The 60,948-nt window shown below is 41.4% G+C and overlaps 3 protein-coding genes and 1 pseudogene across 8 annotated transcripts; 2 read left to right on the top strand and 2 right to left on the bottom strand.

The window, feature by feature from the left end:
* Positions 1 to 2,491: 2,491 nt before the first annotated feature.
* LOC121779674 (auxin-responsive protein SAUR50) lies at positions 2,492 to 2,866 on the top strand. The gene has a single exon (XM_042177079.1). It carries the CDS (start codon positions 2,492 to 2,494, stop codon positions 2,864 to 2,866), a length of 375 nt encoding a protein of 124 aa, XP_042033013.1.
* Positions 2,867 to 4,201: 1,335 nt separating this feature from the next.
* Positions 4,202 to 7,749, bottom strand: LOC121748226 (helicase protein MOM1-like). 6 transcript variants are annotated; one of them, XR_006039419.1, is made up of 5 exons: positions 7,252 to 7,749; positions 7,016 to 7,070; positions 5,839 to 6,616; positions 4,724 to 5,234; positions 4,202 to 4,654 (listed from the first exon to the last, which is right to left on the bottom strand). XR_006039419.1 is itself a non-coding variant. In XM_042142464.1 (2 exons), exons 1-2 carry the CDS (start codon positions 6,482 to 6,484, stop codon positions 5,058 to 5,060), a joined length of 753 nt encoding a protein of 250 aa, XP_041998398.1. In that variant the 5' UTR covers positions 6,485 to 7,749; the 3' UTR covers positions 4,202 to 5,057. The 6 variants fall into 6 exon arrangements, 1 of the variants encoding a protein (XP_041998398.1); XR_006039417.1 differs by having other exon boundaries at positions 4,724 to 5,164; positions 7,016 to 7,749; XR_006039416.1 differs by having other exon boundaries at positions 4,724 to 5,164; positions 5,839 to 7,070.
* Positions 7,750 to 29,933: 22,184 nt separating this feature from the next.
* LOC121748218 (cell division control protein 48 homolog E) lies at positions 29,934 to 45,594 on the bottom strand. The gene is made up of 9 exons (XM_042142449.1): positions 45,468 to 45,594; positions 45,153 to 45,318; positions 32,951 to 33,179; positions 31,862 to 32,628; positions 31,540 to 31,761; positions 31,389 to 31,460; positions 31,008 to 31,289; positions 30,556 to 30,915; positions 29,934 to 30,451 (listed from the first exon to the last, which is right to left on the bottom strand). The coding sequence occupies exons 1-9, from the start codon at positions 45,494 to 45,496 to the stop codon at positions 30,161 to 30,163; spliced, it is 2,418 nt and encodes an 805-aa protein (XP_041998383.1). The 5' UTR covers positions 45,497 to 45,594; the 3' UTR covers positions 29,934 to 30,160.
* Positions 45,595 to 51,474: 5,880 nt separating this feature from the next.
* On the top strand, positions 51,475 to 52,608 carry LOC121779522 (annotated as a pseudogene).
* Positions 52,609 to 60,948: the final 8,340 nt, after the last annotated feature.

The raw sequence follows: 60,948 nt of genomic DNA, 5'->3' as shown, positions 1-60,948 counted from the left end.
GGATGAATTTAGAATTAGAATTCAACAAATTTCACTCGTTTGGGATGAGTACTGGCCTCAGCTCCAGATAATCGCTGCTAGTGATGAGCTCCGACGTCGATTTGATGTCGTTAGACGACTGGTCAACGAATGATGAAGATGAAGATGAAGATAGAATCGTCGACAGACAGAGAAATTGGTATCGAAGAACTGGGAAATGTATGTCAGCTGAATCAATGTCGTCATATTCAACTACATGCATTCCATGAAATCTCGCCGTCACCAGAATTTTCAACTCCGGGAATATTAAGTGAAAATTTCATACACTCAAAAGTGTTCATTTTTTTTATCGAATGTCTTCATATTCAGGCATGTTTCTTATCTTAAATCAAGAATATTTTAGTACAGGTTTTTTTAATTATCCTCAACATGATTAAGCTGATTTTCTTGTCCCTCTACATATGAGTAAATTGATCCTTTTTTTTATCTTGATGGTTAAATTTTAACAGCTTCGGTCATTATAAAGGACCTAGAACTGAAGCATATTGTACCGGATCCGAACGACGTTAACATGGAGTACTATTTAAGACTTGAATACGACAATATATAGATGACCAAAAAAATCTCTAGTCGAAGATTAAATAGAGAGAGAAAGAGTTAAACCTATGGAGTAATAGTAATGGCCGGTGAGTAGAGAGTCACAAAATGTAAGTGTAAGTGTTTTGAGGTGTCACCAACATGCATGTCTCCCAACCTCCCCAACGTCCCCACCTCATGTGCCTATTTATGAATCCCCTCATCACCATCACTCTTTCATTTTACCCCTTTTCATTATAAAATTATGTACAGCCCACAACTACCCAATACAAGAAGAAAAATTGAATTAACAATTTGACATACAAACCTCACATGATAGAATATTGATATATGCATTGTTGTGCACACATGCAAATGCAATACACATCTTTTGTGTGTGTGATTATGAGAATGTCCATAAACAAAACTCTAGTTTAGTTCACTATGGAAATAAATGTAGTATGCAGCTAGCTAAGCAAGTGGCACCCACAAAACGTAGGCTAATTTGGGGGGATGAATCAGTTTGCTGGCTACTCAATCATTTGTACTAACTTGTGCTCACATGCATGATATATCACATCAATAAAACGCATCTCATTCACTCATACATACATATGCCTTCCAAACCCCTCACGAATTATCATCTATCTTCGCGTAGAATTTAATGACATCAATACATACCAAATCACATTCCGTTTTCCACCACACAATCACTACTTGTACTAGTACTACCTAGCTAGCTACTTTCAAACAAACTTGTAATCATCTTCAAAATATCAACATACATTTATGATTCCCAACCGAGTGAATGTATCTGCATGTCTACAGATCTAGGCCCATAGATTAACCTCAAAGAGATAAGGGCGGAAGCGGAGGAGTAGAAGCAGGGAGAAAGGAAACGACTTGTGCGTATATTGACTCAGTGGTAGAGTGGTTAATGTGAGTAGTTTTTATGATCGACAAAAAAAGAAACGAATTGATTTGCATTGGTTTGAACCATGGTGGTTGCATTAATTAGGAGTTGATGAAAAAGCATCAAGTATTTTTAATTTTTTATTATATAGTATATAGAAATTGAATCCCTGGTTCATGCAATGCAAGTGTGGTGGCTTGGTCGGAAAGAAAGATTCGCAATCTTTGTCACATATCTCAAAAAAACACTTAAAATAAATAAAGTATGGTACGGCCAGTACTTCACTTTTGTACAAATGAAATTGATAAAATGGAATTAGAAGATGAGCACAACAGAATGAATGGGCAAGACGTATGATATATCAAAAATATGTACTTATGATATTGATATCCTAAACACGCAAGTTAGGTTGCTAATCAGTTCATATTTATCCATTAAATACTCATAAACCAACTTTTGCAACAACTTCCACCAATCCCAGAGGGAGAGAGAGAGCAAGGGAGTTTTTTACAATATCTAAAGTTATGAGATGGGGATTAATTTAAGTGGATATTGCACTTTGCCCGAGAAGCTTATCTCTCCCATCCCTCTTCATATCTTATCTAAATTCTATGTTCAATTTGTGGGTCTACCTTCCAAAGATTACACACACGCAAAAGAAAGATAGAGAGAGGATTGCTAAGTGCTAACCTCTTTTCTTTATTATGAGAAAATATTTATGTAAATCATGCAGTGCATGTTCGTACAGTTTCGTATACACTCCTACTAAATAAACAAGAGAAAGGTACAGCAGAGCAACCTGCACTATAAGTGCAGTTATTTAAATCACACTCACACTTAACTTACCTCTTAGCTGCAATTGCAATCACATATGTCAAACATTGAATACTCCAAAACCTTGGCTCTTTCTCCACCACTCTTATACTATATAAACTCCATCACTCCCTCAAAACCTCATCATCAATTCCACATCACTTCTCTCTCTCTCTCTCTTGTTCACACACACAAAAAATGATGAACATGATGGTAAGGAAATTCCTGAAAGCATGTATGAAGAAGTGGAGAAGAACAGGGAGAAGAGTGATACCCTGTGCGGCCGCGAGTGACAAGTGTTGCTCGTGGTCCCTGTGGCCGTTGGTGCACGAAGAGAAGATCGTGCCAAGTGACGTCCCAAGGGGCCACTTGGTAGTGTACGTAGGAGAGTGTCACAAGCGATTCGTGATCAAAGTTAGCTTGCTCAAGCACCCGCTGTTTCAGGCATTGCTGGATCAAGCTCAGGAAGTGTATGACTTCAATGCTGATTCAAAACTACGCATCCCCTGCGACGAAAACATCTTCCTCAGCGTTGTTCAGTGCGCGAAATCTCCACCAGAGCGACGACTACCAATCTGCCTATGACAATTCAACTTCAAAATATCATTTCATTCATTGTTATTTAACTCCCAAATCCCAATTTAGGATATCTGTACACTACTTTGATCACCAGTAATATGTATATTCATTATTCACATAAAAAATTTTCCTCTAAGCTATATAAATAAGTATCTATTCTACAGCATAACACCCTATGAATATTGCAGACTCTAAAATTTTTGCTAAAATAATGTTATCATCAGTATATAGGACGTTGACCCAAGAAACTTGTAATCATTTCGAAAGCAGAAGCATAGTTCCAACAATTAACACCTGTGTTGTAGAATTGAGATAGCATGGCACAGAAGCAGCAGTTGACATGAATAGAGAGCAAACACACCAAGAAGCCCTTAGCTCTGGTGAGCAGATCAATTTGCAGCTTTATTTAAGAGGTTGTAAGTCGTTTAAATTACTAATATACTACTACTTTCTATAATTATGAGACTAGACATCAAACAGAAACCTTTATTCTATATCACATAAAATTTCAAAAATTCACGGGGTTAATTCAAAAAAATTCTTTTATTTTTAAAGAATTTCTCTTCAGTTTCCTTCTTTGTAGATGAAGTTCTGTCTATTTTCAAGCCAAGTCCTTGTATTATTTGATAAACTCTACCTAACAAAGATTATATAAAGAGTTTGGAAAACTGATAAGAAGATCTGAGACAGTGTAAATAGACATGACGTGGAGACGTCGCGGGACATCTTCCATCTGTTTTCTAGCCAAGTCCTTGTAATTATTTGATAATCATTAACGATATGTTACCTAACCGTAGAACTCATGTATTTTTAATTTAGTTCCTTACATATATTATTTGTGTTCTAAACATGGAATTAATTATTTTAGCATGGAAGTTATTAATCCTATAATCGATCAAATAGATTCTATTCGATGAATTTACTTGTTTTTCTAGTCTACTGCTGGAAATCCAACAACTACATGGACGTGGGTCATTTGTGGCCCAACTGGACTCTTGTGAGTGTTCTAAGGGAAAGAAAATTTAAACTCATACTGTCATTTTAAGCAATACATTTACTCTATCATACTTTATTCTCACTTTTATTTTAGTCTCTCATCTCTCTACTCTCTTTTTTACTTTATTCTTCTCACTTAACTTAATAAATATCATTTTGTTAAATCTCATGCACAAAAGAAATTGATCTCTTTTAACAGAATGGAGGGAATAGTTTTTTTTACGCAAAAAGTAGTTTATTGAGACAGTTCTTCATATCTTATAAGACGTCTATTATTCTAACAATAATATATATGCGATATCAATTTTTTTTTCAACGTAATTTGAAACAAGAAATTGACAAAAATATGTTGGATATCATATTTAGTTCATCAAATACCAACAAATTGGTGTTTAATGCAAAAACATATTGGTTTTTTCTGCCTGTCCTCTCCCAACTTAAAGCAAAAAAAGAGAGGCTATGTATGTACACGTGTGGATCTCCTTTTCGGTTTTGTTGGCATCTCAGCAAGTCGTATAGCTGCCTGAAATAACGATAAAGGTTTCTTTTACGGCGTTAAGGGGAATGTCACCTGCTCAAGGCTAACTGGCGAAAAGGTTGTCCTTGGGGGCTCAGACGGTAGTGTTGGAACCGTGCAAGCCGGAGAAAGCCTCAAATGTGGCGCAGGCGCCCTCAGACCACTCGCTTGATGATGGTGGAGATCTGAGCAGCTGGATGTTGCTGACCTATGTTCAGCTCTTGATTGAAGCCTATCAAAAATGAGTCGATGTGCCTGCTCCACTGAAAACTTTGTTGCCACTGGGACAAGGAGGATATACGATTATCAATTGTAAGCAAGTACATTTTCTAATGCTAAACATAACTTACAAACTTGCGTGTGAGGTGCACTTTTGTTATCCGTCTGCATCAATGCCTCGACAAATGCCTTACTGACGAATATTTTGTTGTATCTACTGTCAATGGCTTTTTTCTCCTCCAGAAAAGCCACCTCAGCAGTCTGAAGCATTGCCTCATACTTCTTGTGTATCTCATCAACCTCTCTCTCGTATGCCAATCTCGATTGCAGGTTGATCATTGGAGGCCCAACTGTTATGTGAGTTAAACAAGCTAATACTTGTGATGTGGCTCTAAATGTGGAGTTTGGATGACAAACCATATCTTTGTGCTGTTTTGAAGATTCAGTTTTGCATTTCTCTAGTTTTTACAACTCCGTCTGTAGAGCATTACAGACAGATTGAAATACCTCAATATGAGTTCCTGGGCAGGTTTCTCGTGCTCTTACAATTGGAGCTCTTTGCGTGGGGGCTCCTGCACAATGTTGCAAAGAAGATTCTGATTTCAGTTGGTGATCACTTTAATCAGGATCAACACAAGGCAACTGCAAAAGTAGAGCAGCGAGACAAGTCAGAAACTCGAATGACACAAGGGCACTCCAATGAAATGTAATTTTAAGAAGAAAAAAGTAACTGAAGATAGCTCCAACAAAATATACAGTCTGGCCAAAGCACAGTCAGTTTGAGTAGAAATAAATAAAATTAGGATAAAAAGAATCAAAGTACTACAATTAGTAGTAGTTGGCCTTGTCTGGGCCAATACCGGGTTTCTAATAAGCCCCTGGCCGGTCCAGATAAGACCTAATTGGAGCTTGTTTAAACCGGTGAGCCCGTTTCGTTTTTCTGTCAGACCGGTCCTATGCTAGCTAATACCTGGCTTAGGCCAAGCTAGGTCGTATCACTCAGCCCACATGACAAGTCTACTAAAACCTTGTAAAGATAAAAGATGAAAATCCAATACAAGACAGGAGCTTGGTTAATGATGGCTTATCCAGTATTGGAGTCTGTGTGCTTCTCGGAGAAGCTGCTTCACCTTGTGAGTTGGTCATGATGTTAGAATTTTTCTTTCCCTCACTTAGTAATGTTAGCATAAACAGGAAACAGAAAGTAGGCACATCCATAATAAGATACAAAGGATATTGGCAAAACCTGAAGTTCGGCAAGCAATGGTTCCGGCCGTTGTCCTGCATTTCTTGGTAGGTCCACCACATTCCTCGGGTGAATAATCAAGCAATTGAACACCTTTCCTAGTCCTAGGTGATTTATAAGAAAAGTACTTCCAGCTAGGCGTCCTCCCTTGGAGTATATTTATCCAGAAAATGTAGGGTGGTTCTTTGGTTAACATCTCCTCAATCACTGAAATGTTGTCCATGAGAGGATACCCTAATTCACCTAACAAAGATATATCGGTGGGGTAAACACCTCCAATCTGCTGTACTTTCAAAATTGTTGAGCTTTGGACATCAACAACATTACTCTTGTCATTGTTAGGTAATAGGTTTGACAGCTCGTGGAAAACATCTTCCACAAACCAGTTTCCATAAGAATCAATTGTAGTATCTCTGACTGCATGGAACTCTTGAAGCTTGTCAAATGAATAGTAGGCACCCCAGGTTAGCAACTTGTGGCATGTACGTTGCCTTATATGGCGCACATCGCCAACTGGAGCCATGCCTAGCTTGGTAAGAATCAATGCCTTCTCCTCTACAGTATATGCTGAATATAATCGGAACACCTTCACCTGCTTAAATTGGGACTCCAGATTGATCTTCTGTAGAGCCTTCAAGTCATTCATTGGAGAAAATTACAGTGTCTATGGATTTAAGTTTAATGCTTGAAACACAGGCACGAGTTTCCATCAAGAAGACGAATTTCCCACCATCTTTTTCATTGAAAGTGTCAAGAACTTCTCGTCTGTTCGACCGACCTATATTTCCATCAATACGTACACACAATTGAATCCCCACCAAACTTTTCATGAATAATATCATCCAACATATCTCCTATAGTGATTGGTCCAGAACCTTCAATTGAGTGTTTCAAGAGACATATATTTGTATGTAAAATCCCTCATAAGATTATATAGGTCTACCGTCTACATCAAATGTACTGAGAAACATATAAGAGAAGCAATATAATTCAAAGACCGATAACTTAGTAGAACAACTCAAGAATCAAAATGTAAAAAATGCTTTTAGTTGGCCAAGAATCAGAAATATGAGATTGATAAGTACTCTTAATCCTCGCTTGTTAATCTCCATTAGGGCCTTATACAATTTGCTACTCAATCTAATTTGTGCATCCCATTGCTCAGCTTGCGGAATACCTTGTATCAGAGAGGTATGCAAAGACTGATCCACAAGATAAGGGTGATCACAGCACTGGAACAGAGTGTTTGTCATATCACAACCTCAGGAATAGTTATAAATAATCAGACAACAATGAGTACATACAAAAAGTAGAACATAAAAATCAGCATTTGAGTATCAATTCTAAAGCCAATAACTATAAAAGTTGTTTGAATCTGAACCTGGAGCCTCAAATTCCAATGAAGATGCTTACATTTTTGGTTGAGACAAGTATCTCATGAAGGACTTTTAGGTTATCGAACTTATAAGAAGAGCACAAAGGAGTTGAATTTGAAAACAGAGAGCCACAATACTGCTCTGTCTGTATGTTGGATAGCCTCACAGGAACCCAGTACTCTATAAATTCAGTTGTGGTAGATTTTTTCTCTTCTTCATAAGGATGCACAACTCTATCATCCCCATTGCCCCGACTCTCTAAAACGTTGTTCTATATTTTCTGCAACTTTATCATTGTAATGTCAATGGTAAACCCTTGGAATAGAATAAGATGGATATAAAATCCAAAGAACTGAAATATATAGATAGGAAACCATAAGTAACTTCCCCCACCAAAAAAAAGGGTTAATTATATAAGTTTTGAGCTTCTTTCAATAATGTGGAACCACATCCTAGTACTCTGTAAAACATATGAAAGAACTGTGATTCAAAACATTCAGTTGAACACTCGAAAATCATACAACAGATCCTCTTCCAATCAGCTAGACGATCTATGCCGTGGAAAAGCATCAAAAAGACAATAAAGTTTTAAATATCTCAAAACAGTTTTAAGAGCATCCGCAGCGGTGAGTGGACACCCGTCCGTGCCAGCGGCGCTGCACCGCCTGCTCGCCGCTGCACTCTTGCCGCTGGCGCGGCGCTGCTCGATGCATCGAGCACGTCAGTGCCAGCGAGCAACTGACGTAGCGCGTTCTGATTGGCCAATGGCATTTCCGTTGGAAATTCATTTTTTTAAAAAAAAATTGAAAATAATACCAAAAATTGAAAAAAAAAAATTTCATATTCCAAAAAATATGGCCGTTTTTTTTTACCGTTTTTCTGAAATTTTTTTATTCTCAAAAGCATCTATAAATACACACATATATCATCCATTTTTCACATCAAATCATCTCTCATGCATCTCTTATTCATATTTTTTCATACAACTTATCTACATCTCCCTCTCTCACTCAAACCCTCTCAAATGGATTTCATCAATCTCATTTCGGAAGCGGGGCGCGAAGAACAAGAATACTATGAACAATATCGTGCCGCCTATGAAGCCTATGTCACCTCGAATACCCCCGCCCCTCCTCCTCGACAAACTAGATCAACTCGCCGCTACATCCATCGTGACCGGGAGGGAGCCAACGAAAGGCTCGTAGCCGACTATTTTTCCGACCAGCCGCAGTTTCCAGAAGATTACTTTCGGCACCGTTTTTCCATGTCTAAACGCTTGTTTATGTGTATTGTCAACACATTATCCGCCCGTGTTGAGTACTTTCAAACAAGTACAGACGCAACCGGTCGGCAAAGTCTCTCGGCGTTGCAGAAGTGTACGTGTGCCATCCGACAACTTGCTACTGGGCAAACGGCTGACCTCTTCGCCGAGTATTTGCATGTTGGTGAGTCAACTGGAATCCTTTGCCTTAAAATTTTTTGCAACGGCGTTCGTTCAGCTTTCGGTGAGGAATTCCTTCGGGCACCCACCACCGATGATTGCCAACGGTTGCTTCGTCTTCACGAAACAGTCCATGGTTTTCCCGGTATGCTTGGCAGCATTGACTGCATGCATTGGAGGTGGAAGAATTGCCCGACTACTTGGAGGGGCCAACACTTAAGCGGCCACAAAGGCGGCGGCCCAACACTTATCCTTGAAGCGGTCGCCGACTACCGCCTATGGATTTGGCATGCATATTTTGGTATTGTCGGATCCAACAACGACTTGAAGCATAAGTCCGAAGTCGTATCTCATTTTATACACTTTTGTAAACTTGTGCAAAATCAGTACCAAAAAAATATACAAACACTTCGATCCGACAATGGGGGGGAGTTTGTCAACTCAGGTATGAAAGCCTTCTGTAGGGATAATGGGATTCTTCATTAAACCACATGTCCTCACACACCGGAACAGAATGGTGTGGCAGAAAGAAAAAACCGTATCCTCCTTAAAATGACTATAGCAATGCTACTTGAATCCCAGACATCAAAACATTTCTGGCCAGAAGCTTTAGCAACTGCAGCCTACCTAGTAAACCGTTTGCCTACCCGAACCTTGGAGTTTAAAACCCCTCTGGAAGTCCTCTCAACACAAGCTAAAATTCCACAACCTTTGACCCTCCAACCTAGAATCTTTGGAAGCTCCGTTTTTGTCCATATTCCGAAACACGAACGAACCAAACTCTCGCCATGTGCTGTGAAATGTGTTTTTGTAGGGTATGGGGTGAGTTAAAAGGGGTACCGTTGCTATGGCCCCAAAACCAAACGAGTCCATGTCACGATGAATTGTAATTTCTTGGAATCAGAATATTTTTTCCACCACCTTAGTGGCCTGGGGGAGAATGATAAAGATAAGAGAGAGGGGGAGAACAGAAATAGTGACCCACTAAGTTGGTTGCCATTACCAACCTACCTCGTTGGGACCCACCCGAGAAGGTTGTCAGAACCACCGAGCAGGTCTCAGTGGAATAGCCCAGCCAACCCAGTGCCCCGGATCAAGATCCTCCCCTGATATCCAATGTAAGTATTCTTCCCGACTCCGATACTGCTAACTCTGATAACTCACCTGAAACTGGTAGTAATGAGGCAGTAGGAGATGAGTCGCAAGAAACCACCGACAACATCTCCAGAAAAGAAGAGGTCACAGTTGATGAAGATACCGGGCGGTACATATTGCCACCACGGGCGAACAGAGGAGTTCCACCAAAAAGGTATTCCCCAGAAAAGATTGGCAAGAATACACGCTATGCTATAGCAAATAGTGCCACCAATCATCTGTCGAAGATGGCACGAGCATTTGAAGCTGCACTGTGTGAAGAGGAAGAGATACCATATTCAGCGGAAGAAGCCATGCGGCACAAACACTGGAGGGCAGCCATGCAAAAAGAAATGGATGCCCTAGCTCGAAATCAGACGTGGGATAAAAGTAAGTTGCCAGAGGGAGTGAGGCAAATTGGTTGCAGATGGGTGTTCACAATTAAGAGGAGACCAGACGGATCCATTGAAAGGTATAAAGCACGGCTGGTAGCAAAGGGGTATACTCAGACATATGGGGTGGACTGCGTAGAGACTTTTTCGCCAGTCTCAAAGATTAACACAATAAGAGTTCTTCTCTCGATTGCAGCTAATCGAGGGCCTCTTTACCAGTTCGACGTCACGAACGCCTTTCTGCATGGAGAATTGAAGAAGAGGGTATATATGGAGGCACCACCTGGTTTCACACAAGGATTCGAAAGGGAGAAGTTTGCCACTTGAAGAAGACATTGTATGGGTTGAAACAATCACCGAGAGTATGGTTCGGGATGTTTACTGATGCTATGGTCTCGTATGGATTCCACCAGAGTCACTCGGACCATACATTGTTCATCAAAAGGCAAGAAGATAAGGTAACTTGTCTGATCATTTACGTAGATGATATGATTATTATCGGTAATGATGCAGAAGAAATCAAGAAGCTGAGAGATAGACTGTTTAAGGAATTCGAGATGAAAGATCTGGGCGACCCCAAATACTTCTTAGGGATCGAAGTGTTGAGATCCAAAGGAGGAATATTTTTGAGGCAAAAGAAATACATTCTCGACATCCTTGCCGAAACTGGGCTACTAGATTGCAAGCCTCCTGACACACCGATTGGGGTGAATCATGGGCTGAGGATCGTGGAAGGTGCTGAGCTGGCAGATCGTGATATGTATCAGCGTTTAGTTGAGAAACTCATTTATCTCTCCCATACTAGACCAGACATCGCCTACGCAGTTGGAGTTGTGAGTCAGTTCATGCATTTACCACAGACTGATCATATGGAAGCGGCGTTGAGGATTGTGAAGTACTTGAAAGGAAACGTTGGTCATGGAGTGTTGTTCAATAAGGAAGGACATCTAGAGATAAGTGGGTACATAGATGCGGACTGGGCCGACAACCCAGTAGATAGGCGGTCCACCTCCGGCTACTTCACCTTCGTTGGAGGGAACTTGGTAACTTGGAGGAGTAAGAAACAGAAGGTGGTGGCACTATCCAGTGCGGAGGCAGAGTTCAGATGAATCAAGAGTGGGTTCACGGAATTACTTTGGCTAAGAAGGTTTATGACAGAAATTGGCTTTCAGCCTCAGAAAAGCCAACTGTATTGCAACAATAAGGCGGCAATAAGCATTGCCGCAAATCCGGTGCAGCACGACAGAACCAAACACGTGGAAGTCGACAGACACTTCATCAAGGAAAAAATAGAGAAAGGAATCGTGGAATTTCCATTTGTGAGGTCAGAGGATCAGTTGGCAGACATTCTCACCAAAGCAGTCAGTTCTAGGAGTTTCGAAGACGCGTTGAGCAAGCTAAGTATTGGTGACCCCACTACTAAGCTTGAGGGGGAGTGTTAGAATGAGAAGATTTCATCAATCAATTAAGATGATTTGTGGGAATCAATTAAGAAGATTGGGAACATAATTGGCGTAGAATAGATTGGTGTTATTTAGGAAATCTTTCATGTACAAATGTATTGAACCTCTATAAGAGGAGATTTATACAATGAATAAAACATAACAGTAAAGTACCTCTCCCTATTTTCTTGACCCTTTGTATCGTTTAACACTCAATATCTCCAACATATAATTATTATTGTAATTAAGGATTCATAATATTACTTCAAATAGATCTATATTATGGAGCATATAAAAAAAAACCACGTATCAGATATTATTTAAAATCGATCTTATGTAGTAAATCAGCTTTTGGATAGCTTGAAAACACACGGTACGTATTTAATTGCTACAGATTGAAAAGTGGCATTGAACTGCAATTGTCTAAAAAACAAAACTATATCAAAATGATTTTTTTACCAATCAACCAATTAATTCATTTATATATATATATGGGATGTGGATAACTCAATTTAACGTGTTAGATAAGGGCCATCAGATTATAATTGCAAATTTTGCTATTTTTGGATTAGCCAGGCTGCAAAAGCCCAAAACATTCATGTAAGAATAAGATCAGTTTTAGGGCTCAAGTTATTATAAGCCCAATTTAAGCCATTTACATCCTTACCTTAGGAAGACAAAATTGACTACAAAATATTTACTCTCTCCGTCCCTATTTAAGTGACACGTTTCTAATTTGACACCGAAATTTAAATAGTGATATTTAGTGAATTATTAATAATAAAATAAGAAAGAAAATAAAGTAAGAAAGAGAAAAAGAGAATACAGTAAGAAATAGATTAAAATAAGAAAAAGAAAGAGAGAGGATAAAGCAAGAGAAAGAAGTGAGTTAGTTATTGCAAAAAAAAGTCTCACTTAGATTATTACTAAAATAAAATGCGTCTCACTTAGTTATTACTAAAATAAAATGCGTCTCACTTAGATTGGGAGACATATGTACTTTTTTTACATGGCTGTTTACAAAAGAAAGATTTGAATTTATACATTAAATATTTATTTGAACCTACTTTTCTAGTTTTTATTGATTACAATGGAATTAAAAGACACGTTATAAACCATATTCCATGACCCATCATAAGCGAGTCTCTGAGTGTTTCACTATAAATGAGTTATTTCAATTTTCAGCAAATGATAATATGAGCGTTATTCTCATATTCATCTCTTAGATCCTTTATTCTTCTTAATATGGGCCGTTAGATCTCATTCATCAACGGTCCAGATGATCTCCATTATTACACTATAATGATGCATTATTAGTCGGTGTGCATTATTCAACTGAAAATCTGCATTATTACACTATAATGGTGCATTATTAGTCGGTGTGCATTATTCGACTGAAAATATGCATTATTAAATGACACGTGACACCAATCTAACCATCGGATGACAAAATCGTGGGGCTGTGATTAAAAAGAACAAAGAACAAAAGATACAAAAGAGAAATGAATACATCCCCATATATATATATATATATATATTTACTTTATTCTTTATCTATTTTATTTCTTTTAATCCTCTACTTTTTTCTCTATCATACTATACTCTTTCTATTTCACTCTCCGTTCCTCTGAAGATGATTCACTTTCCTTTTTAGTTTGTCTCAATTAAGATGGTTCATTACTAAAAATGGCAACACCTTAAAATCTCTATTTTATTTCCACTCTCTTCCTTTACTTTCTCCACTCAACATATAAAATAAAACTGGAAAATCATGTACCGCTTAAGGAAGTAGTTATTGTGTCCAAAAGAGGTATTGTGTCCACTCAACACTTGGGCAGTATCAATTTTCTAAATATTGTGATTTGTGTCCAAAAGAAGTAGTTATTCTATTTGTGTCTATTTATAAACGGGTGACTAATTAATGTTCCATCTTCAATAATCTCATCAAAATGGTGCGATTCATTTTTATGAAAACCTCGATATTTATTATTATAATATGAATTAAATTCAAACTTTAAATATATCCATAAGTCAAGCAAAATAATTGAATTTATTAACTTGGGTTCTCTTAATTACAAGAAATAGTACAGTTTCCACTTGAGATCGAAATGTTCACTTCACGACGTCGACCACTCAATTATTCCAACTTTTTACGGATACAAACACGATTTTAGGATGCAATTAAACCATATAGAATATATACTGAACAAAACCATCTTACGAAAAAAAATCATAGAACAATCCTTATAAAAATTGGTCAATGTCTATCCCGAATAGTCAAACCATTGTATAATTCATAAAACAACAATATAATTAACTTCTAAATTACACGCGATGTATCAGATTGTACAATTAATCATTTAAATTAGCACATGGTTTGAAACTTTCAAATAACCATCAACAATCACATCTGGACACAAAAATAAGAGTGGTTTCAAATTAGGTCTTGCATTTATATAGATAATGAATAATAAATAAAAATACAACTTGCATTTTTTTTTAAAATTATAACTACGGCATATATTTATGAAGTATATTTTTAGAAATTTATATTCATGATTTTTATATAATAATAAAAATAACAGTAATTATTACTTCAGTAATATAAATATTAAATGTTATGTTTATACCAAGTAATAATTTTTTTTAAATAGTGTATGTAAAATTAAAAAGTTAGATTTGAATTAAGAAATTACCAATGAATTTATGTTAATTACACTCTTAAATAATTGTATAATAGGAAAGAAAGAGTTATGAAGAACCTGAAATGTGATTAATGAATTCTGATATTCTTTCGAATTCAAAAATCTAAAAATACAAATCCCATTTTCGAGAGACCTAATTTGAAATATGTTCTAGAAAATAATTATAATCTCATGATACTATAATTAATTAAAATTTAAAAGCCATGCCAAGAAGGAGTCGAACCTAAGACTTTTGACGTCAACTTTTCTAACGTTTGACCAACTCACACACTGAAAAAACTCACCAATTATTATTCAGGATGTACCGCAATGGAACTTATTTTTCTTGAATATTCGTATTAATCATTAAAAGCAGTGAGAATGCTATCATATGAATAACTTAACCTACTAAGTACTACTCCCTTAATATTTTTTTGTGAGGAAAGGACATTTAATTCAAGGTCCACTGTAGGCATATGGAGTAGTATTAACTAGTGAGAGGTTCAAATTAAAATATTTCTTAAATATATGGAGTATAAAATTTAGAACTATTTTCATTAGATAGCCAAGATATATCGTACGTAGTTGCATTTCTCTTGCTCGATGAATGCATATATAGGAGACAAAAAGTATTTTCATCATTAAGTTAATTTCTCATTAAAAATACAGCTACTATAAATAGTACTACTATTCAATGCAAGTGTTTTTCATGGTAAGAAATTTTTAAAATTTTTTAAATGAGTTATACTTAATAAAATTAAGATCATATTCCTCACTCAATTAATATAGTGGGTGAATTTTTTAAAAGTTAATTCGTACTACTTTGCCAAGTTTCCCATTTACAGACCACCCTTAAAACCCCAAAATTCTTTACCATTATCAACACACATACACACAGAGTTGTGGCCCTCTTCCTCCACCTCCACCTCCACCTCCACCTCCACCTCCACCTCCAACAGTGACTTGTTGTTGTTGTTGGAAGAAGAAATTTATGGCTGAAAGAGAAGAAGTGATCGAAATCGAGTACGAGAAAAAACGAAGCACATCCTTAAAAAAGAAGTGCAGCAAATTGGCGAAGAAGCAAAGAGCCAAATTCTACATTCTCCGTCGTTGCATTGCCATGCTTGTCTGCTGGAATGAGAAAAATGAGCCTGCATCTTGACTCTTCACTCAAACCCATTCTAGGAGTTTTTTTTTATTTTTTGCTGTAAGGGCTACGCTTCATATATTTATTTAATTATATTAATTTGCTTCATGTCTAGAGTAATCCATGAGATAATTCCTCTTTTTATAAAAAAGATTCCCTTGGCCTTTGTTTTTCAATTTTTTCTTTATCTGCCGACTCTCATCATTATCATTTATCAATGGTTCAAAATGTCGAACTCATATTTTTACCTTTTCAAGTTTTCTCCGAATGATTAGATAGTAGATTCGTGATTATCGAAACGTGGGATGGGGGTCTTAGTCAAAGATGCCATAAGCATCATTATATTCTTTAAATGGCTTTTTTTTTGAATAATTACCAGTTACTCCACATACTTTGGTGCATTTATATAAAAAAGGCTCAATAGTCATGTGATTCATGTACTTAGCTTCAGATTTTTTTTACATATTTATTTATTTATCTAACTAATTACTGTTTATTTGGTTATTCTTTCTTAGCCAATAAACTAGAATATAGTAGTATTTCACTTTCTGATCAAACCTGAATAAAAATTGTTAGTCTGTCTATGACTGTCAGTTTGAATAGGGTTCCGTACAACCTTGCAATCAAATTTTCATTATTTTTAATAGCTCGTATTATGAATTTATAATCTTTTAATTACTGTAGTAGTAGTACTAGTAAGACACCCTTCTCAATCTTTTATTTCATTTTCTTTTTGGCCATGCATGTTGTTGTATCTTCACATGATCAGTTGTTGAAATTTATAAGATTTCTTACTTGTTTTGAATATTTTAACCTGAGATATTTGGATCAGTAACATATGTGGGAACATATGATGGCACTGCAACTTTATTGAGAAGGTTTGAGAAATGGTGCATCTAACTTCTTTATACTCCATATCTAGCTAGGGGCATCTCTAGTCCACTAACCTACAACTAGAGGCTTACAAATACTACAAAGTAATCAAACCATTCTTTGAGATATATTTGTATTAGTACTCCCTCAGTCTCACTCTAATTAGTGACACATTTTCCTTTTTGGAATGTTATAAAATGATACATTTCTAAAAATGAAAGCATCACTCTCTCTATTTTTTTTCCTCTTTTACTTTATTCTCACAACACTTCATAAAATCATGTGCCGGGAATAGAAATGCTCCACTTAGAGTGAGACGAAGGGATTATAACGTTATAGATATTAATTCCCGTGGATTATAAGAAAAATATAGATGCTATTTTCTATGCAAATTAAGCAAGCCATCACAGGTAAAAGAAAAATGTAACAAAAAGATGAAGTAATTAAGTACTCCCCATCTTCTATTAAAAATGAATTATTTTTCCTTTTTTAGTTGTTTCATTAAAAATAAAACATTTCCTAAAATAGAAACAACACATCTCTACTTTTTCTTCTAATGAGACAGAATATTATGAAAACTTTATTCACAAATAAACAAGTTAGAATTAGCTGATTAATCGGGATCCATGTCAAGTGCCATTAAGTCAACCATATAATGATGAAAATTGTTAAAGACACCTCAGGTTCAACCAATACTTCAAAATAAGTTAAAATGAAATTAATTTGGTCGATGTCAATGCAGCTCAACCACAATCCAATGTCTCATCAGTCACATTCACATATATTGATATATGCATGCACTACAAAATCAGGCAATACTAGAACTAATTAGGAATGCATAGGCTAATGTATGTATGTGGCTATACCAATCATCAGACAGGGATGAAAATAGACGTGTTGGGGAAGTGCACAGAATCCAAAACATCTCCTGAAAATTTTTAAAAAATGACTTCAATTTAGGAACGTTAACTAATCCAACATAAGTGTTATTCCTAATATATTAGAGATAATAAATTTGCAGTTTTTAATCCTAATCGCCCGTGCGCCTCCTTCTCTGTCGTAACAATAATTGGTTTGTTGTGATGGGCGTAGAGAGAGAGAGAGGGTTTGAGCTTGATGTAAGTAATATATTTACCCTTTTTCCCCAGCCAGTGGTTGTGGAAATGAAGGCAGGGGAAAATCAGGAGGCGTGCCAGGTAAATTTCTAACCACGTCAAAGATATTTTATGGAAGCTAGGACCATGCTATTCCACATTATTAACCCTCTCTTTACCATCTTTGCTTAATGATGGGGTACGAACTAAACCCTAATGGCAAGCCCAATAACAGTGACGGCCCATCAGCCCAGAGCCCAAGAAAGAGTATCTGTTCGGCACCAAAGAGTTCGGCACGACCAAAGAGTTCGGCACGACCAAAGAGTTCGGACTCAGCCTACAGCTCGGTAAAAGCCGACCAGTCAAGCTCTCCTCTCAGATCGGCAAGAGCTGATCGGTAAAGTCCAGCAGTTCGGTCTCAGCATTCGACCGAACTAGGAGTTGGTGGACTCACGAAAGGCCTCCACGACCTCCACTATACCCACGATCTATTTAGTGGTATGAAGCAGTTATTGAGCAGTTATTGCTCACCCACGATCTTGTTAGTGGGGCTGCAAACCACGATCCTAGTTCAATGTATAAATAGAACTTAGATCTGATAGAAAAGGGTTAAGCTCTCTAGAGATAAAATAGCATATAGCAAGTCTGTATTGTAAGCTGTATTTTCGCAGATCAAGCAATACAAACCTGCCCTCATTCCTCCCCGTGGACGTAGATTTACCTCAGTAAATCGAACCACGTAAATTCATTGTGTCATAATTCTCTACCAGCATTTACTAACATCAATAATTCGCGGATCCATCACTGGCGCCGTCTGTGGGAACCCGAGAACAAAATTTGTGATAAAGCGAATTTTTGATCCATTTTTTCCACCCAAAAAATGCATACCAGATCGCAGAATACCCGTATTCCAGCCCGTGAGAACCAGGAGGAAGCCAATCCATCCCATAGGTCGGGAAAACAGCCTAGGGATAAATCCACCACCAGTTCTCATGGCGAAGGAACAAGCCGCTCCAAAAATCGTCCCACTGAGTCTTCCCAGCAGCCCGATTTGAATGAGGCTGTTAAGCAGTTTTTGGCTGAAAAGCAGGAGGAATTCTTAACCTTCCTGCGAAAAAGCCAAAAGCAGCCGGAGACGAAAACGACGGATTCTCCTTCTCCCTCCGCACAAGAAAGTCACTACCGCAGTAGTGTCGCATCTCCCAGGAGAAAGAATCCTCAACCCCGACATATTCCAGCTCCTCCTCGGTACCGGAATCACAGGAGAACTCAATCTCCTCCATACCGACGAGATATCGGATTCGCCGTGTACGGAGCACTGAAGACTCCGTTCTCGGACGACATCACCCGAACTCCCCTACCACAGAACTACCGAACTCCGTCGATGACTTACGACGGGCTCGTGGACCCTCACGATTTCTTGGGGCGCTATCAATATAACATGGCGAACCAGGGTCTCAACGAGGTCCACATGTGCAAGCTGTTTCCCGAGCTGCTCATCGGGAACGCGAGAAGGTGGTTCGATAGCCTCCCCCAGGGCAGCATCAGATCTTACCGAGATCTAATGGATGCCTTCCACAGGAGGTTCTTTCAGAAAGCGGAAGCCCGAATCACTTCGGCTCAGCTGCTTTCCATTCGTCAAGGTCGCGACGAAAAAATTAGCGACTTTATGACAAGATTCCACAAGGAATGCCTGCAAGTAGACGATCTCAACGATCTGCTTGTCATCTCGGCATTCCAAAATGGAATCCTGCCCGGAGCTCTCTACAGGAAGCTCGTTGAGTGCGGTCCGCAGACAGCTCAGGAAATGTGGGACATTGCGGACCAGTACTCCCGGGCCGATGAGGCAGACCGTCGTAAACGGTCGTTAGACAGCTCATCGTCCCGAGGAGACAGAAGGAAGCCCGATCATAGCGATCAGGGGCATCCTCGCCGGACTCCATTTGAAAGAATTCAAAGGGCTCCGGTGCAAGACAGATTGGGACCTCGTCTCAATCCCGAGAAGCCGCCCGCTCAGTTCGTACCGTTGAACAAGCCGAGGGCGGAAATTTTCGAACTGCACTCTGACCTATTCGAAAAGCCAAAGCGGATGACGAAATCAGCCGCGCGCCGACCACAGGATAACTACTGCTCCTACCATCAAGACCACGGTCACGATACTGAGGAGTGCAGAAACTTGGCTGCAGGTATCGATGTTCTTGTGAAGGCAGGGACATTGAAAAATACCGAAGTAAGCAGCCAAAGAAGAATAAAAAGCAGAGTGGTGCGAACTGCGCTCCTCAGGATCCGAAAAGGCAGCCGGATCCCGAAGACGATGACGAGCCGCAATATGATGGAGTAATCCAGACTATTGACGCGCTCCCTGCCGGGAAGACCAAGTCGTCCCTAAAGTCAGAACGCAGAGGCTCCAATCGAGAGGAGCCAACGCATAAAAGGCTGAAGCAGGACGAAGTGATTACGTTCTCGGCTGCTGATCCCGTCCCGGCCATCTCTCCTCACCAAGACGCCATTGTCATCCAAGCCGGAGTGGCAAACAAACTGATCCACAGGGTGTTTGTGGATACAGGAGCGTCGGTTAGCATTCTTTTTAAAGAGTGCTTCGACAAACTAGAAGTGGACCCAGCTCGGCTCAGTCCGGCTCCGCTTCCCCTGAAGAGCTTCACCCAGGAGGACACCCGCCCTGAAGGTATTATCAGCCTTCCGATCACGGTGGGGAAAGCGCCTACTAGCTCCAGTACGATGATTGAGTTTTTCGTGGTGAAAGCTCGGTCCCCGTACAACGTCATCCTGGGAAGAGACTGGCTCAACACAGTTCGGGCCGTTTGCTCCACCTATCACCTCACCATCAAGATCCCCACTAAAGGAGGGATAGCGGTCATCCGAGGTGACCAAAAGAGAGCAAAGGAATGTCTGCAAATTGCGCTTAGAAGTGCCGAGCAGTCAGATCGGCACCACCAAGCATAGCAATCACAGCAGCCGGAGTCAGAGGCGATGACCGAAGTCATACCGGAGCCGAACTCGATGACAGTTCAGCTGTACGAAGACGATCCATCCCGAACGGTTAAGATCGGCTTCGCGGGAACGCCCCTACTTCGGGAAAAAACCATCCAGCTCCTCAAGGAGTATAAAGACGTCTTTGCATGGTCTCCGTTGGACATGACCGGAGTGCCCCCCGAGGTAATCACTCATCGGTTAAATATTGATCCTTCAGTCCGGCCGATAAAACAGAAGCAAAGACTCTTTGCGGCAGAACGAAATCAAGTCATCCATGACGAAGTCCGTCAATTATTGAAGGCGGATGTGTTATTCGAAGTGAAGTACCCTTCGTGGGTAGCCAATCCTGTCATGATCAAGAAAAAGGAAGGAGGATGGCGGATGTGCATAGATTTCACCGATCTAAATAAGCACTGTCCCAAAGATTGCTATCCCCTTCCGAACATAGATAAAAAAGTAGAAGCTTTGATAGGCTTTGAAATTTTTTGTTTTCTTGATCTGTACAAAGGATACCATCAAGTTTTAATGGATGAGATTGACGCTTCAAAAACGGCCTTCATTACTGATTTCGGCATTTTCGCTTATAAAAAGATGCCATTCGGTTTAAAGAATGCCGGAGCCACTTATCAAAGGATGGTAGACAAGCTTTTTCGGCACCTGATTGGAAAGGAGGTCGAAGTGTATGTTGACGATATAGTCGTCAAAAGCAAAAGCACTTCGGAGTACGAGCACAACCTCAAGTCCACTCTCAACGTGCTCAAGAAAGCCAACCTCAAACTTAATCCCCAAAAGTGTACCTTTTTGGTAGATTCGGGAAAGTTTCTGGGTTGTTGGGTTTCAAAGGACGGACTCAAGGCAAACCCCTCAAAAGTTCAAGTCGTTCAAAACATGGCAATGCCGAAGTCCATACATGACGTGCAAAGGCTAACCGGATGCCTAGCCGCACTGAATCGATTCCTTTCTCAAGCAGCCGAAAAGCAACTGCCGTTCTTCACGGTGTTGAAAAAGGCACCAAAGTTCGAGTGGGGAGCCGAGCAGAAAAAAGGCCTTTGACGAGCTCAAAAGTTATCTAGCCGAGCTTCCTATGCTCTCTGCTCCAACCGAAGCCGAAGTAATATTCTTATACTTAGCGGCATCGGATCAAACCATCAGCGCGGTGCTTGTACGAGAAGAAGGCCTAAAGCAGCTTCCCATCTACTTTACAAGCCGAGCATTAAGAGGTCCAGAAACAAGGTATCAACCACTGGAAAAGATTGCTCTGGCATTAGTAAATGCAGCAAGGAGACTGCGGCCATACTTCTATGCTCACAAGGTATGCGTCTTAACTGATCTGCCACTTCGGCAAGTGTTGACCAAACCGGAAGCGTCAGGCAGAATCGCCAAGTGGGCTATAGAGTTGGGAGAGCACACAATTGAATATCTACCTCGGAAAGCCATCAAGGGACAAGCCTTGGCAGATTTTCTTGCAGAAGCAAAGTTCGATCAAGCAAGTCCTGTTATTGCCGAACAGAAGAATTCTGCCAATGCCGAACTAGCACAGCCCTTGGAATCCGAAGTAGAACCGCCGGACTGTTGGAGCGGATTCGTAGATGGAGCTTCAAACAAGATGGGAAGTGGAGCTGGTATTCTACTTGTCGCTCCCGACGGACACGAGGTAACCTACTCACTTCGGTTCCTATTCCCCACTACTAATAATGAAGCCGAGTACGAAGCCCTCCTGGCCGGACTCCAGTTAGCGCAAAGTCTGCTCGTCAAATCTCTCAAAGTCCATTGTGATTCACAAGTCATAGTAAATCACATGTTGGGTACAAGTGAAGCCCGTGACGAGAGAATGAAGAAGTATTTGGACAAAGCGCAAAGCATCAGCCGAAGTTTCTCCTATTTTCGGATAATCCGTATTCCCAGAGCGGAAAATAGCCGAGCAGATATCTTAAGTAAGTTGGCCTCAGATCCGAGCTCAAAGGCGGAAGAATTAATGCATCGAAGCATTGATGAAGCCGAGGTACATTCAGTATCCAGCTCGCCGAACTGGATGACGCCGATCTTGCAGTATCTGGATCAAGGACAATTGCCCGAGGATAAGAGAGAAGCTCGGAAGATCACGTGCCGAGCTCTTCGGTACGAACTTCATGAAGGAGTCCTCTTAGAAAGTCTTACCTCCAGCCGTTATTGCGGTGCGTAGGACCAGAAGAGACGGACTACATCCTCAGAGAAGTTCATGAAGGATCGTGCGGTAGCCACATCGGAGCCAGAGCTTTAGCTAAAAAAGTTCTGAGATGGGGATATTATTGGCCAACCATGGTACAAGAGGCAGTGCAGCTCGTCAAGAAGTGTACGAAGTGCCAAATTCATGCAAATGTCCCAAGGATGCCGCAGACCGATCTGTACACTATGCAAAGCCCTTGGCCTTTCATGCAATGGGGCATAGACATAGTGGGACCACTTCCTCAAGCTCCTCGGCAAATGAAATTCCTTATCGTTGCCGTGGACTACTTCACGAAGTGGGTGGAGGCTGAACCATTAGCTACGATAACGAGCTCAAAGGCATTGGACTTCGTCTGGAAGAACATAGTGTGCCGATTTGGCATACCCCACATCCTCATCTCGGATAATGGGACTCAGTTCACCGACAAGACGTTCAAGAATTGGTGCCAAGAGCTAAACATTCAACAGCGGTTCACTTCGGTCTCCCATCCCCAAGCAAACGGACAAGCGGAAGTAACGAACCGGATTCTGGTGAAAGGGTTAAAAGCTCGGTTAGAACAAGCCAAAGGACAATGGGTAGAAAATCTCCCTCAAGTCCTATGGTCCTACCGAACTACACCCAAAACCTCCAACGGTGAAACTCCGTATAGTCTGGTGTACGGCACTGAAGCCGTAATCCCGGTGGAGATCGGCGTACCCAGTCCCCGAACTCTAAATTTCTCCTCAGAAATGAATGACGACGGACTGAGAGCAGAACTAGATCTCGCCGAAGAAAGAAGAGAATTGGCGTGCATAAAAGCAGCCAAGTATAAGGAGCAAGTAGCCCGGTACTATAACCAAAGGGTGAAAAAGCTTCAATTTCAAGTGGGAGATCTCGTCTTGAGAAACAACGAAGTAAGCCGAGCAGAAAAGCTGGGCAAACTCGAGCCCACATGGGAGGGTCCATATCGGGTGTCAGAAGTCCTCGGCAAAGGGTCTTATAAATTGACTCACATGTCAGGAGAACAAGTACCCCGAACATGGCACGTCTCCAACCTCAAGAAGTTCCACTTGTAAGAGACAAAGTCCGGTCAGTCTGTCTTGTGTCTAGTTCGGTCATAGGGGTACATGTTTTTATTTGTTTGTTTTTTTTTACTTGTATCTTTTACTTGTCGTTTTATAAAAGTTTAAAGTTTTTTTTTTTTCTTTCGTCTTTTTCTTTTTTTCTCTATGTGTTTTGTCTCTATGTGCTTGTCGTCTCTTACAAATGGTACCAAGGTATATCGTTCTTTAAAGACTGATCCCCTTTTTAGATCGATTATTAAAGACTATTGTGAGTCCAAGCTTCTAAGGAGGATATAAGACCACAATTCAGCTTAACAAGCAGTCCGTCTGAAACGAACTGCAATAAGCCAACGATTGTGCGTCCAAGCTTCCAAGGAGGATACAAGACCGCAATTCAGCTTAATAAGCACTTCGTCTGAAACGAACTGCAATAAGGGAAAGTCCGATCCACGCGATAAGCCTCGCCGAATTAGGACGACTGAGTTCGGTCAAAGAAGTTTACCTCATAAGACCGAGGACGACCATGTCTAGTCAAAGAGGTTTACTGCATAAGACCACTTCGGTTAACTGGGAAAGTCCGATCCACGCGATAAAACTCGCCGAATTAGGACAAGGGAAAGTTCGATCCCGGCGACAAAAATCGCCAAATTAGAACACAAACCAAGTCCGGTCAAAGATGTTTATTTCATCAGACCAAAGACGAGTCCGGTCAAAGATGTTTATTTCATCAGACCAAAGACGAGTCCGGTCAAAGATGTTTATTTCATCAGACCAATGACGAGTCCGGTCAAAGAAGTTTATTTCATAAGACCAAGGACCAAGTCCGATCAAAGAAGTATACTTCATAAGACCGAGGACAAGTACGATGAAATTTTTTCGCTAAGCTGTAAATACAGTGTTAGAGGTGGAGACAAAATTTCATTTTTCAAATCTTGTTCAGCATACAACTCCGCTACCCTACTATTACAAAGGACTATTCTACTGTCCGGGGTTGCTAAAGTTGAGCCACCTATTCACAAAATCCTCTGGAAGCCGAGTTCGGTCGTTCCGAGCAGATGAAGAATAAGCAGGTCGACGAGATGCTATCCTCGACCCAACGCCTCTTCCCCGAGCCCGAGAAGTCCTAACACCTCGGCGATGAAGAGTCTCTGCAATAAGCATCTGCTGATCTTGCTCGCTCATAGTCACAACTCCTCGGCGAATTTCAGTCCGTCCCTGTCTTGACGATTCCGGTTGCTCCTGAGCCCGTTCTCGTCTAGACGTTTCCGGCTGTTCCGGAGTTCGTTGTTGACTTGGAGTAGGATTTTGAACAAGGGAACCAGAGGTTTGATCTGGAGCGCGAGCATCTGTTGGCACGATATGCCGAAGGAATCTTTCTATGGAGGGGCGCCGAGAAAGAACAATGTTGTACCGAGAAGCCCAACGCCGTAGTGATTTCACAACTTGTTGGCAAGCCGAGCTCTCCAGCGCATTGTTCCTCCGGAGTACAAGATATTCCTCCCACAGTTCGTCAACTCGACTCTGAACATCTGATATGGTCAATCCCCCGCGCACACGGATGTAATCCTCGTACGCAGTCCTCTCAGCAATGGTCGTATTCAGCTCGGCCTCCAGATCTTTCTTATCGGACTCTAAGTCCTTGATATCGGCCTCCAGCTTCACTAAACGAGCCAGAAGCTCGTCATTCTTCGTCTGATCGGCTATAGCTCTTCTCTCAGCTTCGTCTAAAGCCGAAGAGTACAGCCGTTTCCAGTGAAGTATCTCCATCTCCTTGAGTACAAAGCAGCTATTAGTTCGGCAGCTGTACCGAGCAGATAGTAAAATACAACAGGAATAAAGGCGAGTACGAAAAGCTATACGAAGACAAATGTAGAGAATTTTTCATTCACAAGGAAAATTTTTACACTAGGGCTTCAAGGCCATTTTACAAGGAAGAAACTAGACTAAGAGAAGGGAGACGAAATCATACTCCGCCTGCTTCGTCTCCGGCTCCTCGGTCTGGTACAGCTTCCTTCTCCTGGGCTACCTCAGCCTCGGCCTCGCCTCCTGCCGGCCTCGCCTCCGCCTCCTGATCGGCCTCCTTCTCCGGATGCCCGGCCTGATCGACTTCGGCCTCCCGCTCCAGCGGCTCGGCCTCACCCTCTCCGTTGTAAGTCGAAGCGGGTGAAACGGGTCCCACGGAGGCAAAGATAGCCTCCAGGTTCTCGTCCCGATCAGCTCGACAACTCCGGACTCGGTCTGCAGAAAGCAGGACCGAAGATGAAGCGAGCTCCTCAAGGAGCGGCAGATTCTGAAGCCGAGCTGCTATCTCTCGGCTGTACAGAGGCAGCACGACGTCGGCCCCCTGCTCGCCCTTATCGGCAATTAGCCTTACCAGGCTACCGACAAAGGCCGAGAACTGGCTGCTCAAAAAGAGTTTCTCCGTGTAAACACGGAGAGCCTCCCCTTGGGCAACCACGGCAGCAGCATCGCTCCGCTTCGCCTGCTCTCGCTGGATGACGAGTTGGTTTTTGGCAAACTGAGCTTCATCCTGGGCCGAAATCCTAGCAGCTCTGGCCTTCTCAAATTTAGCCTCAGCCTGTTCGGCCCGATGACAAGCAGCCGCCAACTTCCTCTGCATCTCGGCATAGTCATTGGACGCTTTGGAGAGTTCGACGGCGACGAGCTTGGAGAGCATATCATTCCTCTGAAAATGGATAAGGAAAAAAGTTAACAGAGGGCACCAAAAATACAGGACAGAAGCCAAGCCAAGGAATCAAGAAGACAATTCACCTCGGCGAAGTCCGTGGGCCATAGAAATGGCTCACAGATATGCTCCGAAGGAGGCGCCAAGACCATGTCTTTCTCTGGCGCTCTCGGGGGCTTCTGGGTCTTCCCCTTCCTATTTGCCGAAGTCGACTCCGGCTTCTTTGGACCCGAAGAGGTCTTTTGCCTCTTCGGATTCTTCTCGGCATCAGGCGCCGAGCTGGTAGCCTTCTCTCTCTCCGGCTCCACAAGCTCGGAGGACTTTCTGATAGCCTTATTCAACATGAACACTGCCAAAAAGCAAGAAAGCAAAGTCAGATTTTCTTCGTTAAAGCAGTAGAGCATAAAGATAAAGAGAAATCCTCACCCTCGGCCTCTTCGTCCGAAGACGAGATGTCGAACACGACGTCGCCCTTGACGAGCTCAGACTCCGTGTATTGTTTCCTAACTAGGGGAATCTTGTTGAGCTCGCCGTCGAGCTCGTCCAACGGTTCAGGCCGAGGGTGACGGATAACGGACTCCGGCCCTCTCCAGGGAAAACTAGGAGCCGCGGTCCTATCATAGTAGAAGAAGCGATTTTGCCACTTCGGCCACTTCGTTTTACAAAAGGCCCTAAAAGGCTGTAAAGGGATCAAGTAAAACCAAGACCCCTTCCTCTTAAATTGAAAGAATTTAAGGATCGCCTTCAAAGACAAATCCCTTCCTAACCTACGGAGTTCGGCAGCGAAGGCCGACAAGTGCCTCCAAGAGTTCGGAGTCACCTGGCCTAAAGGAAGCTGAAAAAAATCTAGTAAATCTATAAAGGCAGAAGGGAGGGGGAAACGAAGCCCGCATTCTAAGCAGGCCTCGTACACGGTGACGTAACCCTCCGGCGGGGAGTCAGCCCTGTGATCACCGTCAGGTACCACCGCCTTCCCCCCAGGAAAAGAGTATTTTTCGTAAAGGGATATCACAGTATCCTTACTCAAGATACTGTGAAAATACTCTACGGTCTTCTCCCCGGATTCTTTCCGGCTAGAAGACCCCTTACCCCCTTTCCTAACGCTACCCGACTCCGAAGAAGAAGAAGAAGACATTTTTCTTACTTTTGAAGGTGAAGATAGTCTGAAAAAAATTCTTGAAAGCGGAGAGAGAATTTTCGCAAGAAAGAGAGTATAGAAGACGCAACAGCAAAAGTGCTTCAATGATGAAGAAAGAGCGTATTTATCAGATACGGGAAAGATTTCGAAATCGTTGCGCCGTTTCGAATCCCACCTTTTCAGGAATCAACGGCCGGATTTTACTGTCGCATTTAATGCAGGCATGCGCTAGGCACGTCCCCTGACGTCAGCCTCCCCCTTACCGTTATCCAGAATGCCGAAGTGACTCACCTCGCCGAAGTGATCCACTTCGCTTTTCGGGGGGGGTAGTGATGGGGTACGAACTAAACCCTAATGGCAAGCCCAATAACAGTGACGGCCCATCAGCCCAGAGCCCAAGAAAGAGTATCTGTTCGGCACCAAAGAGTTCGGCACGACCAAAGAGTTCGGCACGACCAAAGAGTTCGGACTCAGCCTACAGCTCGGTAAAAGCCGACCAGTCAAGCTCTCCTCTCAGATCGGCAAGAGCTGATCGGTAAAGTCCAGCAGTTCGGTCTCAGCATTCGACCGAACTAGGAGTTGGTGGACTCACGAAAGGCCTCCACGACCTCCACTATACCCACGATCTATTTAGTGGTATGAAGCAGTTATTGAGCAGTTATTGCTCACCCACGATCTTGTTAGTGGGGCTGCAAACCACGATCCTAGTTCAATGTATAAATAGAACTTAGATCTGATAGAAAAGGGTTAAGCTCTCTAGAGATAAAATAGCATATAGCAAGTCTGTATTGTAAGCTGTATTTTCGCAGATCAAGCAATACAAACCTGCCCTCATTCCTCCCCGTGGACGTAGATTTACCTCAGTAAATCGAACCACGTAAATTCATTGTGTCATAATTCTCTACCAGCATTTACTAACATCAATAATTCGCGGATCCATCACTTAACTAATTAACTCATTTCTTTATAACTACAAACTACTCCATAAACACCCCTTCATTATCTACCACTATTATCCAAGCCAACATAACAACCAAAACAATATTCATATTTACTTTATTAACTACATATATTCTACCATCTTTAACCTCAACTTATTCTGGACTTCAACAACTTTCAACTATAGCTCCAAACAATTAGTTATATCCAGTTGATGGGAAGACCACATACTACTACTTATAAACTGTGGCCAAAATAAAGACTAAGACTTGTAATTTCTACTAAGAAAGATCAAAGGTCTGAATTTAATTATAAATTTCATAGTAAATTGTTTGTATATATAGCAGAAGAGAGAGGGAGAGAAATGAAAAGTACAAGAGAGAAAAGTAGAGTTAGTGGACCAATAAAATCAAAATTGATGATATATTCCTATAAAGGAAGTTAGTAGGATGGACATTTGAGTATGTTTGTTGTTTCATCCCTTAAATATTTTATACCTGATTTTCCAGAGGGATGTCGCTTGGCAACAAACAGCTTGGAACCACAACAAATAACCAAGACAGTAGTAATCTAGTGTGGAAATGTTAAGAGGTGAATTTGTGAAAAAATAATTGAAACACAGGTGAATGTGTAACACGTGCAATCCTGACAGACTCTGCCTCAAATAGTGTGTTATTACTTGGAATCATAGTCCGTGGGTGTCTTGAGTACTTATCATTATAGCCAAGTTATTAAAGATAAAACTCTCTCCCATTCAGAACCACAAAAATGAAACACACCCAATTTAAGATTAAAATTAATTTGTTATATACTGAAATTCGATGATTTTTTTTATTAAATGAAAACATTAGTAAGAATCAAAATAAATGATTTTTAATAGTAATAGTTTTCATCTATTATCTTTGTGATCATAATAAATCAGTAAAGCAGGAAATAAAATTAGTTAGTAGCATTATAGAAGTGAAAGAAAACAAAATGAATGACCCAGAAAAGGAAATTAAAAAAATGATGAAACTCTAGGGAAGGCTCTGCTCAAGGCAGATCCATCTCAAGTGCAATGAAGCAAAAATAGTGAGATCCAATCCTTGGAGATGTTAAGAATGTTTTTTTTTCTTTGTACTGTACTTGTTATTTTTGTTTTTAAAGTGTGAGAACGGACTGGGGTGGTTATCGATATTTTATAATATCAAGTGCAGACATGCAATTCGCCTATATTATTATGTATTCTTGCATTTAGTCAAATAGTAACACAAAGGAGGTGCCAAACCCAAACATCAAATGCACTAAAAGACAAGCAAAGCAAAGCAATGTGGGAAAAATGAATGTTAGATAGTAAATCCAGCTGTTTTTAAGGTCCCTCTATCTATTTCATGCTCTTTATAGCCTGGTCCAGTTAGCATTTCAAAAGTGCGACCAACTTCTAATTCTGCTATTTCTTGGTGACTCTTATTCTGGACTACCATCTCCCCACCTTTTCAATCCAAATCAGGGATTGGTCAATCTAGATTTCAGCCACTTCAAAAGCACTTGAACATTATATTCATACCCAATTCAAATAGAGATGCAGCTTGATGTTGAGACATAGTAGATGACAAGACACAAGGGAATTCAAATAAATATAATCTATAAAGTTAATAAAATACAGGTGAATTCTATGAATGAAAACACCCCCATTTAGGGGAAATGGAAACTAGAATGTAGGGAGAACCATGTGAGATGCGGCTTGGACACACCTAATTATAAAGGTCATCATCATCGGCTGTGGCGGTGGGAGCTGCAAAAGGATCAGCTGCAGTAGAGCCACTAGTATTGTCAGCAAACCGGAACTCAGAACCAAATCCTCTTGATTGCTGCAGCGTCTGAGCAAATGACTGATACTTGCGAATGTCAGCATCACTCACACTCCTCCGAGCATACTTCATTGATTCCTCAAAGTGACTAGCCCTGATCTCAGCTACTTCGTCATCCACATCTTCCTCCATAGCTTCAGGATTGTCGCTTCTTCTCCTCTCCTTCTCAATATCCTGAAAAAATTACAGGAATGCACATTTGAGATTTGGTTTATCAAAACATGTCATGTTCCCAAAGCAAACCATTTTATCATTGGGGAGTCTTATGAAACACTTACTTTCTCGATGTTCTCTCTGATAGCGTATTTGCAAGCGCGTTGGCAGATTTCTGTAATGTCAGCACCGCTGAAACCTTGAGTGTATTTAGCAAGGACTCTAAGGTCAACATCTTTGGCAATAGGCGACTTTCTCAGGCATGCTTTGAAAATCTGAAGGCGTGATTCCTCATCAGGGAGAGGAATATAAATCAGCTGATCAAGACGGCCAGGACGAAGAAGAGCAGCGTCAATTATATCAGGCCTGTTGGTCGCACCAATAATGAAAACTGTTTTCTTAGCATTCATTCCGTCCATTTCAGTCAGGAGCTGATTCAATACCCGGTCAGCAGCACCACCAGCATCTCCTTGACTGCTTCCTCTCTGCAAGCAAATACAAGTTCAGAAAATGAAGTAAATTAGAAGCAACAAAGCAGTGAAAATTAAATATACTGATCAAGAGTTTCCATACAAACCTGAGTTGCAATTGAGTCCAATTCATCAAAAAACAAAACACAAGGGGCAGACTGACGAGCCTTGTCAAAAATTTCTCTAACATTGGCCTCACTCTCTCCAAACCACATAGTCAGCAACTCAGGGCCCTTAACACTGATGAAGTTTGCCTGACATTCATTTGCAATAGCCTTGGCCAGCAAAGTCTTTCCACAACCAGGAGGGCCATAGAAAAGCACTCCCTTGGAAGGTGACATGCCAAACTTTTCAAACTTCTCAGGATGCTCCACTGGGTATTGAACAGTCTGACACAGCAAAGAGATTGAAAACATGAGTTCAGAGAGACACTTGTTGGCTTTCTAATACAAATGAAAAAGGCAGAGAGTAAGAAAACAGGTAAATACCTCTTGGAGTTCGCGCTTGACATTTTCAAGGCCTCCAATATCTTGCCAGCTAACGTTAGGTACTTCAACAACCTAGCAATAATCCATATAATCAGATATGTGAAGGAACTAAGAAAACAGAAAACATGGAGAGGTATGACAGAATGCTTACTGTTTCACGTAAAGCAGAGGGATTGCTTGTCCCAAGAGCAGTCTGGAAATGCTCATTGGTAACAGCCATGGAGTTTAGTATCTCTGCATCAATAGTGTCATCTTCCAAATCAATCACATCCATCTTCTCCCTGATGCATTGAAGGGCTGCCTCAGTGCACAATGCAGCTAAGTCAGCACCAACATAGCCATGTGTGTCCTTGGAAATCCTTTCCAAATCAACCTGAGAAATAGACCGGTGTTATGTTAGTGTTACTATATCTATGGTGATGCAGGAGGGATGAGATTAATATCAAAGAAAAGCTCAAGAAACTCTAGCTTACATCTTCGGCGAGCTTCATGTTCTTTGTGTGGATACGAAGGACCTCAAGACGCCCAATTTCATCAGGAACACCAATATCAATCTCCCTGTCAAACCTACCAAACCTCCTAAGGGCAGGGTCGATGCTATTGGGACGGTTTGTAGCACCAATTACAATAATATGGGCACGGGCTTTAAGACCATCCATCAATGTCAACAGTTGGGAAACAATTCTCCTCTCAACCTCTCCATTGGTTTTCTCCCTCTTGGGCGCAATTGAATCAATTTCATCAATGAATATGATGGATGGTGCATTCTTCTCAGCTTCTTCAAATGCCTTCCTGAGATTGCTTTCACTTTCTCCAGCTAACTTTGACATAATTTCTGGTCCATTAATAACAAAGAAGAAAGCACCTGTCTCATTAGCCACAGCTCGGGCAATTAAGGTCTTTCCAGATCCTGGAGGTCCATAGAGCAGTATTCCTTTTGGAGGCTTGACACCAATTGATTTAAAAAGTTGGGGGTGCCTTAATGGTAGCTCTACCAATTCACGAATCTGAGCCATCTGCTTGCGGACGCCACCAACGTCATCATAGCCAACCTCATCCAAGCGATTCTCATCCTCTCTTTTAATAGGCTCTCCCTCACAAAAGATCTCAGTATCAGGAGCAACTACACAGTACTCCACAGGATCAGTTTCGATAATTTTGAACTCTACACTTCTCATTCCACCTCTGACAAGGAACATGTCACCTTTTCTCACTGGGCGATAAGCCTCCAGGAAATATGCTAAGGAAAATAAAAGAAAATATTAGCCATGCATAAAACCAAGACAGCCTACACATGAAAGACATTTTTTTCTATGTCAATCTCAGCATCCACTTCTATAAACCAATTTCAATAAACCATAAGATTTTCATTTTCAATCGGATAGATTAGTGTGTTCATTCAAATTTCAAACTGCTTCCTTACTCTCACTCAATCACACCTGAACTCTGAATGAACCATGAAGTCACACGCATTCAAGTGTTCTGGTATGATTAATCCTCCAAAATGTTGAACAGGCCAAAACAGAGAAAATTCAAGCAAATCAAAAGGCAAGCGAACTTACGTTTTAGGTAGGCATCAAAAAGATTTCCAGTAACCCCTTCGACTGTGTCATCAATGGGAAGAATGTGAACACGCTTCCCATACTTCACATCAGCACACTGATGCACAGAGACCACATCACCAAGCCTAACCCTTAAGTTATTTCTCACAACCTTGTTCATCCGGATCTTTGGTTCATCACAGGTATCATCAGCAAGGGCAATGCACACTGTATCCTTTCTTTTCTTACCCTACATCAACAATAATTAACATAAACATTAATACAGAAGGAAACCAAATTTATACCCAAACAATATAGTCCATGTGATTGTTGCAAGCACCCAAGTTCTTCCATAGTACAAAATCACACCAAGAAAAAAACAAAATAACTACTACAACACAAAATCTAGCCGATAAAAGCTTAACAAGCGCAAGATATAAAAACAACCAGATATTAGTAGGGAATCAAAGGCATTGCTAATCTCTGCTCAAGTTATACTCCGTACTACTTATCCTTCACAACTGCATCGCACGATACACATACAACCAGTAAAGACATTGCTAATTGTAATACCCGAAAATTTGTGGAATTTTATTCTTTTAATTAAGGATGAAATTTTTTTCTATGTTTTTGTGTTTAAAATATGGTGTGGAAAATATTTTGTGTTTATTTGATTGTTGTGGATATGGGATTTTCTACCTAGCCAAATTAAAATTTGGTTTTATTAATTCAGCTATGTTTTAAAATTCTAATTAATCGATTTAAACCTCTCTCTCCCTCCCCTTTTTTCGAAATCCCTTCCCCATCACCCCATGATGTTCTCAACTTCCTCCACCCTCACATAACCGATCCTTTTCTTCCCCTTTCCTTTTCTTTTCTCTTTTCGGTCACTCTCTCAATCTCTCCCTCTCTCTCTCGCAAAGTTGCTCTCTCTCACTGGTAAGTCTCCCTCCTTCTCCCTCTCGGTTTTTATCTTCTTCCTTTCACCCCCTCTTATCACCTTCTTGGATTCCTCAAGGTGATACCCTCCTTCGTCGTGAATCGGAGTCGGAAAAGGAAGTAAAGCTTTTGCGTTTCGTTTGAACCATCCGGGGAAGGTAACCCCTAACCCTTGTTTAATTCGAAAACTCATGCATATAGGACGTTTTGGTTGGTTTAGGTGCTGATTAGGGTTTGTGGCTATGTGATATGGTTGAGCATGTTTTGATAGTAACTGGCAGTGGGTTCCGACCCCTTTTTAACTAAGCAAACGATCTCCGTTGGGTACGAAATTTTGAACTGTGTAAAGGTTAATGTGTCTTTTGTGTGGTGTGTAAATTTCAGCCTCTTTGGATGTCGTATGAATTTATTATGATTTTTTGCAAGTAAACTGCGCAGTTTCGCGAGTTGTATGTTTTTGGGAGATGTTTTCATGTGCATTTGGCGTGATTCTGAGTGATATGTTTTTGTGATGAATGTGGGTGTGTTTGGCCAAGAGATGGCTCGGAGGAATCAGTGTTTGGTTCGAGAGTTTTCGTGTGTGTTGGCCGAGAGTGTTGGGTTCAGCCTAGGGCAGATTTGTGGAGAGTCTGGAAGGGATGATCTCAGGTGTCTGGGTGTGTTTTGGGATGTAGAATGCGTGGTGTGTTTGTCGTATAGGGTTTGAGAATCGGGGGTCAGAGGAAAAGGGGTGTAAACTAGGTGCCGAGCACACGGCCGAGGTGGTCGGCCGAAGTGCCGAGCATGCGGCCGAGATGGTCGGCCGAGGTGCCGAGCAGACGGCCGAGACGGTCGGTCGAGGTGCCGAGCCGGACGGCCGAGGTGGTCGGCCGAGGTGCCGAGCATGCGGCCGAGACGGTCGGCCGAGGTACCGAGCAGGCGGCCGAGACGGTCGGCCGAGGTGCCGAGCCGGACGGCCGAGATGGTCGGCCGAGGTGCCGAGCTGTGCCGAGACAGGTGCCGAGCTGTGCCGAGACAGGTGCCGAGCTGTGCCGAGACAAGTGCCGAGCTGTGCCGAGACAGGTGCCGAGCTGTGCCGAGTCAGGTGCCGAGCTGTGCCGAGACAGGCGGCCGAGGTGCCGAGCCAGGCGGCCGAGACGGTCGGCCGAGGTGCCGAGCCAGGCGGCCGAGGTGCCGAGCCAGGCGGCCGAGACGGTCGGCCGAGGTGCCGAGCCAGGCGGCCGAGACACCGAGCCATGTCAAGACGCCGATCCTTTTTCCGAGTTTTTCCGAACCTTTTCCGAGCCAAGTGAGCCGTTTGCACAGTAAGGGTATGCCAGGACTTGGAGTGCTGTGTTCGTGTGTCGTGTGCGCGTTTTGGGTACGTCGTTTGCATGCGGGGTGTGTTTCGAACGTGTGACTTTGTGTGTTTGTTTTGTAATATGTTGTTAAGTGTATGTACGTGTAACGTGCTAGATGTTGAAGTCGTCCACGTAGGATTCATGCATTGTCGTTTAAAGTCTCGTCTCTTCTGACTCTAATCATGATATTATTTATCTTTCAAAAGGGTGATCTTTTTCGAGGAAAGTGTGGTTGAAGGGAACTGTTTTAAAAGCTAAGCAATCGAGGTGGGCTTTTCTACCCTACTTTTATGTGGGTTATCTTTAAATACGGACTTTGTTCCGGAAATGTTTATGGAGGTGAACTGTTTGTCTTGCCAATTATTTCGTTTTGAAACCTATCTGAAGTGGTTTACCACATATGTTTAATCGAATTCGGGTCTGCTGGGCTGCGAACCCTCAGGCTAGTGTACACGAGACTGGGTGCCATCTGAGAGCAAGTTGGCCGGTCTAGATGACCTGGGGTGTGGCCACGCCCCTTGTCATGGTTTGGATCAGATAGTGTATGATTGAGGGAATAAGGGTGGCAATATCGGGAAATGACTGCGCAGTCGAATTTATGAAATGTATTTTTGTGTACTTGGGTTATTTTCATTACACTCAAAACCCCAATGTTACACTGTTATGGCATGACAAACTATGTTTTTGGCGTGTGTCCACTGAGTGCAATAAGTACTCAGCCCTGCATGTTGTTTTCTTAATGTGCAGGTTGAGCGGCGATGGGGGGGGACGGATGTTGAGCAGTTAAAGCCAAAGTGTGTTTTTATCTTTCGGATGGTGTCGTGTCGTCATACCCGGCATCATCTGTCTTTTGGTCTTTTCCGCTGCTTGTAAACCGTCACGATGTTTTCATTTAAAACTCTGAATACTTTAACTCAAGAATGTCGTCACAGTACTTTGTTTTGAATTGAATTTCCTTTTATTAAATGTTTTCGAGTCAAATATTCTCGTTCCCCCTTTCTTCCCCGCTTCTTTACTCCTCCCCTAGTCGCGGTCCACCGTACTTCCTATCCTTAGGAAATGCGGGCGTGACAGAGTGGTATCAGAGCCTAGGTTTTCTCTTTCTGCTCTGGACCCAAAAAAAAAAAATTCTTTTTCTGACTGGAGTAAGTTTTCAAAAGTGTCATTGGCTCAACATCCGACTCATCGCACTCAACCTGAAATGAGGTAGTGAAAACTTCGAAATTTTGGAAAGTATATGGAAGTGGAGGAAATTGTGATTTTGGTGTTGAAAATGTTTTATGTAAAGTTTAAGTAAATGTTGAGACTTGTGGAAGGGTACAACGTGATGTGGAAAAGTTGGAAATTATTTGAGTTATGAACTGTTATGGTGTTATGAACTGTTGATGTATGATGAACTTATATGAAAGCATGTGGCTGATGTGTGATGATTTGATGACGTGAATGTTGATGTGAGCTTTTATGTGAGTATGTGTTGGCCTTTTGAATGTTTGAACTTAGACGTGATAGAATTTCACTAGTGCTTCTTGGACCTATGATAGATAAGAGCTTTTGGCCTTTGAACACCAGCGGGTTTGGGTTAGAACAGCGATACGTGCATACACTCTCTCTCTCTCTCTCTTCTTCGGTTATGTACTCTGTTTTTATACGCGAGGCGGTTGTTTCTGTTTTTTTCTATAGATGGCGCGTATGTTCCGAACCGCGCGACGGAGTGATCGCGATAGACTTAGGGCACAGAGGGTGCTCAGAGATTATAGAGTGTACCGGAAGAAGGATCATGTACCGTTGATCGAGTTCGTGGCACACTTCGACACCCTCTGGAGGGCAGCTCAGGAGTTCGGAGTGACAGAGCATGACGGCATTGAGAAGCTAATAGATTTGCTTCCCGATAGCTGGAAGGAGTGGGCCGAGAGAACGGCGAGGAGGTACACGTGGCATGAGCCCGCTACCGATGACATGGTGGGTGACATGGCTGGCTTTCGGAAAGCCGTGTATTGTGCACTGGTGGACTCTCGAGAGGAGCAGCCCCCACAGGAGGTGGAAGAGAGGGTCGTGTATCAGGACAAGTATGTGAGCATGTACGAGGGTGAACAAGGGTATGAAGATGTTTATGAGGAGGCTCTGCCAGGGAACTCCGAGGAGGACGACGACGAAGACCCGGAGGAAGGGCCTATGGATGAGGATGATAGAGTCGTAGTCTAGAATTAGAATAGTTCGTTGTCTTTTCAGTTTTTGCTTTCAGTACGATCTACTCTTGGGAACAATGTTGGCCTTCTTTCTTTTAATGAGAATTTTGATTTTGGTTTATATCCTATGTGTTGCATCTTATACTACATGAAGGTTTTATAAGAAAATTTTGAGAAAGTGGTAATTTTGGATGAGAATTGTAGTAACACTTTTTGGATATTGAATCAGAATGCCGCCAAGACGTGCACGCCAACCACGACAAGAACCCCACGTGGAGCCACCACCTCCACCACCACCGCCACCACCACCTCCACCCCCGCCTCAACAAGAAAGATTCATAGTTACGTTCTCAAGGCAGAATCCCCCGAAATTTGACGGACAAGGAGACCCATCCAAAGCGGAAGAGTGGATACGCGGCCTCGAGCGTATCTTCAGGGTCATGGAGTGCACAGATAGGGAGCGCATTGCTGGTGCTACCTTTCAACTGTTAGGTGCTGCCGATTACTGGTGGGAGACTCGGCAGAGAACTATGGATCCTGCACGCCTGGAGGCGCTAACATGGGAGGAGTTTAAAGTAGAGATCGATAACAAGTATGTTCCAAAGACGTACAGACGGGCCAAGGTGGTAGAGTTCCACACACTAAGCCAAGGCCGAATGACTGTAACCGAGTATGACCGAGCCCTCGCGCAGATGGCACGATATGCGCCCGAGTTGATGGACACCGATGAGAAATGGGCGGTGAAGTTCCGGGCCGGGCTCAGAGATGAGATAAAGGCCGCATTGGCCTGTCGAGGAGAACTCTCCTACTCGGAGATCTTGACTTGTGCACTGGACGTGGAAGATGCACTCCCTAAGCCAAGAGTTGTGGCAACAACAAACGCGACACCTCTACAAGCTCAGCCGGGCCACCAAGAGAAGCGGAGGTGGGATGGTGACCAGGCTCAGTATGGTGGTAAGAGGCCACAACACATGAGGAACCCACCCTACAATGGCGGGAGACAGAATACTTTCCAACCGAGGGCAAACTTTCCGCCGAGGAACCCTCAATGTGGAAGGTGCTTCAAGTACCACGCCGGGGAGTGTCGAGACCCTAGGTGCTTCAACTGTGGTGGGAGTGGCCACTACATCCGAAATTGCCCAAACAAGCACATGGGAACGGGAACGAGACAGAACCAGCTAGGTTTCCGTCCACAATCCCAGGCACTACCTGCACCTCCACCGCAACAACGCCGCCAAGGATTACCATCGCAAGCAAGGGCCTACGCCTTGAAGGGGAAACAGCCGGCAAACGAGAAAGAAACCTTTGAGCAAGGAAACTTGGCAGGTATGTGCACACTTCTAAATATGCCTATAGTTGTCTTGTTTGATACGGGTGCGTCGCATTCCTTTATATCAACGTCTTGTGTGGATACTTTGGAATTACCTACTGTTAAGACCGAACCCACTATGAGTGTGACCTCACCGGTAGGCGGGGCTATAGATATATCCCGATCTTGTGCATGTGTGAACTTTGGAATAGGTGAACTCAGTTTAGTGGCTTATAATTTGCAAGTAATGACGATGGGTAGCGTAGACATAATCTTGGGTATGGATTGGTTAGCGGAGAACCACGTTACCCTTCATTGTAGAGAAAGGAAAATTTCGTTTGAAACCCCCGGAAAAGAACCGATGAAGTTTCACGGAGTCCCAATGAGCCGACGCAAGTCCATTATCTCTGCGCTGCAAGCCACTACAATGATGAGGAAGGGATGTCCAGCGTACCTTGTTTATTTGAATGGGGAGGAGAAGAAAGACAGGAAGATAGAAGATGTGGCGATAGTGAGTGAATATCCCGATGTCTTCCCCGATGCATTGCCGGGACCCCCACCCGGCAGGCAAGTAGAATTCACGATCGATCTGGAGCCCGGATCGGCACCAATATCAAAAGCACCTTATAGAATGGCGCCAAAAGAGTTGGAGGAGCTTAAGGTGCAACTGCAAGAGCTACTGGAATTGGGATTCATTAGACCTAGCGTGTCACCATGGGGAGCACCAGTGTTGTTCGTAAAGAAGAAGGATGGAACGATGAGGATGTGCATCGACTACCGGGAGCTAAACAAACTAACGCTGAAGAACAAGTATCCACTACCAAGGATAGACGACTTGTTTGACCAACTTCGAGGGGCAGGAGTCTTCTCTAAGATGGATTTGAGGTCTGGGTACCATCAGCTGAGGGTTCGGCGAGAAGATGTACCCAAGACAGCTTTTCGAACAAGATATGGTCATTATGAGTTCGTTGTAATGCCTTTTGGACTGACGAACGCCCCGGCAGTGTTCATGGACCTTATGAACCGCGTGTTCCATCCATTTCTGGATCGGTTTGTCCTGGTTTTCATCGATGACGTGCTTGTTTACTCAAAGAACGAGGAGGAGCACAAAGAGCACTTGAGAACCGTCCTAGCAACTCTAAGGGACGAGAAACTATATGCCAAGTTCAGTAAATGCGAGTTTTGGCTCAAGGAAGTAAATTTTCTTGGACATGTAGTAACTTCAGATGGAATTCGTGTAGATCCGGCCAAGGTAGAAGCGGTGCAGGAGTGGAAGTCACCTTCTACACAAAACGAAATCCGAAGCTTTTTAGGACTGGCGGGCTATTATCGAAGATTCATCGAGGGATTCTCGAAGATAGCAAGGCCAATGACGCAACAACTGAAAAAGGGAGTCAAGATGATTTGGACGCCAGAATGTGAGGCGAGCTTTCAGTTGTTGAAGGAGAAATTGACCACCGCACCAATCCTAGCTGTGCCGGAGCCAGAGACTGACTATGCGGTATATACGGATGCGTCGAAGGTGGGACTGGGATGTGTGCTTATGCAGAAGGGGAAAGTGATTGCATATGCATCGAGACAATTGAAGCCCCATGAACTGAATTATCCGACGCATGACTTGGAACTGGCAGCTGTGGTACATGCTTTGAAGATCTGGAGACATCATCTTTATGGAGTCCGTTGTGAGATATACACGGACCATAAGAGTCTAAAGTACTTCTTTGAGCAAAAGGAGTTGAACATGCGCCAACGTAGGTGGCTCGAGTTGGTAAAGGACTACGATTGTGGTATAAATTACCATCCGGGAAAAGCAAACGTAGTGGCCGATGCTCTTAGTAGGAAGTCTCAATCTCAGCTGGCCACCTTTCTTACTATCGAGGAGAGTTTAATCCAAGAGTTCAGTAAGATGCGGTTGGAAGTAGTGAGAATGCCCGAGACTGTGGAAGGAATAGTAGCCACGTTGGTGATGGAACCCGACTTAAGAGCCAGAATTGTAGAAGCTCAACGGCGAGATACGTTACTAGAGAAGATTCGCTCAGAAGTGAGGACGGGTGAACTCGGAAATTTTCGTGAGGCAGCGGATAATGGTCTCACATACAAGGGAAGGTTGTGTGTGCCTAAGGATGAAGGCCTGAGGATGGAAATCATGAGAGAAGCACATGAAACCCCATACGCTGCTCATCCAGGGAGCACCAAAATGTATCAAGACCTGAAAAGACAGTTTTGGTGGAACGGTATGAAAAAGCATGTTGCGGCGTTTGTGGAGAGATGCCTAGCATGTCAACAAGTAAAGGCGCTACACCAACGGCCCTATGGGAAATTGCAACCCCTCGAGATTCCGGAATGGAAGTGGGAACATATTGCAAAGGACTTTGTGGTAGGACTGCCAAAATCCCAGCGAGGGAACACGGTGATTTGGGTGATTATAGATCGTCTCACCAAATCTGCCCACTTTGTACCGGTTCGCGCTACTTATGGATCCGATCAGTTGGCTAAGGTATATGTACGGGAGATTATACGCTTGCATGGAGTTCCAGCGACAATCACATCTGATCGTGATGCTAAATTCACTTCTAGATTTTGGACAAGCCTGCAGCGCGAGTTGGGGACTAAGTTGAATTTCAGTACAGCGTTCCACCCGCAAACCGACGGGCAGTCGGAGAGAACGATACAAGCATTGGAGGACATGCTACGAGCCGTGGTGCTAGATCGAGGCGTAGGTTGGGAAGAAGTGTTACCCTTGGTAGAGTTCGCTTACAATAATAGTTACCAGGCGACTATCAAGATGGCCCCATATGAGGCCTTGTATGGAAAGAAGTGTAGATGCCACTTTATTGGGATGAAGTGGGTGAGAGAAGAATTCTCGGACCAGACTCTGTAGAAGAGATGATAGAGATTGTCCGACAAATCCGTGGGAGGATCAAGGAGGCACAAGATCGACAGAAATCTTATGCGGATGTTCGAAGGACCGATTTACAATTCGAGGTCGGAGAAAAGGTCTTTCTAAAAGTTTCCCCTTCTAAGGGAATAACTCGTTTTGGAGTGAAAGGAAAGCTTAGACCCCGATTCATCGGTCCATACGAGATTTTGGATAGAGTCGGCGCGGTAGCATACAGATTGGCCCTACCACCAAGCTTCGGAAATGTGCACAACGTCTTCCATGTGTCACAATTGAGGAAGTATGTGTATGACCCCACACACATCGTTCACCAAGAAGAAATGATGGTCCTAAATCCCGATCTAAGCTATGAGGAGAAGCCCGAGGCCATTGTGGATCGGAGAGTGCAAGAATTGAGGAATAAGTCAATCGCTTCGGTGAAAGTACGGTGGAGGAATCATGGAATCGAAGAAGCAACATGGGAATCAGAAGATAAGATGAGAGAGAAGTTTCCAGAGCTGTTTGAGTGATCTAACAAATTTCGGGACGAAATTTTTGTTAAGGTGGGAGGAATGTAATACCCGAAAATTTGTGGAATTTTATTCTTTTAATTAAGGATGAAATTTTTTTCTATGTTTTTGTGTTTAAAATATGGTGTGGAAAATATTTTGTGTTTATTTGATTGTTGTGGATATGGGATTTTCTACCTAGCCAAATTAAAATTTGGTTTTATTAATTCAGCTATGTTTTAAAATTCTAATTAATCGATTTAAACCTCTCTCTCCCTCCCCTTTTTTCGAAATCCCTTCCCCATCACCCCATGATGTTCTCAACTTCCTCCACCCTCACATAACCGATCCTTTTCTTCCCCTTTCCTTTTCTTTTCTCTTTTCGGTCACTCTCTCAATCTCTCCCTCTCTCTCTCGCAAAGTTGCTCTCTCTCACTGGTAAGTCTCCCTCCTTCTCCCTCTCGGTTTTTATCTTCTTCCTTTCACCCCCTCTTATCACCTTCTTGGATTCCTCAAGGTGATACCCTCCTTCGTCGTGAATCGGAGTCGGAAAAGGAAGTAAAGCTTTTGCGTTTCGTTTGAACCATCCGGGGAAGGTAACCCCTAACCCTTGTTTAATTCGAAAACTCATGCATATAGGACGTTTTGGTTGGTTTAGGTGCTGATTAGGGTTTGTGGCTATGTGATATGGTTGAGCATGTTTTGATAGTAACTGGCAGTGGGTTCCGACCCCTTTTTAACTAAGCAAACGATCTCCGTTGGGTACGAAATTTTGAACTGTGTAAAGGTTAATGTGTCTTTTGTGTGGTGTGTAAATTTCAGCCTCTTTGGATGTCGTATGAATTTATTATGATTTTTTGCAAGTAAACTGCGCAGTTTCGCGAGTTGTATGTTTTTGGGAGATGTTTTCATGTGCATTTGGCGTGATTCTGAGTGATATGTTTTTGTGATGAATGTGGGTGTGTTTGGCCAAGAGATGGCTCGGAGGAATCAGTGTTTGGTTCGAGAGTTTTCGTGTGTGTTGGCCGAGAGTGTTGGGTTCAGCCTAGGGCAGATTTGTGGAGAGTCTGGAAGGGATGATCTCAGGTGTCTGGGTGTGTTTTGGGATGTAGAATGCGTGGTGTGTTTGTCGTATAGGGTTTGAGAATCGGGGGTCAGAGGAAAAGGGGTGTAAACTAGGTGCCGAGCACACGGCCGAGGTGGTCGGCCGAAGTGCCGAGCATGCGGCCGAGATGGTCGGCCGAGGTGCCGAGCAGACGGCCGAGACGGTCGGTCGAGGTGCCGAGCCGGACGGCCGAGGTGGTCGGCCGAGGTGCCGAGCATGCGGCCGAGACGGTCGGCCGAGGTACCGAGCAGGCGGCCGAGACGGTCGGCCGAGGTGCCGAGCCGGACGGCCGAGATGGTCGGCCGAGGTGCCGAGCTGTGCCGAGACAGGTGCCGAGCTGTGCCGAGACAGGTGCCGAGCTGTGCCGAGACAAGTGCCGAGCTGTGCCGAGACAGGTGCCGAGCTGTGCCGAGTCAGGTGCCGAGCTGTGCCGAGACAGGCGGCCGAGGTGCCGAGCCAGGCGGCCGAGACGGTCGGCCGAGGTGCCGAGCCAGGCGGCCGAGGTGCCGAGCCAGGCGGCCGAGACGGTCGGCCGAGGTGCCGAGCCAGGCGGCCGAGACACCGAGCCATGTCAAGACGCCGATCCTTTTTCCGAGTTTTTCCGAACCTTTTCCGAGCCAAGTGAGCCGTTTGCACAGTAAGGGTATGCCAGGACTTGGAGTGCTGTGTTCGTGTGTCGTGTGCGCGTTTTGGGTACGTCGTTTGCATGCGGGGTGTGTTTCGAACGTGTGACTTTGTGTGTTTGTTTTGTAATATGTTGTTAAGTGTATGTACGTGTAACGTGCTAGATGTTGAAGTCGTCCACGTAGGATTCATGCATTGTCGTTTAAAGTCTCGTCTCTTCTGACTCTAATCATGATATTATTTATCTTTCAAAAGGGTGATCTTTTTCGAGGAAAGTGTGGTTGAAGGGAACTGTTTTAAAAGCTAAGCAATCGAGGTGGGCTTTTCTACCCTACTTTTATGTGGGTTATCTTTAAATACGGACTTTGTTCCGGAAATGTTTATGGAGGTGAACTGTTTGTCTTGCCAATTATTTCGTTTTGAAACCTATCTGAAGTGGTTTACCACATATGTTTAATCGAATTCGGGTCTGCTGGGCTGCGAACCCTCAGGCTAGTGTACACGAGACTGGGTGCCATCTGAGAGCAAGTTGGCCGGTCTAGATGACCTGGGGTGTGGCCACGCCCCTTGTCATGGTTTGGATCAGATAGTGTATGATTGAGGGAATAAGGGTGGCAATATCGGGAAATGACTGCGCAGTCGAATTTATGAAATGTATTTTTGTGTACTTGGGTTATTTTCATTACACTCAAAACCCCAATGTTACACTGTTATGGCATGACAAACTATGTTTTTGGCGTGTGTCCACTGAGTGCAATAAGTACTCAGCCCTGCATGTTGTTTTCTTAATGTGCAGGTTGAGCGGCGATGGGGGGGGACGGATGTTGAGCAGTTAAAGCCAAAGTGTGTTTTTATCTTTCGGATGGTGTCGTGTCGTCATACCCGGCATCATCTGTCTTTTGGTCTTTTCCGCTGCTTGTAAACCGTCACGATGTTTTCATTTAAAACTCTGAATACTTTAACTCAAGAATGTCGTCACAGTACTTTGTTTTGAATTGAATTTCCTTTTATTAAATGTTTTCGAGTCAAATATTCTCGTTCCCCCTTTCTTCCCCGCTTCTTTACTCCTCCCCTAGTCGCGGTCCACCGTACTTCCTATCCTTAGGAAATGCGGGCGTGACACTAATCGACAACGTTGTGTCAAAAGTAACATATTTGCCATGGAAATATCACTTCCCTTAATAAAGGGATTCGGTTAAAGTTAAAGTTGATAGAAGTTAAGTTGATTGAAATTGAAGTTGAACTCACATTAACCCCATAATTCCATAAAACCATCAAACTGAACGAAATTGACTTAATTTACTAAGCACAGAAAGTGGAGATGAGATAAAACCTTGATTAAGATAGTGTCGCCGCGGAAAAGCTGGAGCTTCTCCATCGTATCAGGGTGAAGAGACACCACCGAATTATCATCGTTGACAGCCTCATCCACCACCAGCCGATTCGGCGCCTTTTTCCGCTCCAAGATCGCAGTGCTAAAATCCCTCTTTGTACCCTTACTGCACATCATAATCAAAATTCAAAAAAAACAATAAGAAAGTAAAGACAATGAGAAACATTTAACAATAATCAAGTTATATTCTTGTGCATCAGAATAATACAATCAAGAAATATTGCGCGAGATCTGATAATGTGCAGTAACACTTACGAATCGGATGATTCAGGTTGATCACTCATGGTGTCGAAAAGAGAAACAATTCTGGGTTTGCAAAAGAATGAATTGAGAATGCGGATCTGAAATTAGGGGTGAGAGGTGGAATTTATGGGGGGGGGGGGAGGGAGGCGTTTCTTGTTTGGAAAGAAAAGGTCAAGTTATATACTCCTTTATTTCAAATTTTATTTTTCCTTATATAAATCCTTTCTCTAAACTTTTATTGATGCCTTGTTTCCTAATATAATTCCTTTCTTTAAACTTTTATTGATGCCTTAATTTGACGTAAACTGCCTCATTTGATTCATTATAGCAAGAATGTCAATTGAATCTGACTGGCCCAACAAATTAGTTTGGAACCCGAAAGTAGACAGTTAAGGTTAAAAATTTTTAATCCGAAAAAATCTTTATCCAAGCCCAACAATTCAAACGAGTTGACCCGAACCTCAAACAAATTAATCCAGTTGACATTCCTAATTTTGGCTATGGTAGCATTGCTAATTCCAGTGGCGAAGATAGAAGTTTTACAATGGGGGCTCAAATTATTGTTAATAGTTATGTGATTTTTTTGATGTTCTTGATGTCGGAAGCTTGATTATTTGATATTTTCAATTTTTACGTAATATAATGGACGGAAACGAATTTTTTAAGATGTTTAAATATCATCATAGAAAATATCAACAAAAATCAAAATTATAACAAATAGAATACAATATTTTTTGTTATGACTATAATGATGGAAGAAAACAATTCCGAAATAATAAAGAATTAAAATAAGCATAATTAGTGGTGTAAAAGAAAATAAATAAAAATTATATTTCAAAATATAGAAAGCAAAGAAAAATAAAATATACACATTATACTACATAAACAGAAAAAGAATTTAGAAGTTGTATAAATACAAAGTAGGAAACGAATTTTTTAGGATGTTTAAATATCATCATCGAAAATATCAACAAAAATCAAAATTATAACAAATAGAATACAATATTTTTTGTTATGACTATAATGATGGAAGAAAACAATTCCGAAATAATAAAGAATTAAAATAAGCATAATTAGTGGTGTAAAAGAAAACAAATAAAAATTATATTTCAAAATATAGAAAGCAAAGAAAAATAAAATATACACATTATACTACATAAACAGAAAAAGAATTTAGAAGTTGTATAAATAAAAGAGTAGAGAAAATATACTTAAAACCGTCACCAGAGAGAGTCGATCTTGGGACATTTGCATAGGAGACGCAGTACTTAACCAACTGAGCCACCGAATTCATATGCAAAATTTTCATTACATAAACAATATATATAGGCTTGCTTATTCGACCGGTTCTGGTTCTACCCGGTTCGGTTGACCGGATAGCCGGTTGCTAATTTTCATGAATCTTGGACCCAGAACAGGAACCGGAATCGGACGGTTCCGGTTCGGTTGGCTGGGTAAGAACGGGTCAATTCTGGTTCCGAATCGGAACCGATTTGTAGTTTTAATTTTAATTTACGTATAATAATTAACGGTAAGTTATTTATTATTTACCCTAGTTTTAATCTAACACCACTAGATTTAGCTTAGATTCAACAAAAACCACACCATCTCCACTAAGTAATAGTAGTATAAAGAAATTTGATCCTCCCGTTAGCTCACGAGTTGCCTGTGATGTCAAACTAGAGATATGGTATTTCCTTCGCATGTTTCCTCGATGAGTATAATGGTAAATAATAGAAGTCATAAATGAAGTATAATATCCAAACACATAAATTGGAAAATCATATGGTCAACCCAAGCTAGCATTTATTTTAAGCAATATCCAAGTAGCAAAAGAATACATTAAGTAAAACTAAAGAATTAAAACCAACCTTGACAAATATTAATAAATAATTTACCGTTAATTACTGTACTTAAATTTTAATAAAAATTTAAATTTTATAAAATCTAAAATTGATATATTATTTGGTTCCGGGTAAGAACCAGTCGGTTCCTGGTAGAACCAGAATTTTTAAAAACATTAGAACCGGAACCGATTCCCGGTTCCTCAATTACCCGATCGGTTCCGGTTTCGATTCCGGGTACCCGAGAACCGAAAAACCGGTTAAGCAAGCCTAAATATATACATAAAAACAATTTTGATTGGGACCAGGGGCCCCCCGGCCCCAACGTGGCTTCGCCACTGGCTAATTCCTTAGAGCACAAATAGTTGTACTCCTATAGGCTATAGGTGTCATATGTAGTGTAGTGTATCAGTTTGGTGTTCAATGTAGCCCAACCGTGGACCAGCTTGTCTATGACATCAACTTCAGTAACAAATGTCACCCTCCTTATGAAATGCCTGTAACTTGACCATCATCGGTTTTCGCAGCTAGATCGTTAAAATATACTCCCTCCGTCCGCGAATAAAAGTCTCATTTCTATTCGGCATGGATTTTGAGAAATGTTAATAAAAGTGAGTGAAAAAAGTTAGTGGAATATGATGCACACTTGTATAGGTTAGTTTTAAATGATATGCGAGTGGAATGAGTTGGTGGAATGTTGGGTTTTTTTTCTATTTATGGTCATTATGAATCGGGACCTCTATTCGCGGACTGGCCAAAATGGGAAAACGGGACTCCTATTCGCGGACAGAGGGAGTATTAGGGAGGGCCTTTATACTTCCCATGCAGATCCACCCTTATTCTAAGTAGTATCATTGAATGGGCACTCATTTTACTTACCGTGTTGGTGAGCTCTTGGAACTTTAACAGATGTTGATTGGAGTCTTTGGTCGCCCTAAACCTTTCAACTTTTTTGGTCGCCCTAAACCTTTCAACTCAATTGATTAGCTCAGACTTGAGCTCAAAGTTGTTCATTATTTTAAAAAGTTAACTTATTAATCCAAAATTAACCTTGAGAATTTCGAAATAAAGTCCATATGCCAATTATCATATCATCCATTCCACCATATGGATTGCAAAAAGCAAAAATAAAGCATAGGAACATTTTTGGCCAAGATTTTATCCCTCAAATCCCTAAGAAACCTATCAAAGTGAACCATTCTCACTCCAAGCATCTTTCAGTTTGGTCCTCATTTCCTTCAAATTGTTCCTGATACAGTCTGATGCTTCACCACTGATCATCACCTTGTTTATCTTCTCGAGAATCAAATTTCACCCACAGTGCGTCAAAAATCCCCCGACAGCCGGGCTAGAAAGCACAGAAAGTTGATCGGACCACGGTAGGACCAGCCCCCTATCCCTAACATTCTCTTCGAATCCACAAGGCAAAACATCTCTGTCATCATCCATCACAATCTGAGGCCGGATTGCCCAGATGAAGCTCACGCCGCTAACGACAAGGTCGTGAGCTATCTCTTGTATCACTTGTCTATTAGTCTGCGCGATGCTGCCAAATGAGACGTACAAGACCGAGCCATGAGGCCTGCCTCGAGCCACTCGGAGTAGTGCATTTGGTGGAGAAATTGATGGGGCCTATAGCATATGTGATACGGTCATTATTATTATTTATCATATCTCTATTATTTTGCCCATTAGTATTATATTATCATATCTTTACCATATAATTAGTTTCTTATTCCCTAAGTTAGTGTATTTAGCATTATATATAGGGACTTTGTTATTCATTTCCATCATTCATGAAATAAGATAATTCACGCTATTTTCCTTTCTTCTACAATCCAAAACCCTAGTTCTTATCGTTGTTGATCGTCGGGCAAAGATTCCCGCCACTTCACGGATGAATTGATCCTAGTTCTTGTCGTGTGCGATCGACGGGCAAACGTTCCCGCGACCTCACGGAGGAATTTGTGCGAGATTAAGGAGTACATCCTTAACAAGTGGTGCTTTCATCGCGAGCTCAATCTAGCATGGCGAATCGGGCTGGAATTCGCGCAGAGCTGCTCGTCGGTTCGGCCGTCGGAACCACCCGCGGGCTGGAGGTTTTATCGTCGTCAATCGGTGCGTTGGATATGACGGCCTTGGCCTTTGAACACGTACTAGTGTCGCTGGCCTACATAGAGGCGCGGCTGGACGCATCTGAGCAGCGGAACTCCATCGCGCTGCCACCGCCAAGGCCCGATCCGAAGCCGCCCTATTCTGATTGGGCGAGGGAGAGACCAGATCCGCCATACGTGGATTTTGAGAAGGGGGAGCGGATCCTTGGCGGCAGACCGCGATCTTGACGTCGGCGAATGCGGTTACGTCGATGCAGAAATTAGCGTTTGGCGGCGGACCCTCCTCCCTTGGCCCGCAGCACGCTGCCCTACCTGGAGCGTCGCCATGGGACCGCTACGGAGTCAGCACCGGGAACAATCGTGGTAGACAGCCGACCGCGTGGGATAATCCCGACCACAGACATGAAATTCACGCTAGGCGACAATCAACGGCGTGGGACAGCCCTTGGGCACGACACGACAGTGGGGGTTACTCCGAACCGCCCCGTTACGACCATTATCGTTCAGACATACCACGTTACGAGAAGATGAAACCCCCGTGCTTCGACGGGTCTGATGTAGTCAATTGGATATCGCGCGTGCCGGTGGTGGTTGGCGGCGGTCCCCCAAATCGGGTTATTTCAGACGACGAGAGATCGGATCCTTGTGGATACAGGGGGATTGGATTTATTGGTGATAAAATTGGTGGGTGTGATAAGAAGGGTGTTTTCTAGGATTTTGAGGAGAGGCCAGTACCGAAAGAGAGGGGAATGGAAGTGGTTAGTGATGAAGAAGACGATGAGGATAAGATGTGGGAGGAAGAGCAAGTTAGGAAAGGGTTGGGGAAGTTGGACATGGAACGTGATAGTTCCGTTCAACTCATTGAAGGAGAATTCAGCACTGATGAAAGTGATAGTGAGACTAGTGCTCAAGAGTCACCCCATAATCAATTACTTCAGGTTGCTGCCAATATTTTTAGTGATGCAGCGGAGGAATATTCTCAATTTCAAGTGGTTGTGGGAAAATTTGAGAAGTGGAAGAAAGATTATGCCACAAGCTATCGCGATGCATATATGTCCTTTTCGAGTGAAGGAAGACGCTCAGCTGTGCGGCGTGCATTTGATCCTGGAGGAGATAGATCTCGTCAAGCTTATATATTATCAGCAACTCTCTTCTATGCTTCGTGGTTTCCACCTTGAAGACAAGGTGGATTTCAACCGTGGGGGAGTTGATACGAGACATATCTTCCATATCTCGCATATATTAGTAATTAATATCTTTACAATATATTTGGCTTAGTTGGATAAGATTATGTTAGATTTAGTATTTGAGTAGGCCACATTATAAATATGTTGGAATATTTCATAATTAGGATTTATTCATGAAATAAGATAATTCACGCTATTTTCCTTTCTTCTACAATCCAAAACCCTAGTTCTTATCGTTGTTGATCGTCGGGCAAAGATTCCCGCGACTTCACGGAGGAATTGATCCTAGTTCTTGTCGTGTGCGATCGACGGGCAAACGTTCCCGCGACCTCACGGAGGAATTTATGCGAGGTTAAGGAGTACATCCTTAACAAGTGGTGCTTTCATTGTCGAACTCACGTTTCATGGCGAATCGTGTGGGGAACCGCACAGAACCGATCGTAGCACCGGGCGTCTCCGTCTGATTTGAATCACAACCTTCGCCTATTGTTGCCTTGGTCACGCCGACGCTAGCCTTTGAACATATACTTGCGTCGATCGCACGCCTGGGGCTAGGCTCGACGCGTCGGAACGGCCTGCCGCCATCACACAGCCACCGCCGAGGCCCGACCCTGATCCGCCATACTCCGATTGGCAGCGAGGGCGAGACGACACGACGCGGCATCAGGCTGTATTGACGACGGCGATAGGAGTTTCTTCGCTGCCACATCTAGGGTTTGGCGGCGGGACTTCCACGCATGGGCCGCTTCACGCGAACCTCTCGGGGGTGTCACCATGGGATCGTGAAGTGCTCAGCGGCGTGGGGAATCGCAGCAGACAGCCTACATCGTGGGTTAATCCGGTGCATAGGTCGGAGCATCGATCGGGCAGACCCATGTCGACATGCGACAATGCATGGGGCCGGCTGGAGGGAGGGGGCTACTCTGACACGCCCCGTTTGGATCAAGTGCGTTTCGAACAGCCGCGCTACGACACGCCCCATTTGGATCAGGTTCGTTTCGCACAGCCGCGTTACGAGAAAAAGAAAGCCCCGCGTTTCGACGGATCTGATGCGGTGAATTAGCGGGCGATTAGGGTTCTTGTCGATGAGAATCAGAAGATAGGGGCGGTAGAAATTGAGGATTTTCGTTTACCAATTGGTCATAGAGTGACTGAGAACGTAGATTTGGATAATGTGGAGCAAGCATCTCTTGTCATACAGCTGCCATCATCAAATGTCGGATTTAGGCTTCTGCAGAAGATGGAATGGAAAGAGAGGGGGCTAGGAAAGGATGAACAAGGGATAACTGAGCCAATAGAATCTGGAATAAGGGATGCCAAATTAGGTCTGGGTAAACAAGATGAAGATGATTATTTTACAGTAGCAGAAAACATCCAGCGTAGAAAGCTTGATATTGAAGTTGCAGAGACTGAGGATCTTGTAAAGAAGAGAGAGGTTATAGCAGAGCGTGAACGGAAAATTCAAAGTGAGGTGAAAGAAATACGGAAGGTGTTTTATTGTGATCTCTGCAACAAGCAATATAAACTGGCAATGTAGTTTGAAGCTCACCTAAGCTCCTATGACCACAACCACAGAAATAGGTTTAAAGAAATGAGAGATATGCATGGAAGCAACAGTCGTGATGATAGACTGAAAAGAGAACAGCAACGCCAAGAGAGGAAGATGGCTAAGTTTAAGCAGAGGGCTGATACACATAAGTAGCAGCAACAGATGAAGAACCAGGAGGAAGCTATAACCCTTCCAGCTACTCCTGCACCAAGTGGTGCTACTGTAGTTGCAGACCAAGTTCAGCGAAAAGTTTTGATGTTCGGATTCTCTGCAAAACGCAGTTCAGCCAACAGCTCTACAAAGAACAAGAAGCCGAATGTTGCTATTGCTTCAGTTTTCGGGAATACAGATGATGAAGGGAGACTCCCAATTTTGTCGTGTGTGCTTGACCTAGGAGAAGAGACCTCGCCAAGGTTTTCGTTATCAACGTTGTTCGTTGCATCGTGGTTTCCACCTTGAGGACAAGGTAGATTTCAACCGTGGGGGAGTTGATACGGTCATTATTATTATTTATCATATCTCTATTATTTTGCCCATTAGTATTATATTATCATATCTTTACCATATAATTAGTTTCGTATTCCCTAAGTTAGTGTATTTAGCATTATATATAGGGACTTTGTTATTCATTTCCATCATTCATGAAATAAGACAATTCACGCTATTTTCCTTTCTTCTATAATCCAAAACCCTAGTTCTTATCGTTGTTGATCGTCGGGCAAAGATTCCCGCGACTTCACGGAGGAATTGATCCTAGTTCTTGTCGTGTGCGATCGACGGGCAAACGTTCCCGTGACCTCACGGAGGAATTTTTGCGAGGTTAAGGAGTATATCCTTAACAATATGTTGCTTGTTTCTGGTTCAGGGCTGAGAGAGTGTGAGGTTCTACTTCTTGCACTGTGTTGTGTAAGATGAAATCCGCCTTGACATCCTCTTTGGAAGCTCTGAAAACAATCTTATCAGCTATTGTTGCATCAGATTCCTGAAGATGCGACATCAAGTCTTTCGTACTGATCGGCGCTACTCCGGGGATGTAATTTATCATCTGCTCATCATCTAATCAACGATTTTAAATGAGATTTTAGTGTTAATTATGTATTTTGACTAACACACTGTAACATCCCAAACTTTTGTGATTTTTTTCATGTAATTGGAATTTTGGGGAATTCTGAAACGTTTGATTCTATGTGATTAAGTGCTTTGTGTGAAAAAATTGACGTGGTTATTATGGAATGACGAGCTTGAGATTTATGTTATTCCAATGTGGGGAAATAATTAATAGGATCATGCATTTATTCTTTCTCAAGTCAATTCATTGAAAAATTCGGCCCTCCCAAATTATTGAAATAGTACTTCTTTTTGTGGATTTAATTAATTGTTTTGGTACATTATTCCAAATTAAATCCAAACCAATGGACCTTAAATTACACTACATGAAATTCGAACTCCATCCTTTTATCCTTGGGAGTTTCGAAAATCTCCAATAGGAGATTGGATTATTTTTCATTTGATTTAATTGGTGCTTTATTGACTCCCTTCTTTTAAATTAAATCCAATTAAATCATGCCACATATTATTTCTTCACCCAAAATAAATAGAGAGTTGGAACATTTCCTTGGCTATTTTAGCCTAATAATTTCGGCCCCTCCAATAAAATATGGAGGATATTTTATTTGTTTCCTATTTTGTGGAACCCCCTTTTATTCAAATGAATTCCCATGTCTAATTAATTAGGGATGTGAATATTTTCCTTCTATTTTTCCTCCATATCACACGCCCCTTTGCATTATTTTTCCTTGTGGGAATTTAATTAATTGTTGCCTATTTTATGGGAGCCTTTTTCCTATAAAGAAATTACTTAATTTAAATCCTATTTTGTTTAATTGGGGATTTAAATAATTTCCTTGTACAAATTCTCCTTAAATTTTCGGCCCCCTCCTATTATTTCCTACTTAGAGATTTAATTTAATTGTTCCCTTGTATTCATGATTTTTATTTCCTAAATTATGAATATATTCTCTCCAAGTAAATATTGCTATATTTCCTTGTAATTAAATCACAAAATTTTGACTTCCCCACCTTCAAACCACACGCCTACTTTTATTTTAATTGTGGGAATTTCATTTTTTTTATATATCTCCTCCAATTTAAATAAATCCCTATGTGTGGGATTTTAAACCTAACAAATAAATAGCGATTAAACAAACCCTAGCCCCCATTCTCCCTACAAAAAAATCGTCCCCTCTCTTCTCTCCCTCTCCCACACGTTTTCCACTCTTCTTCCACTCTCCCCTCTCCAAAAATCTTCCATTCAAGCTTATTCTTGCATCCATTGAAAGTACCTTCGAGAGTTTCCGACGGATCGCTTCGTTCTTCTCTTCTACCGATTGGTTTTTGTAAAGGAAGGTATGATTGCACACTTTTTCTTCTCCTTCTCTTTTGAACCATGTTTTGAGTCCTACATGCATGTAGAGAGTGTAGGTTTGATAGATCGCAAGTTTTAACGGGAGGGAAATTGTGTGTTCATAAGAACTTGTTTGATTTTTAGGTTGTTGATTGGAATCATGTGTGTTGGATTGAATTAATTGGTGAATAATATGAGTTTGTATGCAAATATGTGTATGAAGAACGTGTAAGCAGGATTATGTGTTTTCGAGCATGAAAAATCGGTGGTTGTGTTGTGGAAGTTTTAAAACCCTAATCCCGAATTTGAACCAGAAATCTGTGATGCATGACCAGTGACTTATGATCTGTATTCGACCCATCAAACGAACGAATTTTGCTACTAAATTTTTACTGAGTAAACTTCAAGGTGTTTTCTGTGTCTCGTGTAAATTTCAGCCTGTTTTATCGAAAAATGAATTTTTAATAAATTTTTGAAGTTGACTGCGCAAATCTGCCAGAAACGTGAGTTCTCGCCATGAATGTTTCGTTTTCTGTTTTACTGACCAAATGACCTTCGATTGATGTGATTCTTGAACTATATGAAAATTTGAAGTGTCTTCTGAGTCGTGTTAAATTTTCAGCCTTTTTGGGCATCGGATGAATTTATGGTGAATTTTTCAAATGAACTGCGCAATACTGTCGGAAATTGTATGCTACGACCAGAGAGTTCAATATGTGATATGACTGACTAAATGACGTGATTTCGGTGTGAAAATTTTCATGTATGAACTTGAATGTGTATTCTGTATTGTGACCAAAATTTAGCTTCTTTTGAGGTCGGGTGAATTTATGGTGATTTTTACAAAACGGTCGCGCAGTTCTGCCAGTTTTCTGCCTTGTTAAAATATCTCTTATTTTCAAGTCTAAAAGTATTGTATGATGCATGTATTTCCAAGGAACGTGTCTAAATGATGTGATCACGTGTGATAAATCGAAATGTGTTACGATGTGTTCTCCCATCTTTGTGACGTATGTTGGGTCGGGGATTAGAGAAAAACGACGAGAGAATCGATAGGACATGCATAGTAATATGTTGTTGGGGGAAACTAATTGTGTTGTCTTTGACGAGGGTGTTGTGTAGTCGTGAACTCGAGGATCGAGAGTTGCTAAGTGGGTTGTGAATTGCTAAGAGAACGAGGTGGGCTTTCTTTTCAAACCTCTTTACTTTTCCGAAAAATATTATGTGGAGATATAAGGGTGGTTTAACTGTTATGTCATGCCATGTTGTTTTTGTATGAGATTGTGTGCCTGATGCCTAGTTCGTATGAGTTTACTCCGTTAGGCTATATGGCTGTGTTGTGAAACGAATTCGGGTCCGAGTAGGGCCGTAAACCCTATCGGGCTGTGTACACTGGTGGGATCGTGAGCCGTCCTTGCAAGTCGGCCGGTCTCGTGGGCGAATAGTGTGGCCACACTTTCGTCGCACTGCGATTGTGATTGTTGGATTGATGTGAAAAGTGGGGAGATAAATTGTCTGGCCAGACTTGAATATTTTTGTGTTTCTCGTGATATTTTCTTTACTACGTATAAAACTCGAGATCACTGGTATGGATGACATAACTCTATAAATGTTTTTGGCATGAGCCCATTGAGTACAACAAGTACTCAACCCTGCATATTATTTTTCTTATGTGCAGGTTGAGCGGGATGTTGCGGTGGATGTTGAGCTGGCTTAAGACCCTAGGATACGTTGTGTCGTCATACATAGGCGTGATCCTTGACTCTCCTTGAACCTTATTTATCCGCTGCTATGTTTTAAATTATGTCTTAAGACCTTAATCTTTTCGTATTGTGTGTGGAACATGTATGGTGGTGTTAGGTTTAAACGATTATTTACGTTATCTTTCTGAAAATGATGTTTTCCGGGATTTAAGTTAAATGTTTGTTTTACCTTCGTTTTATTAGTCGAATCTCTTAAGTCTATTTTCTCCGTTGTCCTTTCTAAAGGAATTTTAATTTATGTCTTTTCAAAAAAATTACGACCTTAAACTTCTTTAAACTAAGTTCTTTTCTTTCTTTAAGTTTTTAAGTTGTTCTTTTAAATTGTTGTCCATGCATGTCGGTCACGATCGCCGCGTTGTGGTACCCCTTGTATGGGCGGTCGTGACACACACCAAAAATGAGATTTTAAATTTGGGAGAGAGAAGCGTGCCTTTGGTAGGAGGATAATGACCATTCTGTTTAAGTAGATGTAAGTGATAATTAATTGCAGGCTGAGTCCAGAACGAGACATTGACCAGGTTGTGTTTTTGGGCGACCGTCGCCGGCCATGCGGCGAAAGTGTCAGAAACCAAGAACGGCGGCACCGATGGATCCAACGACGATATTATGTCGGCAACGAATTCAGCAACACGTGATGGAAAATCACGTAGGAAAGACTCCCAGTACTCGATGAAGTTAAGGTCTCTGTCGAAATCGAGGGGGAGGCCGTCAGAGATGGTGGCGTAGCGTATGTCGAGAGCTGACGCCACAAAGATATCTAAACCGGCGTCGGGGATCTCTTGGGATCTTGCGAGCTGATGGTGAGCATGTTCAGTGTTAACGAAAGTGACGGTTATGCCCTTTGAAGCCAGCTTCGTTGCGAGATCAACAAATTGGTTCAGATAAGGCAGTGTGTTAAGGATCTTCCTTCCACACGTAATCAAGAAACAAGTACCGTTGTTGTCGAGCGCCAAACATTGGGTCGGCGACGTGAATGACGAAGTGGGTTGGCGACGTGAACGGCGAAGGGGGGTTGGCTGGGCGCGAGTTTCACTCGTCGGCAGCCTAATTGAGGGTTTCTTGATGCACAATTTATGTGAGCCAAATATTTGATTTCATATATTCACTGAATAATTATTATGGAAGACTTCACACATATTTATAATATGTGTGGATACAAAAATGATATGCTAAATCCCTATAATATCTAAACAAAATAATAATAATAATTGAATACTCGTATCAACTCCCTCACGGTTAAAATCAATGTTTTAAAAACCGGACCGGCAAGCGAACCGGCATCGTTACTGGTTCACTGGTTCAACCGGTTCACTGGTCGAACCATTGGTTGAACCGTAATACTGTTATATATATATATATATATATATATATATATATATATATATATATATATATATATATATATATATATATACACTATAACCAAATCTGAACCACACATATTTTCTAATCTTGTGGTTGAGATTCAAACGTAGATTTACTTCATAAAAAAAAGGTGCAGGGGTAAATATGTCATTTCCCTCATTTAAATTTCTGAATTTCGCTCCATTCTTTCTCTCTTTCTCAGTTCGATTCTTTCCTATTCTCCGCGATTTGGTTTCAGATTTCCAAAATCTATAGATTTCCATAATCTCCAGATTTCCTTCCGATTATTTCCATAGACTCCAGACTTCCTTCCGATTATTTCCAGAGAGATACTCTGAGTTGATAAAATGATACTTTTTGACTGACTGATAAAATGATAAAATGATATATGTTAGGTTTATTGCATAGAATGATAGTTTTGCCGGATAGAATGATACTCTGAGTTGATAAAATGATACTTTTGACTAACTAATAAAATGATAAAATGATATATGTTAGGTTTATTGCATAGAATGATAGTTTTGCCGGATAGAATGATACTATGAGTTGATAAAATGATAATTTTGACTAACTGATAAAATGATAAAATGATATATGTTAGGTTTATTGCATAGAATGATAGTTTTGCCGGATAGAATGATACTCCGAGTTTATAAAATGATACTTTTGAGTGACTGATAAAATGATAAAATGATATATGTTAGGTTTATTGCATAGAATGATAGTTTTGCCGAATAGAATGATACTCTTAGTTGACAAAATGATATTTTTGACTGACTGATAAAATGATAAAATGATATATGTTAGGTTTATTGCATAGAATGATAATTTTGCCGGATAAAATGATACTCTGAGTTGATAAAATGATACTTTTGACTCACTGATAAAATGATATATGTTAGGTTTATTGCATAGAATGATAATTTTGCCGGTTAGAATGATACTCTGAGTTGATAAAATGATACTTTTGACTAACTAATAAAATGATAAAATGATATATGTTAGGTTTATTGCATAGAATGATAGTTTTGCCGGATAGAATGATACTATAAGTTGATAAAATGATACTTTTGACTAACTAATAAAATGATAAAATGATATATGTTAGGTTTATTGCATAGAATGGTAGTTTTGCCGCATAGAATGATACTATGAGTTGATAAAATGATAATTTTGACTAACTGATAAAATTATATATGTTAGGTTTATTGCATAGAATGATAGTTTTGCCGGATAGAATGATACTCCGAGTTTATAAAATGATACTTTTGAGTGACTGATAAAATGATAAAATGATATATGTTAGGTTTATTGCATAGAATGATAGTTTTGCCGAATAGAATGATACTCTTAGTTGATAAAATGATATTTTTGACTGACTGATAAAATGATAAAATGATATATGTTAGGTTTATTGCATAGAATGATAGTTTTGCCGGATAAAATGATACTCTGAGTTGATAAAATGATACTTTTGACTCACTGATAAAATGATATATGTTAGGTTTATTGCATAGAATGATAATTTTGCCGGTTAGAATAATACTCTGAGTTGATAAAATGATACTTTTGACTAACTAATAAAATGATATATGTTAGGTTTATTGCATAGAATGATAGTTTTGCCGGATAGAATGATACTCTGAGTTGATAAAATGATACTTTTGACTAACTAATAAAATGATATATGTTAGGTTTATTGCATAGAATGATAGTTTTGCCGGATAGAATGATACTATGAGTTGATAAAATGATAATTTTGACTAACTGATAAAATGATATATGTTAGGTTTATTGCATAGAATGATAGTTTTGCCGGATAGAATGATACTCCGAGTTTATAAAATGATACTTTTGACTGACTGATAAAATGATAAAATGATATATGTTAGGTTTATTGCATAGAATGATAGTTTTGCCGAATAGAATGATACTCTTAGTTGATAAAATGATATTTTTGACTGACTGATAAAATGATATATGTTAGGTTTATTGCATAGAATGATAGTTTTGCCGGATAAAATGATACTCTGAGTTGATAAAATGATACTTTTGACTCACTGATAAAATGATATATGTTAGGTTTATTGCATAGAATGATAATTTTGCCGGATAGAAAGATACTCTGAGTTGATAAAATGATACTTTTGACTGATAAAATGATATATGTTAGGTTTATTGCATAGAATGATACTCTAAGTTGATAAAATGATACTTTTGACTGACTGATAAAATGATATATGTTAGGTTTATTGCATAGAATGATAGCTTTGCCGGATAGAATGATACTCTGAGTTGATAAAATAATACTTTTGACTGACTCATAAAATGATATATGTTAGGTTTATTGCATAGAATGATAGTTTTGCCGAATAGAATGATACTCTGAGTTGATAAAATGTTACTTTTGACTGAGTGATAAAATGATAAAATGATATATGTTAGGTTTATTGCATAGAATGATAGTTTTGCCGGATAGAATGATACTATGAGTTGATAAAATTATACTTTTGACTAACTAATAAAATGATAAAATGATATGTGTTAGGTTTATTGCATAGAATGATAGTTTTGCCGGATAGAATGATACTATGAGTTGATAAAATGATAATTTTGACTAACTGATAAAATGATATATGTTAGGTTTATTGCATAGAATGATAGTTTTTCCGGATAGAATGATACTCCGAGTTTATAAAATGATACTTTTGAGTGACTGATAAAATGATAAAATGATATATGTTAGGTTTATTGCATAGAATGATAGTTTTGCCGAATAGAATGATACTCTTAGTTGATAAAATGATATTTTTGACTGACTGATAAAATGATAAAATGATAAATGTTAGGTTTATTGCATAGAATGATAGTTTTGCCGGATAAAATGATACTTTGAGTTGATAAAATGATACTTTTGACTCACTGATAAAATGATATATGTTAGGTTTATTGCATAGAATGATAATTTTGCCGGTTAGAATGATACTCTGAGTTGATAAAATGATACTTTTGACTAACTAATAAAATGATAAAATGATATATGTTAGGTTTATTGCATAGAATGATAGTTTTGCCGGATAGAATGATACTCTGAGTTGATAAAATGATACTTTTGACTCACTGATAAAATGATATATGTTAGGTTTATTGCATAGAATGATAATTTTGCCAGTTAGAATGATACTCTGAGTTGATAAAATGATACTTTGACTAACTAATAAAATGATATATGTTAGGTTTATTGCATAGAATGATAGTTTTGCCGGA

This window comes from Salvia splendens, chromosome 1 (assembly GCF_004379255.2).
Source record: "Salvia splendens isolate huo1 chromosome 1, SspV2, whole genome shotgun sequence".
Lineage (NCBI taxonomy): Eukaryota > Viridiplantae > Streptophyta > Magnoliopsida > Lamiales > Lamiaceae > Salvia > Salvia splendens.
This window is presented reverse-complemented; position numbering and strand designations above follow the sequence as displayed.

Bases quoted from the DNA above. Each gene is read 5' to 3' on its own strand.
- LOC121779674 (XM_042177079.1), top strand. From the start codon at position 2,492: ATGGTAAGGAAATTCCTGAAAGCATGTATGAAGAAGTGGAGAAGAACA.
- LOC121748218 (XM_042142449.1), bottom strand. From the start codon at position 45,496: ATGAGTGATCAACCTGAATCATCCGATTC. The intron at 32,629-32,950 runs GTAAGTTCGCTT...TATTTTCCTTAG, and splicing joins TTTTGATGCCTACCTAAAAC to CATATTTCCTGGAGGCTTAT. The intron at 31,762-31,861 runs GTAAGCTAGAGT...TCTATTTCTCAG, and splicing joins ACATGAAGCTCGCCGAAGAT to GTTGATTTGGAAAGGATTTC.
- LOC121748226 (XM_042142464.1), bottom strand. From the start codon at position 6,484: ATGAATGACTTGAAGGCTCTACAGAAGATCAATCTGGAGTCCCAATTT. The intron at 5,165-5,838 runs GTTTTGCCAATA...AACATTGTGCAG, and splicing joins CATTGCTTGCCGAACTTCAG to GAGCCCCCACGCAAAGAGCT.